The 56,568-nt window shown below is 41.1% G+C and overlaps 1 protein-coding gene across 1 annotated transcript; it reads right to left on the bottom strand.

Annotated features, from left to right (window-relative positions):
• Nucleotides 1-5,992: 5,992 nt before the first annotated feature.
• On the bottom strand, nucleotides 5,993-42,661 carry LOC125119660 (cytochrome b5). Its single transcript, XM_047766963.1, has 5 exons — nucleotides 42,392-42,661; nucleotides 16,565-16,693; nucleotides 14,686-14,715; nucleotides 10,524-10,558; nucleotides 5,993-8,626 (listed from the first exon to the last, which is right to left on the bottom strand). Exons 1-5 carry the CDS (start codon nucleotides 42,518-42,520, stop codon nucleotides 8,545-8,547), a joined length of 405 nt encoding a protein of 134 aa, XP_047622919.1. The 5' UTR covers nucleotides 42,521-42,661; the 3' UTR covers nucleotides 5,993-8,544.
• Nucleotides 42,662-56,568: the final 13,907 nt, after the last annotated feature.

The raw sequence follows: 56,568 nt of genomic DNA, 5'->3' as shown, positions 1-56,568 counted from the left end.
CAAGATGTTTCAGGTAATTTCTGGGGGGTTAACAACCGCTGAAGCTGCTTTTTGAAGTTGAAATTGGCTGTCCCAATCTTCAGGTGCCACTCCTTTAAACTCAGTTGCTATTCAGCCGGGCTGGAGGTAACTAGGAGGCTCTTTACTTTGGGTTTCCCCTGCCGAGAAACAGACAACTACTGCTGCCATAGAATGGTGGCTGACTAGGTGCAAGTACCACTGCCACACAGAATAAATGGAAATGCACAGTTTGAGCTCAAGGTGGGCAAGAACAAAGCAAGATTCAATCTTAGAAGTTACAGTAGGAGCCCTATCAACCCTCTCCACTGAATCTAGTTGCCAGGTTTTCTCTTTACTCATCCTTTGAAATTCTTAAACTTGGCACACTGATACGATCAACTGAGTCTGCCCACACACCCTGACTCTAACCACTCAAGTGTATGGTTTTGTTTTGTCTTTTTGCCTTTTTCTAGGGCCACAGCCGTGGCATATGGAGGTTCCCAGGCTAGGGGTCTAATCAGAGCTATAGCTGCTGGCCTACACCAGAGCCACAGCAACACAGGATCCGAGCCGCATCTGCGACCTACACCACAGCTCACGGCAACGCCGGATCCTTAACCCACTGAGCAAGGCCAGGGATCGAACCCGCAACCTCATGATTCCTAGTTGGATTCGTTAACCACTGAGCCACAACAGGAACTCCCCACAAATGTATGTTTATCAGTTGTTTTAGTTCGCAGTCTTATTGTAGCTATATCTGTAACTACAATTATAATATTTAATTGAATATTACAGACCTCCTCTCAAAGAAAAGCACTTGACAAAAGAATGAATATTTGAATGAAGTTAAAGTGATGATGATTTTCCACTTGATCTGACTTTGAGTAATCAACTGTCCAACCATACAGGTAATGGGGCTTTGACCACATTCTAAAAATAGGGAGAGGAGACAGGCAACCAAAATCATAAAAGAAAGGAAATCCTATGAGTACTATGGAATTCATTTTTATCAAGACGCAACACACCAGAGCTGTTTTGTTCTTCCCCTGGCATGTCTCAGCAAACTGAGCAGGAACAGGGCTTCAGGGATCCCTGGGGAGGGGAGCTTTAGAGGAAAGACATGCACAGGGGAAGAGGGCCACACATTGCCTCTGGAGAGAAGAGCTTCAGGAGGAGAGAAATGGAAGGGTTATGGAATCCAGTTTCAACTTGAAAAATACAGAGAACCAAACATGTTTAAGCATGATGCTCAGCACAGCTGACTCAGAAAAATAACAAGCAGTGAAGAAGATTGGAAATAAAGACAAAAATCTACTCCATGATTTCCCTGAAAGAATTTTGTTCTAATATATGAAAACTTCAGCCAAAAACGTTGAGATGTTCCCAGTTGTATCTGTTGGGAATTCTCCTATGAGTTATTCAAGGTTTCAGTGTCTAGGAGTAAATCAGTGACTAAGCTCATACCAAGAAGAAAGAGAAATATGCCTTCTTGAGTTATTGCTGCCTCAGTGATAAATCTTGAATGCTGAAATAATCACTGTTTCCCCAGGAGGACAGTGTCACTTGGGGTTTTAGTTAAAAGGCAGCTTTGGGGAACTAGGCTTACTGCCAAGTAAACTTTATTAGCTTGGGAGGCTACAGGCTCGGATCTGAGGCAAGTTTGCTGATGTCATGAGATACTGCAGCTTGGCAGAGATAAAAAGTAGCTAGCAGAAGTTAATCAAACTCAGACCCAAGAACACAGAACTTCCCTGACCTCTGGGTGTGTAACCAGCCTTGCCCTCCTTCTGTTTGTAATTGATAACCTTCCTTCTCCCTCCCCCTCCATCCTTTGGACTGGCTCCAAGATCTAGGAAATAACCTAGCTTCACCGGCCAACAGGATCTCACATGCTAAGAATATCTTTCTCCACCTCTCACCATTGCTGAGAAATTACTGGAGGCTAAACACACCTGTACTCCAAATATACAAAATTGGGAGCCAGCATTCTGGCTGCAGTTCTTGAAGCTCAATAACCTTCAGGCTCTTTGCCAGTTGCCTTCAGGACCACCTTGGACTTGGTGCCATCACCAAGCCTTTTGGACGAGAGTGATATCAAAGTGGTGTTTTAGTAAGAATAATCCAATAATGGGAATAAGAAATTAGAAAAAGAGGAGTTCCCGTGGTGGCGCAGTGGTTAACGAATCCAACTAGGAACCATGAGGTTGTGGGTTCGATCCCTGCCCTTGCTCAGTGGGTTAACGATCTGGCGTTGCTGTGAGCTGTGGTGTAGGTTGCAGACGCGGCTCGGATCCCGCGTTGCTGTGGTTCTGGCGTAGGCCGGTGGCTACAGCTCCGATTCGACCCCTAGCCTGGGAACCTCCATATGCCGCGGGAGCGGCCCAAGAAATAGCAAAAAAAAAAAAAAAAAAGAAAGAAAAAAAGAAATTAGAAAAAGATGAGAAGTGGGAAATCACCTAAGGGACTTCAGTCATTTATTAGTTTAGTTATTCAGTCAGCAAACAGACACAGTCCTAGGAATTAGACGAGGAGTAAAGAATACACCATGAAACTGAAATAATAGCATGAACACATCCAGGAGGAAAAGTCAGGGAGCATTTGCAGCAAAAATTCAGAAGAGAGGAGCTGAAGGCCTGAACTAAGGTGGTGACACTGGAGGTGGAGGAAGGACATCAATTTAGGAAGAGAGTACACAGGCCATTTGAGCTACTTCTTGTCTTATTTTTAACAGCAAAGTCATACATTTTTATTCAAACAATATATAAGCACAAAATACAAAATGAAAAAGTAAGAGTCCCTTTTCTAGCTTTACATCCCACATCTTACAGGAGGCCACTTTTAACAGAGTGTTGATTGTAGGAAGTGATGTGGGTGAGGAGGGTGTGAGGAGCTCCAGTTTCTGGCATGAACTGGCAGGGTGTTTATGAAATAATAAACACGGGAGAAGACATTTCTTGGGGGTAGAGATTGTGCAGAATTTTTTAAATAACTGCTCTATTGAACTATAATCCCACATCATATTGCTCACCCACTTAACTGTACAATTCAATGTATTTTAGTACATTTAGGGTATGTGCAAACAAAACCACAATTAGTTTCAGAACATTCTTATCCCTCCCTACCCCCCAAAAGCCCATACACCTTAGCAGTCACTTTTAACTTCTCCTTAACCCTCTTTCCTAGCCCTAGGCAACCACTTCCTATCTCTATAGATTTGCCTATTCTGAGCATTTCATATAAATAGAATCACACAGTATGTGGCCTTTTGTGACTACTTTCACTTAGCACACTGTTTCCAAGCTTCAGGCATGCTGTAGCATGCATATATACTTTCTATTATCGAATAATTCTCCATTATATGGATATAATAATCTTGTTTATCCATTCATCTGTTGATGAACAAATATTTGAGTCGTTTCCAGTTTGGGGCTATTATGAATAATGCTATGAACTTTCATGTACAACTTTTTGTGTGAGGACCTGTTTTTTTTCTTTTTGGCCACTGCTATGGCAGGTGGAAGTTCCTGGGCCAGGGGCTGAACCCATGCTGAAATTGCAGCCTTCACTGCAGCTGAGGCAATGCTGGATTTTCAACCCACTGTGCCACAAGGGAACCTCTATGAGTACCTGTTTTCAGTTTTCTTAAGTATATTGAATTTTTGGGTCATAGACAATTTCACATTTGACTTTTTAAGGAACTGCCATGTTTTTCAGTGGCTATACCATTTTATATTCTTACCAGCAAAGCACAGGGGTTCCAATCTCTCCACATCTTTGTCAGCATTTTCTATCACCATATTTTTGTTATTATGGTCTTCTTAGTGAGTGTGAAGTAGTATCTTATTATGTTGGTACAGAGACTTGCTGTAGGCTTCCAGATGGGAGGGACTGATGCCTGCCCACTGGTAGGTGGAGCTGATTCTAAACCCTCTGGTGGGTGGGGCTTTGTCTCTGGATGGGATTAGAGGCAGCTGTGCACCTGAGGGGTCTTTAGGTAGCCTGTTTACTGAGGGGCGGGGCTGTGATCCCACCTGGATTGTTGTTTGGCCTGGGGCTTCTCAGCACTGACTGACAGGTGGGGCCAGATTTTCCCAAAAGGGCCACCTCCAGAGAAAGGCAGGGCTGCTGAATATTCCCAAGAGCTTTGCCTTCAGTGTCCTTCCCTCACAACAAGCCACATTCACCCCTGTTTTCCCAGGAGGTCCTCCAAGAACTGCAGTCAGGTTTGACCCAGATTCCCTTGGAGACTTTGCTCTGCCCTGGGACCCAGTGCACGTGAAAGTCTGTGTGTGCCTTGTAAGAATAGGGTCTCCGTTTCCCCCAGTCCTGTGGAGCTCCTGCACACAAGCCCCACTGGCCTTCAATGCCAGATGCTCTTTCTCCCAGTGCCAGATCCCCACATGTGGGAATTTGATGCGGGGCTCAGAACTCTCACTTCTGTAGGTGAGTCTCTGTGAACCAGTTAGTTTCCAGTTTGTGGAGCTCCCACCCAGTAGGTATGGGTTTGTTTATATCGTGTAATTGCCCCTCCTACCTCTTGATGTGCCCTCCTCTTTTTCTTCTGGAGTAGGGTATCTTTTTTAAGGTTTTTGGTCCATTTGGTTGAAGATTGCTCACCCTTTAGTTGTGAATTTTTTTAGGAGAGAAGTTGAGCTCCAGTCCTTCTATTTTTCCATCTTAATCCCCACTAGTAGTATCTTACATGGTTTTGACTTTCATTTCCTAATAACTAATGCTTCTGAACATCAATTCATCCATCAGCTTTGTACACCTGTGGAGAGGTGTATATTCAGACCTTTTGTCAATTTTTCAATTAGGTTACTTTTTTTTTTTTTTTTTAAGGGCCACACCTGTAGCACACGGAAGTTCCCAGGTTAGGGGTCAAATCGGAGCTATAGCTGCCAGCCTACACCACAGGCACAGCAATGTCCGATCTGAGCCGTGTCTTCGAACTACACTGCAGGTCAAGGCAATGCTGGATCCTTAACCCACTGAGCAAGGCCAGGGATTGCACCTGCATCCTCATGGATACTAGTCAGGTTTATAACCTCCTGAGCCACAATGCTAACTCCTGGGTTATTCTCTTTTATTTATTGAGTTGTAAGAGTTATTTAAAAGCCTCTCATGAGATTGGCAAATATTTTCTCTCTTCTGTGTGCTGTCTTTTCACTTACTTGTATAATAATTTTAATGATGTTCGGTTTGTCTAGTTCTCCTGTAGCTTATCTTTTGCTATCATTATCTAGGAAATCACTGCCTACTCCAAAATCATAAAGATCTACGCCTGTGTTTTCTTCCAAGATAATTATGAATCTTAATTTGTGTTCTTGAACTGGTGAACTGTGAAAAAACTGTGAAATTAATGCTATTACTTATAAAAATATTAAATATTTCCATCTGACAACTCTCAATTTCTTCCTAAAGAGCTACTGACATGATAAGCATAATCATAAAGGTGAAAAAAATTCATTTAGAAATAAATTAGGTAATGAAACAAGTGTTTTCAAAGTTATTGAACGTTCACCACAGTATGTTATTTAAAATTATTATGGGAATATCAAATCCTTTCTTGTAGAACTTCTAAATTGTTCAGTTATTTCCAGAACTCCCCCATGGCTTCAAGAATATCAAAACAAATAGAATTCTTATCTAAAAAAGGACAACATGCCATCTTAATGGTTTCTTAAATTATTTGGACTAAAGGTAAAACACTGGCAATTGCACATTTTGCATCATTTTTCAGGAGGACCTAGGCTGCAGACACAAGCAAGTTTGCTTCACTGGCCACTTTTTTCTTTAAAGGGAATGGTGACGGTGGAGTCTGCCACAGCTCCACCCTGGGAAGTACAACTGGTTCAAGGCCAACCAGAAACCTTGAGTCAACTTCAGCTTGGTCTTAGAGATTTGAGATACCACCAGATGTAGAGACGACCTGTGGGATCAGAAAGGCCCATCCATACTCTGTAAAACAAAGAGCCTTAAGAAATTCTACTTCCAGACTTCACATAGGCTTTATTTGGTTCACAGTGAATTTCATGACTTGGGACTCTACATCATCAGCCTCAGTCAGAAAAAGGAGAGACTAGGAAAATACCTGGGCCTGAGGCCGGTAGAGAGAAGCAGGAACACAACTGTTACTATTTTCTCCATTTTTTTAGGACTTTCTTAGGCAAATGCATCATTCCCACCCACAACTTGGAAATTTGTTTTCTATCTTGATGGAAATGTTCACATTTGACAATCAAAAAACAAATAAGACTGGCATTTGTTTTAGAATTTACATAATGATTTTGTGATCTCTCAAATTCACAATCATCTGTTGATTGACTGCAAAACATGCCTCCAGATGGAGCCGCTCCTCCCCTCCCCCACTCACTATGTGACTCCCTGGTATCCTTTTCGTTGTTTCTCAAATTTTTACTCCAGGCTTCCTGCATAAAACACTTTCCTCTCCTGTGGCTTCTTCCCCAGTCTGCCCAGCCATTGAGCAACTGAACAGAGCAGATACAGAGGTTCAGCCCCATCCCCACCATATGTCCTCACTTCCATGCCCGCTCCTCCTTATACGGTAAGGCTCGCTGAGAGTAGGGACAACGTGGAAGCCTGCCTTCGCTAATGTGGATGGCACTGCAGTGGACCCTGACCTCTAAGGTAACTCTGTACTATCCCAAGGACCACAGATCCCCACCCTGATATGGGCCAAACTGGGCTCCAGATAAGGTGACCGTGAACACAAGTGCAGCCAGAGCAGAGCAAGATGAGTCTGGAGGCTAGGTCAGCCTCTAAGACACTCATGGAAAGCAAGCTTTCCTCTACGAGATCCAGATGCAAACATCGGCTACACGTGTGGGCTGCTCAGAGGAGTGTGGGTGTGGTGGTCATTTCATTTCAAGCCTCACAAGAACCCAAGGAGCCCCTCCTGTCTGTGGGGCTTGGGTGAGGGTGGGGGGGAGAACAAATGCAGGTGCGCTCACCATGGCACTAACTTCTTGCCTTAAACCCTTTGGTTGTACCATTTCCCAGACACATCTTTCATAATGACGCTAAAAAATCACATCTGGAGTAGTGAACCGACTGAGTTTCCCAGAGAAAGAACTGTGGAACTTTATGTGGAAATCCTTGATACAACAGCATCAAAAAGCAGAATGAAGGAGGTCTCGGGAGTCATTTTTAGTTAGTGACTGACATATCCATCATGACAGTCATGACAGTGTACTACAGCAGAGCCGGCTGACTTGTCTGTAGATGTAACAGAATGCAGAGGGATGTGTGTCGGAGCCAAATCCACCACAAAAGGAGTATTTTGTTTCAGATATATGTTTATTAAAATCTGAACAAAGGATTCCTCTGCCAGGCATTTTCCCACACGACACAGCCACCTGCTCCACCGCCCTCCAACTTCACTCTAACTTCCAGGCAGAGGGTGATATACGTCATTGATTATAAAAATCTATGATGCTCTGTTATTTAGAAAAATTCCTTTCCAATGTGTTATTTCTCTAGAACTCCATGGCTCATCAATCATCTAGCACGCCAATGGACAATCATTGCTAACTATGAAGTACTTCAACTCTATAAAATCATCTCTCAAGTTTCCATATTTAAAGAAAAAAAGCATGAGGCTGAGAAAAATGAAGACAGATGATGAGTCAGTCCACTGGAGCCACACCAGAGTTCCTTATGGCCCATCACCAGAAGCTAAATTTCTTCAAAAATCAGATTCCAAATGTGCCAATGTCTTTCAAATTAGAGAATCAGCATTTCCTTACAGGAGCACATAAACAGTTTTCACCTCTGAAGGAGGAATCTGTAAAACTTTAGAACCTTTGTAACCGAGAACCTCTTTGGAATGACATCTTTTAAGCTGAGAGAAAGGACAGTGGTAATGTTCTCTCACGAGTCACAGGCTTTTTTTGATGTTGCTAGTGTTTTTTAATCAAAGAGATGGAGTCTCTTTTCTCTGTCCTATAGGGCATTTTTCGTTTTTATCATCTATTCAACTTTTCAAGTAGAACAACTATTGGAAATATTTAAGCTATTATTTCTGGGCTTTTCATATTTCCCTTGGGGGGAAAAACTACATTGGAAACATGTAGTACCTGATTATTCAATTAGATGAAACAGCAGAGTAAGAGACTCAAGGATGCCCCTCCTCGCACGAGACAGACAACGCAGGTCTGAGTGATCAGCATATTAAATGACTGCCAAATAATCAGATTTCAAACGTTACAGACAGTTATACACCAAAGAGACAGGCAAATGTGATAGGTTTTAAAAGATTGTGCCCACACTAAGCAAATGATGTAGTGATGGAACATCAAAACAAAGCTGATGAATAAAAAGGCACACTCTAAAAGTTGAAAAGTAGAAAGAATAGAACAGTGCTTTTTGATTTGTTTTGTGACTAATGCAGGAGGAAAAGGAAACAGGTATACTGAAATTATTTTCCAGTGAAGTATTCTGTCAATCAACGCAGTTAATGGTAGCTTCTTTCTCCCTGGACCAGAGCAGTCTTTTCTTCCATTGGCTTCTGAGAGAATGTTTTTAGTTTTCCGATGTGTAGAAGTGATACATCAGGGATACAACCAGTGCTGAGATGGCTGGGATCACCCAGTTGGTCCACCAGCTGGAAAGAAACAGCAGTGATATTTGCATGGTGTTCAAAGCAGGGGACTCAAAATGCTCCTTCTCTTAACCATGAAAGTCACCATAGCATGCTTTTTTATTACCTCTCTAACCTTTTTGGATGAAAAGATAACTCTGAATTGTTAAAAGTGATAGGAGTACAACATATGCCCTCCCTGGTATACTGGCAAACTGCTCTATCCTTCCAGCCTTTGGATGCCACCTAGGAACAATGACATCGAAAGGACATCAACTCTGGGTTATATATCATAAATTGAGAAAAATAAGTATTCCTAACAGGCCTTATTCCAGTTACAGCCTTGAAAATGGCAGTGAATTAAGAACTGGAAGACCAAGTTTCTCATTTCTGGACAGCCACCGGCAAGCTCTACAGCCAAGGGTAAGTAACTGTCCCCTCAGCCATAAAGTTAAGGTGTTGATGCATATGACTACTAAGGTTGCTACTAGCACCACAGCTTGGCATTCTGTGATTCTGTTTAGAAAATCTAATCTTTACAAGTGTGTAGTAGGTTTAATGTGTTAAGAAACAGCATGCCCAGGAGTTCCCATCGTTGGCGCAGTGGAAACAAATCCGACTAGGAACCATGAGGTTGTGGGTTCGATCCCTGGCCTCGCTCAGTGGGTTAAGGATCCAGCATTGCTGTGAACTGTGGTGTAGGTCACAGACGCAGCTTGGATCTGGCATTGCTGTGGCTCTGGTGTAGGCCGGCATCAACAGCTCCAGTTAGACCCTTAGCCTGGGAACCTCCATAAGCCACAGGTGTGGCCCTAAAAAGACAAAAAAGAGAAAAATAAAAATAGAAATAGCATGGCCAAATTACTTCATCTGTGGTCCACAGATGTAAATTCACGAAAATCCCTAATTTATACATTGTTCAGTTCCAATGCACAGAAATTTTGATTTACTATAAGCATAAATGACAGATGACACAAATCAGGTGCAGAGCTAGGAAGATCTTCAATGTCAATATGAAACTATTATTTCTTAGAAAACAGAAATTAATGTATAGGTTTTAGAATCTGAATAAAGATAGGTAACACCTACATATACACATATTTTCTGTCATAAACTTTCTATCCTTTAATATTATTCACATGTTAACCCATTCAAAGATCAAATTCAATATAAAGATTTAAATTTCAAAAAGGATTACAAAGGCAATTTTCATTTTGGCTGGTTTTCAGTTTCCATTTAGAAGGAGACAAGACATTTCAGGAAAAAGCAAGGGCAAATACTTCAGGGAATGTACCAGCAGCCTGTGGCAGTGAAATCTGACAGGGTGAAATAAAATTAGCAGGAGTGTGTGGCTTTGAGCTTGGGTCCAAATATATACATATGACAGTTATACAAGTCAGTATGGTAGAACTGCCAAAGATGGTAATAACAAATAAATCCAGTTCCCAGGATAAGTGATTCAGGCTACACTTAGATTACTGGGTTCAACTTTAGGCCAGCCTAGAAAAGGGACAAGGGAAAAGTGAGCCACACTTAGGGAGATGTAATCATGACAATTTGAGAAAGTGATCACATATCAAATGAGGAAGGAAATGGGATGTTCACCCGGAGCCTGAAAGATGGCTCAGGCCATAGGGCTGACACGGGCAGAGAAGACTCAATTTGTTCTGTTCCTTGAGGTAATGCAGCTGGAGGGCAAGATCTGGGGTCATTCTGAGGAGTGTCCACAGGCTGAGTTGTCTGACGGTTTGGGACGGAAGGCCCTGAGTGGGCTGGGTGCTGCATGGAGATGACCCCTGGCCTTTCCACTGAGAAGGGCTCAGTGGGAACCTGAGCATCAGAGGAAAGAGGCCTCCAGTTCAGCTCTGATTCTAGGAGCCTTCTGATGACAGTAACACTTTAAAAGAAAACTACCACATACCTGGAATTAGATTCAACAGTGGTAATAAGAGTTTCCTGAAATATAAAAGTAAAGTAAGTTAAAGGGAACATCTGAACATTTATTCAATTGCCTAAAACCTGTTTTAAAACAAAAATCATAATAGTGTATTCAACTCAGTCTTTTTATTCAATGTAGTCTTCAAAAAAAAAAGTCAAAAAGGAAAATTACATCATAACCTTTTTTCACTTAAATACCTAATTTCACCATTTTTTCAAAAGAAAAAAAATTTAAGAATGATCTATATTTAAATTACTTAATAATACAACCTAGATAATTTGAAATAAAATGTTAAAAATCAATAGGTTACCTGAAATATTCTGCACACAATAGACATCTAAATACTTTAACACAGAAACTGAACACAGGTATCACTTATACTATACAGAGAACCTATCATTACCTTTATGGAGAGCAGTTTCATTCTTCAAAAGCATAAACAGTCCATAAAACATCATTTATTTCATTAAATCCCACATGAAATAAAAGTGGTACCCAGATTATATTTAAAAGAAAAAAAATGAGTGTCATTTGTAACAGTCTGAACCACCTTTCCTGGGCTTCTTTAACTCTGGTAAGAAAGTTCTAGAAAGACACAGGATGCCTCAGGGGCTGACCTCACATTGTTACCCACCAAGAAACCTCCAGATGCCAGGATCTTTCATCATTATGGCCTGTTTGACCTTCCAGCACTTTCTGAGAGTTGTCCTGTCAGTAACATGGTAATAAACTATGGATGGTTCTGGGAAGATACAAACTTCCCCGAACAGTGGGATAATTAAGGCCTAGTAAGATGTAAGCTTTTCTGGGCTGGAACACCTAAGAAGTGTGCTTTTGCCAGCTCCACACCAGCAAAAGTATTAGTGCGTCAAAGGAAGGTAGCAGACATAAATAAATTAGAGAGTTTTCTCTCCGTAGTTTCCCAAATCACAAGATAAAAAACCATTAGCAAAACAATCAGCGATTTGCAGTGAGGCAAAGCTACACACAGCAAGGCGAGTTAAAGACACTCCCTTGAAAAGGCAGAAACCTTTCAGGGAAGAGCTAAGCAAAGCAGTTGTGAGACCCACCAACCTGGAAACATGGCCTTTAAGATTCCTGACACAGAAGGAGGGAAAAAAATAATAGTTTAAAAAGAAAATTCCACATTCATTATCTTTTTAAGCAACATTAAATCTTAGAGACTACAGGAAGTATTCAGAACTACTACAAGATTAGTTTTCAAATTTTGTAGATGAATAAAATTAACAAGGATTACTAGAAGTAATTGGACAATGCAAAAACATTATTAGAAGAAAGACAATCAGTTCTGAAACAAATACAATTCATTCAAGGTAAATGTTATTGTCACACTAGAAAGCTAAGCCTGAAATAGTAAAGGGAAGGCAAACATAGATCTGTTACATTGTTATACTGTGCACATGCATTTCACCAAACATGCTGACAACTTTGTATGGAAACTTACATGCATTTCACCAAACATGCTGACAACTCTATAGGGAAACTTGGCTGGCCAGCATTCCTTCATTCCCTCATTACCAGGGGTGTGGGAGTTCCCTTAGTGGCTCAGCAGTTAAGGAACCTGACTAGGATCTATGAGGATGTGGGTTCAATCCCTGGCCTCTCTCAGTGAGTTAAGGATATGGCACTGCCGTGATCTGATGCAGCTCGGATCTGGTGTTGCTCTGGCTGTGGCACAGGCTGCTCAGCCACAGCAACCTACAGCTCAGATTTGACCCCTAGCGTGGGAACTTCTATATGCCACAGGTACAGCCCAGCCCTAAATAGCAAAAAAAAAAAAAACCAAACAAAAAAATCCCCCCAAAAAACAGGGGTACAGAGCTTTGCTGGTGTATCATTACTACCAGCAACAATGATCCTCTTAAAGGGCTGAACTTTTTAAAAGATCATATACATTTTTGATTGTTTATTATCTGTGAGGCTCTTAACCCAGGGATGCTTAAGGCAAGTTTGAATCGCCACTTAGTGCTTTAATGAAAAGGAACAGTCTAAGGGGCCTCAGTTGGGCTTCCATATATAACTAACAAATTTGTCAACAAGACTATGGTCTTTATTACAGGCTCCGCCTCCTGTTCACTCCATGATGTTCACTCGTGATCTTGATCTTCAATTTAAGTAGGAAAAGGTGAACAATTAAACCAATACATGATAAGCTATCTATAAATGCATGCAAAGCCCATCAAGCTTTTACAAATCAAAGTCACCTAACTTTTAAGTTCTTTGAACTTAGCCCATTCCTTCATGGGAAAGCTTCCCTCAAATTACTACTGATGGAGTGATGTCTTTCATGCAAAGACTAAAGCCTATAGAGGGTTAAGAGACTTGCAACTATCTGCCAAGTCTGAGGAGGGTGCTAGTCATAGTTACAGTGTGTGACCTTGAACAAGGTCAAAGCTCAGAACAAGGCTGAGCTTCATTGTCTTCACCTCCCCTGGTAGGTCCATGGATCCCTCAAGATACCATGAGAACTAAATCAAGTCACTTTTACAGCGATGCTTTGAAAACTGCAACCACGAAAAGGTGTTTACTGCCACTACAGCTATCCTCCATGTAGGCAAATTTGATAGATGTAGATTTGCTAACTTAAAAATGCATCATCTTTGTGTCTACAGATATCTTAACTTGGCAATTTAACATGTTTCTCTTTGGGCATGTTCAAGCTAATGGTCTTTGGTACACCTTATTTCACAATTCAAATATTTTAAGCAGGTAACATCTCAAAAATTCAGACCATATGGAGTTCCTGTCATGGCTCAGTGGAAACAAATCTAACTAGTATCCATGAGGATGCAGATTCAATCCTTGGCCTTGCTCAGTGGATTAAGGATCCGGCATTGCCATGAGCTGTGGTATAGGTTAGATCCCGCATGGCTATGGCTGTGGTGTACGCCAGCAATTACAGCTCTGATTCGACCCTGGCCTGGGAACCTCCGTATGCCATGGGTGCCACCCTAAAAAGACATACACACACACACACACACACAAATTAGATCATAGCATATGTTTATCAGCTTGTGGATAGATGGATGTTTATACAGATACACAAAACAAAAGAAATCTCTAAGGGCACTCTCTTCTTCTGGTAAACTAGAAGCACAAAAAAGATAACTCTAAAAAAGTAGTCATGTATTTTCTTTCATTGTATTTGCTACAGCCTCTAAGAAAAATGACAGTTTCCTGTCCTGCATTTCTCCAGTTCTGCTCTGAAGTAGGCAAAGTCACTTATGTTCTAAAGGAGAAGAGAGTGTCTCTCAGAGGTAAAGCAGTTATGTAGGAGACCTTAGCTCTAAGTAGTGCTTCTTCCTGGTAGGCATCATAGTTTAGGATATGGTTGGGAACTACATTAGTTCTAAGTTCAGGTAAGAAGCCTTATCAAATCCTTGTCTTACCATAGCTGAATGATATGCACCAGGTTACCAACATACTAAACACCTAACAGGAAAAATTACTTCTTCCCTGACAGACTTTGGAGGAAAAAAAAAAAAAAAAATCACAGAATTTCAGCAGTCCAAAAAGTAACCTCAAAAAAGTTGCTAAGTCATCTAAGTGAGTTAATCAGCACAGAGAGAAGGGCTAGTGAACCAGGACATGAAATTTGCATTATTAGAATTATTTTCCTTTCCTAAGGAAAAATACATTAAAAAGTTATTAAGTAAGTATTAAATTCAACCAACAAACACTTACTGAACACCTATTATGTCCCAGAGATGTGGAGATGAAGTTGACATGGGCAGTGTCCTCAAAAGTTTAAGCATTAAGAATTCTGTTCAGATTTTAAGTTATCTGAAAAGGTTTGTGTCAAACCTTCCAGATGAGACCAGATGAGAAGCACAATGCTACTTATAAAAAGTAGCTCTTCAAAAGGCATCTGTTGATATTTATGATGAAAAAATCATTTTAAGTATTGAGAGTTTTACAAAGAGAATACACATGCTATCCTAATGAAATATAATGACAGGTTAAAACAAGCAATCTGAGCCAACAGGTTACATATTCATCTAACCTAGAAAGACATGTGTTGGCCTCAGCTAAGTATATAACCTTTGCCCTGTAGTTCAACAGGTATGAAATACAGAGAAGATATAACTATAGCCACAGAGATATTGGAGGTGGTCACACTTACCGAAGGCTTGGCAATCTTTGATCTGTCATCCTGCAATCAAAAAAAAAAAAAAACAAAAACAAAACGAGGCACATTGTGAAAAGAAAAGCATCTGCGAAAGAAGAATTTCTAAAGTGCTTGCTTTTATTGAGATTAAAAAAAAATGACTATTCAGTAATCAGCATTTTAGGTTCTATCTAGGTTGTTAAATATACAGTTTGATCCATCTGACTGCACAAATTCATAGCCGATTAAGTGTCAAGAGGTATTTTGATCTGAAGCTCCAAAGTTCAGAATGGCACCCATAATAGTCATATTTCTAGGCTGATCCACAGAATAGCAACCGTGATAGTCATATTTCTATGCTGATCCATACATACATTTGTTAGACTCAGATTCTAATCTGTAATTCAGGAAGCAGCTGAGACCTCACAAGATTCTTCCCTTCTATCCTGTGAAATTCCTTTTAAGGTAGGGGTAGGTGTGGGTGTGGGTGTGTGTGTGTGTGTGTGTGTGTGTGTGCGTGTAATTTGTAGTAACCTCAGTGAATCCCTGCAGTCTCCCAATTGTAGTGAAGTCACAATCTACTCAAATCTCCAGGACAGCCAGTCCAAAATAAAGTGCAGCTAAAGGTCAATCACAGGTAAGCCCAGTTAACAGGCAAAGCAGAAATGCTGTAGTCACAGACTAAAAGCCCACCCACTCTGCTCCCCACAAGCTTTGGAACAGAACAGGATAGAACATTTTAACGTCAAACCTCTTTGATTACCATAAAGCTATTTCACTTTGGTAAAAGATGAAAATGTGTGGGTGAATAAACTTTCTTAAAAAATGAAAATTACTCTCAAAGTTCCATCTCCTACAACCAAAAAAAAAAAAAAAACCAAAAAACCCACCTCCCCACTAGAGGGAAGCTGCTCTAAAACAGATTTCCTACTTTCAGACCTTCCACAGAGACCTACTTCAGCTTTTCCTTCATTCATGGCGTAATCGATCGTACACAATAAAATTTTTCATACGGTTGTTTGTCATATGGTTTCTCAGCATGCTCACTGGGGTGGAGGCTGTTTGCCTACTTTTTCTTGTTAGAGAGCCCACTTCTAGCAGCACCTCCACCCCTTCAGGTTGGCCACTGGTAATGTACCCTGAGCCAGGAAGGGGAAGGAAGGGTACTGGCTTGGAGGAGAGGTCCAGGCTCTCTCTAAAGGTGAGGGGACTCCACCCATCTGCTCCACATTCCAAGTCTGCGTTCATATTCTAGATAACTTCAGGTGACAGAGAAGCAAAGTTATACATGGTCATTTTAAAATTCTGCAGAAAGACCCAAATTCCTATTTCAGCCCTGGGTTAACATAAAAATTAAAACAGGCCTATGTTTTCCCATAGTTAGTCCATGGATTGACACTAAAGATGATGCTCTCCAAGGTCTCAGGTGGAAAAGAATGAGGACCATGTGTGGGTTTTACAGAAGGCAGAGTTTATTCATTTAATATAGCTGATTTTTAAAAAAATTTCTAAATTGTTTTTTAGAAAGCAATCAAAGTAGAAAGGAGTTTCTTTAAAAAAAATATTTTGGTCAAAAACTAAAAAATAAAAGTACCCTGGGTCAATACTTCCACCTTCTAAAATCTGTTGCTCAGGGAAACTTCAGAGTCTGAGGCAAACTGTCACCAGGACATAACCCTGGGTTGAGAGGATTCTGACTCTAAGTGCCAGTGAAAAATGCAACCAGGGAAATGCAAAGAAGTTTCTGGTCAATTTATTTGTGACAAAATGGTGTTCTAAAGTGAGGAGAAATTGTTTTTTGCTTTACTCCTTTACTCCTTTTTCAATTTTGTAATATGAAAGTCTATAGATTTGAGTAAGCCTTAAAGAAAAACAAAGCCCCCAAAGTGCTTACCGGATGCAGCTCCCCAATGATGAACGTTTTGGACAACTCTCGAGCATCTGTGGAGTGTCCAACATCCTCAAAATTTTCAGTAGCATCACCTCCAGCTTGTTCCCTTAAGACTTCTTCCCCACCAGGATGCTGTTGGAAAGATAGATAAAAACATAAATATTTTTCCTAGGCAAATGAGTTAAAAGGAAGTGGCTAATTTACTTAAGCAAAGAGGCTACTCCAGAAGTTACAGATGACAATGTGGGAGTATCACTTGTTCATAGTAACATGGGTGAAAACAACTCCTTTGTATTCAGTTTCCTTCTTGGAAGAGCAGAAAAACTTTCGTCAGTACTAAGATATTCATTTCCCAGTTATTTGCATGGCAGTAAAAGCATTAAGTACACATTTTTAATCCTTTGGGAATGTCCTCTTTGCTCTTCCCAAAAAGTCCTCAAAATCTCAAAAAGCCTTTCTCAATCTTTACTCAATCTATCTTTAATTGAGCCATATACCTTGACCTTTGAGTTCTTCTAAGTGTGACCTTAATACACCTGAGATAATTCATCTTTGAAAAGTGCTCTGTATACCTGTACACAGCAATGTCTAGCAAGGTGGATAGACAGGCGAGCCCCCTGCCTCTTTCACAACTTACTTGCTAGGAGGAAGAAGAAGCAAAGCAAACAGGTGCAGCAGTGACTTGCTAAAGATGCTGCCTAGGGACATACTATTGATAGGGAACAACAGAAGCAAAGAAGAAAAAGCCTAGTTCTACAGAGGAGAGGGAGCTGGAAAGAGCCTCTGTGGAATCAAAGCATTTCAGTGCTCTTAGCTGTTTTAATTGGTACAACCAAGGATGGCTGCTATGCAGGGATGGAGATGGACAAGTCACACATACAGATGAGGACATCTAGAGACTCTGAGGCAAAGGAAAGGGTTCTCAGACAAGGACAAAGACAGTACATGCTTGCTTATATCATCCTAAATACCTCTGCAAAGGAAAAGGCTTTGGCATCTTAGGTCAAACTCACCTTGCCCTTGAGCAAATTACATTGCCTACAGGTGTCCAATAATGCGACAAAACGATTCTCCCCTACATAACTGACTGTGGGCTGCTCTTAATCTCTCCCAGTGATGGAAGACTTAAAAGGCACAAAAGACTGCAGAAGTGTGGACAATCGCTGTTTTAAAATGTTTTTCCTTCTACCTTGTTTAAACATATCTAGTGCTAAAGAAATCTACTTATTTTTTCTCTATTTGTAAAAGTTACCCGTCTATAGTACAGAAATATTGGAAAGCACAAAAAAGAAAATAAAAATCACCTAAATCACCCATAATCTCTACCATCTAGAGAAAGCTGGATACACACACATATGCATATATACATGTATATATATACACACAAGGGAATAATTTTTTTAAAGAAAATTGTGATAATTACCTAATGCATATGGTTTTGTTAAATAAAAAGATTATAATACATGGTACAGAGACAGTATTGCCTAGTGGTTACTACTACTATGTGTAAACTTGGGAAAAATAATGGTACTTATCTTGTACAGTTTTTGAGGATTAAATGTATTAATATGTTAACATAATCAATAAATATTATCCAGCTTTTTATTAAATATTTTCCAATATCACTGAGTATCTTTCCTCAATATGACTTTTCTTTCTTTCTTTCCTTCCTTCCTTCTTTCTTTCCTTTTTTCATTTTTGGCCACCCCAAGACATATGGAGTTTCTGGGCCAGGGATCAGATCTGAGCTGCAAATGCGACTTAAACCACAGCTGTGGCAACATGGGACCCTTAACCCACTGTGTGGAGCCAGGGATCGAACTTGCATCCTAGCACTCCCCAGATACCGCCAATCCTATTGTGCCACATCAGGAACTCCTCAATATGACCTTTTAAATGGCTATATATTGTTATATCCTGTAGGCATTTCCGAACTTATTTAAAAGTCTTCCACTGGGGGCACAGAATATTAGAGTTCACTTCAACATAGGAAGCCATCCTGGGGGTACAGGCTGTTAACTGGCTCATTCTGAAAGCCAACCTGAAGCTCTCCAATGCATCTCCAAGGCTGTGGCAATGGCAAATGTGGTTTGTTAATTCTTGAACAGTCTGTTCATTCATGGGCACAGCCTGAGAAGTACAGAAGCAACAACGTGGGAGACACAAAATGACTAATTTACTCAGTACCCACAAATAAGTAAATTCAGACTATTGTTCTTTCTTTCTGTTTGGGTGGCTTCACTCATGAGTTCCTTAACTTTTGGTTCCTGTTAAGGATACATAATCACAGACAAACCTCCCAGAGTAAATCATTATTTTCTAATTATGGCCTATCTTGAAAGGAAAATTTCAAATGAGGTTAAAAACATAGATCATTTTTAAACAATCATAAAATTATACAAGTTTAAAAAATATAGAATTTGATATTTAAAGTGCTAAAATGGAGAAAGTAAACACTCTGTTTCATAGGTAGCAACACAACAGTCTTCACCTAAAAAGTACAACTTCTCAACTTAATTTCCTTTTTTTGTCTTGTGTCTTTTTAGGGCCGCACCCATGGCATATGGAGATTCCCAGACTAAGGGTCAAATAGGAGCAGTAGCCACCAGCCTACACCACAGCCACAGCAAAGCGGGATCCAAGCCACATCTGCAACCTACACTGCAGCTCATGGCAACACTGGATCTTTAACCCACTGAGCAAGGCCAGGGATCGAACTCGAATCCTCATGGATACGAGTCAGGTTCGTTAACCACTAAACCCCAACAGGAACTCCTCAACTTAATTTCTTTTCAAGCACAATAAACAAAATATATGTGTCTACAAGTATGTATGCAAGCATGCATTCTGCGTGCATGCATATGCATTATGCATGTGTATGCATGCATGTACGTATCTATTTATGATTGAGACCCCTGCCTAAACCATTTACAAGGCAGTTTTCTAAGGAAAAAGAGAATGAAACATCTCAGGTTATACTACTGTTTAAGAAAAAATACAGTATAAATGAATTCATCCTAAAATACTTCTGCCCTACCTTAAGGATTTTTTAAACAATTAGTTAAAAAAAAAGCCTAACAATTGATTTTTTTGAACAAAATAATTCCAAGTCTCAATAAGACAATAAAAAATATGAGACTAGTTTCTTATGTGCAGGAAAGACAGAAAGAAACACATTGCCAAATAAATCAAGTATAAATCATGATGGTGTGGACCTGGGCAATTCATCCTGTCACTGCCCTCACTCATGAGCAAGTTTATGCTGCAGTTTTAATAAGCAGCTATCACATTTGAAAACTAGAGGAAATGTTCTACCTGCTGGCATCTGAAAGTGACAAAGAAAACTGGGAATGCTAGTGTTTGGCACCATTGTGGTTATTCCCATAGATGGTCTATGCTTGCCACTTATGTCCATAAACTCTCTGGAAACATACTACTATCTTTGGGGTACATTACAGAATTTGGGGTAGCCCAAAGAAAAGGCAAAGCCTTGAAAAAGGAAAGTGGTAGAACAGGCAAGCAAAATTATCTGCAGATTTTCTGAAACATTAAGGAAAAGACCAAAATGCTTAGTCACAGGCAAAACCAGAAGTAACAGAAAGAGTTGAATTTCTCCCAAAGAGTCGAATTTCTTCCAAAGAGTCGAACTTCTCCCAAAGAGTCTGAGTCAAACTTTGGTGAAATCTCTATCAGAAATCTGTGCTGGTAAAGTACCACTCACTGGGACCTCTGTTCATCCCACCATGAATAGGCAGTCAGTTGCTCTAGAGCCCAGAAAGAGCTGGAGGGAACGTCAGGGGTGACAACAAGGAGCACCCAGGAAGCACAAAATGGGGGTAGCAATGGCAAAACAAGCAATTCCCACAAGAGCCATCCTTGTATCATAAAATTTGCCATTTCTCCAGAGGAAGATTCCATTTTCCATTGGCTTTATTATGTGCTGAATCACTCCACATACACATGAGTGTCTCTATGTGCCAGACACTAAGGTGTGCCAGGTACAAGAGGAAAGGCAGTCACAGCTCTCACCCTTGGGGGATTTACAGTCCACTAGGGCTCCAACAGCAATACTCCATGGCTACATAACTGCAAATGAAAATCAACTTTGTGAAACTAAAGAGCATGATACCATGAAGAACATAACCTTGAAGACTCAGGAATGGCTTCGCTGAGTGGGAGTCAAAGTTAAGGAGGGCAGACACCAAATACTTGAAGGTCCTGTGGTGGAGGGAGTGTGGCGAGTTCAGGAAGAGAGGGAGCAGGCGCTGTGGGAAGGAGAAAGGGAAGGCTGGAGGGAGGGGCGTGCACACAAGGCTCACAGCCTTTTCAGGGATTCCAACCTTTATCCTGTGAGCAATGAGGAGCCATGGAAGGGCTCCAAGAAGGAAAATGACAAAATCAGATTTAGTTTTAAAAAGATAACTTGGTCTTCAGAGTGGACAATAAATATGAGTAGGGGAGGGTCTGGGGAAGTCATTACAATAATCTAAGCAAGAGATGATGGTAGCGTAGGGCAGGCTAGTGGCAACGTGGATTGAAGAGCGAATGGCAGGACTTCTGTCAGAGTGAATGGATGGGAGACAAGATAAGACACTGCATGATGATGCAGATTTTTGGCCTGTACCATCGAATGGGTGATGGTGCCAACTTCTGGGAATGGATCATGGAAGGAAACCAGGTGTAGGGGGTAGGAAACCTGGCTTAGGGGGTAGGAAACCTGGTTCATAGAGCACCTCCCCCACATACTCACTATGTTCAAATATCCGTGAGCCAATAACTCCCTGTCTGCTTCTATGAAATCTCCTCTTAGTATAAGGTCCTCAATTCCCACCTTGCACTGACAGCATATGAGAATCCCCAGATACAAACCAGAAAATTCCAATAAAATAACTAGAAATGGCTTTTAACTTTTGCCATCTTTTTGCATTTAAGGGTTATTTGCAGGAAAATAAACAGGAAATAAATTTTAAAGGGTTAAAGACTGACATAATCCGTAATTCAGGAGACACCTCTATCCATTCCTAAGGGTACTTTCAGGAAGACACAGTAAATACTTATGGTATAAACTGAATGGTGGCTAAAATGGTCCTAAAATTGCAACTGGCTTTCTACTGCTCACGGCATAAATGCTTTCAGCAAAGCTGGCACAGTGGATCTCTTTTCCTTGAAGTGCTTTCTTCACATGGATTCCAATACAACAGATTCTTCTAGTTTCCCTTCACCCTCACTGGCCACTCCTAATCTTCTCCAGTCCTGGTGCTCTCTTATTCTACCTGTACTAGCTCTCCTGATGATGTTACCTGGTCTCCAACCCAGAATACTATCTGTTCTCTAATGAGTGCAGTTCATGAGACATCCCCTGAGCTCCTGACTCCTTCTACATGCGAGAGCCTATTCACCCATTCACTCAATGTTTAGTGCATGTCCCAAATGTAACATACCAAATGGAACTTTTACATCTTGTGCATGGACAATCACAACTATCCCTAACTAGTCTCAGGCTCCCTCTCAATCCTTCTCATAATCCACTTTCCTTACCCCGTCATGCAATGAGGATTTTCAGGAGTAAGCTTAGTCTGAACTAAGCTGGCTGGTCATAGTGGAAGTGAGAGAGGTAACAGGTAAAGTAGAAAAGCAAAACAGACATGTCTAGTGACAGACTTAAGATGACAGGTCCCCACATTTGTAAATATCCAAAGTCTCACCCCTTCCTATAAGGGTCTCATATGAGTTCCAGCCACACAGTCTTCTGACAGGCCCCCAGATGTGTCAAATCGCTCCCCATCTCAGAACCCTCATGCCTGCCTCTGGCCTGGAATGCTCTTCTCCCAAGCCTTTATGGGATTTCATCTGTCCCCTCATTTATCTCTGCTCAAATGTTGGCTTTTCAGAGCCCTTCGCTGATCTGCCTGTCCAGAAAAGTCTGTCCCACCCCCACAAAATGGTCTCTATCCCCTCCCTGTATCTTCCTTCATAGCACTTAGCACTCCTGAAGTTCTACTTGCATCAATCTCTTTGTAAGATTCATGAGGACAGAGACTTTGGTCTGCTTTGCTCATCACTGCTGCCCAGTACCTAGTTCCATGCCTGGCACATAGCAAATACAAAAAAAAATTTAAGTAATTTTGGATAAATAAAGGATTTAAGTACAAATGATTAACCAATGGTTTTAGAACTAGTATATACAACCAGTTAAGTGACTGATGATGACCTTCTCATTCCAAGTGTTCTGATTCACACCCCTCTCCTTCTCCTGAACTATAAAGTTCTTACCATTCAGGAACCATGTAATTTCATATTCAACTGGTGTGTAATTCATTATATCAAAATATTTACTATCTTCTATATGCAAAGCATTGTGCGGGACACATGAAAGTACATGAAAAATTGACATGATTTGATCCTGAAGAAGCAAGAAATTAATTTGAGGTTAAAGAAATCACACTGAAAAGGCCTTGGTCTTCACTGATAACAGCCTCAGTTTTCACTACTCATGAGTGACTCAAGAGGTCCTAAACATACTAACATGCAGCACTGCTGAAGCAAGAACTTTAATCACTTTCCTAAGGGCAAAAGGGAAAGTGTATCCCTTAGCTACTGTGAGTGCTGCCCCAGCATTCCTATCACACAACAATTTGATCATTCTCAACTTATTTTTGATGCAGTATCTACTACTGTGATAAAAGCTTTGGGGTTTTTTTTTGACAAATGGCTCTTTAAAAAGTCACCTTTTGGTGATGAAAGTAAAGACAAAGTCAAGTATAATAAAGCAATGGTTTTGTTGCCAGACATTCAAAACTTGGTTCCCAGAAATATGTGATTTCAGAAATGGCTTATAATTGTGTGTAAATGATTCCACAAATGACTGGTCTGTATAGAAACAAACAATAAAAATGTGGCACCTTCACAAAACCTGCTCTAGTTAAGTGCTCCAAATCTGCATAGTCCTAGAACTTTTGGCAATGATGGAAATAGTCTATACTTAAATGGTGCAATATTGTGGCCACGAGTCACAACTGGCTACCGAACACTTGAAATTGGGCTGAGAAACAATGTAAACTTTATTAAGTTTAACTAGCCGTTTTTGTCTACTAGCTACCATATTGAAAAGTGTACCTATGGACAATGACATTTTTCAAGAGACAGAGACAACTTAGGTGAAAACTAAAAAGGCATTTCATTTGCACAGACATTTACTGTGGGTGTGTGAATAAAGGTGAGCCTGGTATACTGAGAAGGGTGCTCCTTTGTGTGGTGTGATGATGAAAGAAGCTGCAGGCGACCACACAGCTTTGGTAGTACCTCCTTTCAAGATGAGGAAGCCTGCAGTTAAGGGTCACTGTTAGAACAAGAGTTTAACACAAACCAAACTGCTTTTGTTAACAGACTTATCCAAGGAGAGGCCACTATAAAAGTTGAAGACAGTTCAGACCAAACTGCTCTTCTGTGTGGCAGGTTTTAGGATCAAGCCTGACCTCTTTTACCATTTTACCAACCCTTGGGGCATTACAGGGTGAGAGTAAGATGTTCTTGTCTGTTTAATGACAGGGCAATAAAAGCTAGCATGCTATAGAGTACATCACTCTGGTTTCTATTATTTTAACATAAATGTTTTATGGCTTTAGCCTTCCTTTTACACTCTCTAAAGAACTGAAGTGGTCTCTTAGGCTTTTCAGTTACACCTCATTTAACATAGGAAATTCAGTTGTTACTGTACCTGCGCATTTGAAAATTTATCAAAGTCAAAGGTCTGCCAAATACATACAAATGTGAGAGGAACACAAATAAGGCAGAAAACAAAAAGTTTTAAGTGAATTTCAAAGTTTAAGGAGAAGACAGGTCATTCCAGTTGGAGTATAGGTAACAAAGGAACCCTCAATATGGCAACATGACAAATGACTGACAGGAAAGAGAGGTCGCCCATTTAATTGGTCACCCCCAATTAATGATGCTCACAGAACTTGCATGGTACTCAATGATCTAAAAGGTGTATCACGTGTTTTCCAAAAAAATGTAAGAACTCAAAAAAAAAAAAGAAAGAGAGAAAGAAAAATATTACAAACTTGATAAATTTTTCTTCACTGGGCTCCAAATAGCCACACTGAATTAAGCAATATTTACAGGCCTTTGGACAATGCTAACAAACAGAAACAAGCCCAGATTCTCACTTCATCTTTTTACTTTAATTGAAGTATTTGATTTACAATGTTGTGTTACTTTAGGTACCTCACCTTCAATTAATAAGTATCATCCCAGTGTTTTCAGGTAAACACTGTTGAGTTACCTGCTGTGAAAAATCCATACACTTAAACCCAATGACCGATATGTCACCCTTCACTTACGAAGCTGGCCTAGCCATGAGCCCTCTCACTCTACCTCTTTCCAAATACATCCTACTAGTAAAAATTTGCTTTAATCTGAAAAACACTCAGTGCAGGTGGAGTTCAAGTGCTCTCAGGATTGCCTCCTTCAGGAGAGATACCAGTTATCAGGGTTAACCCCACACTCACAGTCTCCCCTCAGAGACCATATGATAAGCTTCACTCACAACCAAGTTCCAAGAATCTTACCAAGAAGACACGTGGCCCATTTAAAGCTATGGGGCTTAATGGTTTATCCCCTATATCAGTGCAAAGAAGAACATGACCCCAAACTGATGAGCAATGCTTCCATGGCCCATCAATGTCACACTAGCACTGTTCAAGAGATGAAGGCCAGTCCTGAGGAGGTCTTCTTAGTGTACCTACCTCACCCTATGACCCCTGGATACTCTCCACTTCAGGAACAACCAGTAGTGAGAGAGAAACATACAACACCACACACAACATGTAACCTTTCTCAAATAAAAACAAGAGTCCAGGAGTTCCCGTCGTGGCACAGTGGTTAACGAATCCGACTAAGAACCATGAGGTTGCAGGTTCGGTCCCTGCCCTTGCTCAGTGGGTTAATGATCTGGCGTTGCCGTGAACTGTGGTGTAGGTTGCAGACACGGCTCGGATCCTGCATTGCTGTGGCTCAGGCGTGGGCCGGTGGCTGCAGCTCTGATTAGACCCCTAGCCTGGGAACCTCCATATGTCGCGGGAGCAGCCCAAGAAATGGCAAAAAGACAAAAAAAAAAACCAAGAGTCCAAATTCCCAAATATGGGGGGAAAAATAAAATCAGGATAAAACAGCATAAGGTGCTTTACCAGAGCACAACAGTGCAAAGATATCAGGGTTCAGGAATAGAATAAGTACAATCAATGAAGGCGAGGTCTTAGATCATTTTCATATGTTATGAGGCCAAGAATTCTAAAATCATAAAGTCTTTTTATGTTAAAATCAACATAAAAAGGGTGATGTCGCAAATGCTTCTTAGAATGAAGCCAAAGAGAAAAAATGTTAAAGGAATAAATGCGATGTTAAGAGATTCTACTAGATAATTTTTTTTAATTATAGGAAAATTATACTTCATATTTAATATTACAGTAAATATTAGTAATAATACACTAAAATGGATCTATAAAAGCCAGGAAAATAAAAATGATAAACTTAGATGCCCCTCCTGATACAGATGCTTTCAATAAATAAATTCTTAATAAGAAGGCAATAATCTTAATCAGAAAGAAAATGTTGTAGGTAAAATCAAAATGTTGAATCACTCTAGATTCAAATATTCAGTCTACAACTACTATTAATTCAGAAACTGATTATCAAGTGAAAATACTCTCCAGGTCCATCCTGAGTTTCTACTGTTTGCTTCTACGGCCATTAACAGTTCCTTAGATTCTCTACCCAGAAAATAAAAATGGGTCTACATTATATTTTTGGAATTATTTTTGCTAGTTATGTTTCTCTTTAATGCAAATAATTTCATAAATGAAATACTCTTAGGCTTGACACAGAAAAATATGCTTGCTTAGTCTTTGAACTTAACTCCCAGAATTCCTGCATTTTAGTGGCTTTGGAAAAACAAATTATAAAATTTCAAAGTCAAAGGTTAAAAGGTCTTGTTTGTGTAAAAAAGAAAGGCTTACATTCTTATAAATAAACCCAAGAGCATTTCTCATCAAGTTCATGGCTCTGGTCAAACCGGCCTTTCCCTTTCTAATTCCTCAACCCATTCTTAACCATCTTATATACCACTGCTAGAATATTCATCCTCAAATTTTTTGACCCTTCCACCTCCCCACTTAAACTTTTAGCTGGGAAACAGTAACCTAAAATACATTTTCTCAGCTTCACTTGCAGCTGAGTGGGCCACATGGTTAAATTCTGACTAATGGAATGTGAGTAGACATGTCAGGAGAACCTTTCAGAATTCTCCCTTCAGAGTGGTGTGCCCCTTTCCCATTTCTCTTCATCCCTCGCTTCATCCTGCTGTGTGGAATGGAAAGGTTGCCTTTGAACATGAAGATGAGGGGCAGACCCTGGGGATGGATGAAAAAAAGCTAGAAGAGTAGGCCCTTGAGGGCCTGATGAAACGCAACTAGCACGCCAGACTTGGAATGCAAAGCTCATCTCTTTATGACAGATGAATAATTGCCTTGTTCAAGCATGGTTATTTGGGGGTTCTTCTGAGCTTAATTCTAATTACTACATGAATCATTTGGTCAAGAAATACCATGTGCCAGGCACTGTATTAAAGTCCTGAACACATAAAAGACATGGATAAATATAACTCTGAGTGTCAAGAAACTTAAAACCAAATTAGGACAATGCTCATCATGTACATTAAACAATCAGAGAAATATTAAGGGACCATCTCAACTGTTGACTGAACCAAGTAGAAGCCTCGAACAGTAGGAGCTTCTTAAAAAAATAATTTAGGTTGTTTTAGTAGAGTTAGGATTTAGATAAAGTGGATAAAGATGAATAAGCTCAAGAAGAATAAGAGCATGAATGAAAGCCTGATGGCTGAAATACACATGGTGTACTTGGGTTGCATGAAGAGGTGAGTGTAATTAAAGTAAAATATGTGAGGCTGTGTGATGGTTCATTTTATGTGTCAGCTTGACTGGGGCCCAGGGATATCTGGATGAAACGTTATTTCTGGGTGTGTCTGGGAGGGTATTTGAGGATGAGATGAGCATTAGAATCAGTGGACTCAGCAGAGCAGATGGCCCTCTCCAATGTGGAAGGGCACCATCCAATCCACAGAGAACTTGAACAGAGCAAAAGGGGAGGAAGGAGGAATCCACTCCTGTTTTCCTGTCACTCTTGAGCTGGGACATCCCATCTCTTCTTCTCCTGCCCTCAGACTGGGATTTACACCATTGGCTTCTCTAGTTCTCAGGCCTTCAAACTCAGACAATCACTCCGCCAGCTTTTCTGGAGCTCCGGCTTGCAGATGGCAGACTGGGGGACTTATCGCCCTCCATCACTATCGGAGCCAATTCCTTAAAATAAATTTGTCATACATATAAAGTATGTGTAAGTCTTTCCTATTGGTTCTGTTTTCCTGGAGAATCCTAGTTCAGGCAGGAAGGTTAGAATGCACCAAATTATGTAGGGTCTTCAGAACCTGTGTGAAGTGGCAGAAGAGGACCAAGTGGGTTCTGGAAGAGCAGAATGACAAGACAAAATGCTGAACAAGCCTATCACGGTTAGAACAGAGGGCTCAAAATGCAAATACGCAGAGCACCTCTGCAGACATACCATGGGCAGCATAGTTCAGGCCTCTCCAAACCCCTCTCTTCCCCTCTTACCTATCCACAGGCTCTAGCCTTAATAAGAAACCACTCTCAGCTTTCCGAAAGTCCAGCCATCCTCTACTTCTTTTGTGAGCATCGCATCAAAAGCTTTGTAAAACTCAGCTGGAGATCTTAGCACAAAAGTGTAGGCTGAAAGCTAAAATCTTGTAAGTTCAGAGATCTAATATCCTAAAATTCACAGACAGAGAAACTGGGATCCAGAGAAATTAAGCCCAATGTCATACTAATGGTTCATGGTGGAGCAGGACCAGAATTCTGGGGTCTTATAGTTTAACCTTCCCTCCCTTTTTCAAATGGGCAAATTAAATGGCCATGTTCTTGTTTTTGAACAAAGCGACTTTGATGCCTTAAAAATAAAGTTTCTTCAAACATTTCTCTTTTGGGACCTTGTGGGGGAAGCTCTCTCACTTCTAGACCCCAAGAAATATTGCTATTTGCTCTGCTTCCCTGGGTCTTACCAACTAAGGAAGATTCAGAGTACACACATGGTTCTGTCTGGCTCTGTCTGTGAGGCTATCCCCCTCAAAAAAACCCAGACGGGTATGCAGAACTACATTGCAGTATCGCAATACATGTCAGGTCAAGGTCATTCCATCCGAGGTCTTGCTTAACTGAGCAAAAACAAACAATAACTACAGAAAAACCCTTTCACTTAAATGTAATGTTATGTGGACTCAAAGCCCACCAGTTCTAGAGTTTTAAATAGGATCTTTCAATCCAAACACTTAACACAGACAAAAAAGATAGCACAATCAGAGTGTCCATAAGCAATGACTTGGCAAAAAAAAATTTATTTAAAGAGATTATCTTCAATAGTTAGGCCAAAAAATGAAAACAACTGTTTGGAGTACAAACAATTTACATAGAATTTAGAAAAAAGAATAAGATAGGTGAATTTTCCCATCATTTCTAGATGCTGATTTTCTGAGAAGGAAAAGGGTGATGGCCTCAAAGCAGGTTGGGTTCCTTAGACTTCTGCTCTGCTCGGCCTCCCTGTGGACGTGGTGGAGGAACTGGCGCCTGTGTCTGCACTGCCTCAGGGCTTTCTGTATACCTTCCCAATGAACACTAATGCTTAGGGACCAGAGACTCACAGGCACCATCTGAATTACTTCTCTCCATTTCACCATGAAGACGAAGGGATGAAATATAAAACAAGGCCCACCTTTGCATTCACCCAGATGGCTTATGAGACCCACCTGCTCACTTAAAACATCTGCTTGGTTGTTTTCCAAGATAGGTAAGTCATGGCCCTTGTGCTCAGGGAGTTACAGTCTAGTGACATAAAGATAAGCTGTAGCTAAACATATAAGCACGGGTGAGAGCCACAACACAACAGAGGAGGGATGACCTCCCCTCCTGGGAGTCAGAGGCAAGAAGGGACTGGAGTCACTCGGACCCCAGTATGAAAGCTTCAGTGGTTTATTCACAGGTGAAAGGAGTGGGAGGATATTCTACACAGAGGAAAGGGACAACACAAAGGCCCAGAGGCAGAGACACAATGGTACGCTGGAGGCACTTGCAGGCACTGTAAATAACTGATTTTACTTTAATAAAAATGCATTGTTTGATAATCTTTTCACTTGTTTTTGTTACTGGATTAGGAGAGGCAGTTAGAAAGGAGAATTAAGCACATGTCATCTCTCAATTACTTTATAAGTAACCCTCTCCCATATTGCTTATCAGAATGCTAAGTTATACCCCTCGTAATCATGTGTTTGGCCACAAGCCCCTTCATATTTGTTACAGTTTGTTTTCCAGGTGCCACGGCTTCTACGTCCAGGCAACATCTATGTTCATCTGTGTTACAGAAGAAGCCCAGGTTTGGAAGCAGAGGAGCCTGAATTCAAGGTCTGGCTCTGTCGCATCCTGCAGAGCAACCCAGGAAGGTACTAGATCTTCCTGAGCTTACATTTCTCCATAATTAAATACCTCTCCCACCCTAAACTACAGAGAAGATTGAATGATATAATTAGTAGAATGTTTGGCCTGTAATAGATGTTCAAGTAATATCAATTTAGTTCCCTTTCACCACCCTCGTTCAGTACTGCCAGAAAGTAGTACTGAGCCTCAGACAGAACCCCACATGGTATCTGGTCCCTGTAAACTGATGAAGCCAAGTCCAGAAGCAAACTCAAAACCCCAAGGGACCCCTTCTTTCCACAATGCCCTTCATCTTCAATAGATCTCTGTGGCTCAATCCTACCAAGCCACAGAGCCAAACGACAACATATTGTAAGGATAAAGAAAACAACATACTGAAAACAACATATTGTAAAGACAAAGAATTTCTATATGAAATAACTTTTCAAAGTCATCAGATTGAGAACTGCTAATACAGCTGTGAGCCATTAACTATCCTGCAGAATGCTGTTAAAATTTTCTCTCTTTGAAAAACAGAGAAGCAAAATTATTCTTGGCTCTTGAGTTGAGACAGTAAATATTTGGCCTAAAATATTGAACGAAGCAAAGGTAATTTTGCATTTAGTCAGTATGCCCTAACCAATATTTTTAATTCTACCATCACTAAACTTGTCTCATTAGGTAAAATAAGTGAATTGATTGGAGACATAACTATTCCTCTGATCTCTGAAGGGAACGTAAGTCCCCAGTTGAGAGGTAGGTAATGACCATGGGGTAAAGGGAAAGGGCAGGGACAGGGCCACCTCTGAGGGACAAGAAAAGCAAGGGACAATGAAGCCAGGAGAGGTGTTGGAACACACACTACTTGCCTTGTGACCCAACTCAACCCAATGTTCCTCATAAAAACAAGCAAAGTCACAAAATTGAGGGTGCAGTGGCAGACAGGTTATGATCTTAAGAGGGGCTATTCCTCGGTCTGCTCTAGGATCCATCTTGAATTAGAATGGCCAAGAGATGAGAGGACAAGGACAGGCTATAATTTGAGACTGAGGGCAGAAGGAAAGGAGAATTGAGGGTAGAACCAGTCCTCTCCTTTGTTTTTTTTCCCTCAACACCATTAGGCCTATTTTTCCTTCTATAGCTGGTATTAAGAATTAAAAAATTGGCTAAAACAGACAACTGGAGGCAAGAGAGAAATAAAACAAGCTATAAGGAAATTATTCAAGCTGGCCGAAAAGCCATTCTGCATGCATTTTCTAATATTTTATACTAATAAACTTTTACTTATTCACTCAATAAACAACTATTTTTATTGAGTCTCTTCTTTGTGCCAGCATTGTTCCCGAGCTGGGATATATCAGGGAATACAGCAGAAAAAAATCCTGCACTCAGAAAATACATTCCAGTGAAGGGAGGCAGATAAGCAATAAACATGATAAACAGGTTACACATTCTGTTAGAAGGTGATATGTGCTATAGGAAAAAGAAAACACAAAGCAGAGTGGTGGGGTCAGGAGTGCAGGGGGGTGGGGAAACTTCCAACTGTAAATGGGGGTGATCAGAAGAGGCCCTGTTGAGAAAGTGAAGGAGGGAGCATGCTGATATCCGGAAGGATAACCTTCCAGTGCAAGGGCTGATGGTGGGAGGGTTCCTGGTATGTCTGTAGGGCAAGGGCACCAGCATGCCTGACGCAGGACATGCAGGGATGAGATATCAGAGGTAGAATTAGATGGAACAACATACCAAGTGACGTGGGACCTTGTAGCTAGCTGCCTTAAAGGCTTGGCTTCAGCCACAAAAGAGAGGGATCTGATAAAGATGCTTTTTGTTTTAACTCTTTATATTGAAAACAGCTGCAGAGAGGTGCCATGTATCTATCACCCGGATTCCCACAATGGGTGACATCTTACTTAAGTGCAGTATATTGTCAAAACCAGCAAATATCTTGGTATGACACAAGTCACTAGACTGACTGACTCAAGAGAGTGGCTGTGTACACTTGCATGTGTGTGTTGGTGTGTCTCTGTGTCCTGGTATGTGGCACATATAGATTCACACAATGCAGGACCATTCTGTCACCAAAAAGGCACTCCCTGTACTGCCCCTCTGAAGTCACCTCTCGTCTTGTCCTTCACATCTGATCTTGTCATTCTGAGAAAGTCACAGAATGGATTCACACTATGTGTAATCATTTAAGACCCTTTTTTTGCTTAGTGTAATACTCTTGATGCCAATTCAGGATGCTTTGTTCCCCTTTTAATGCTGAGTCATATCCCCTCTGTGGGTGTACCAGTCTAATCACCGACCCAATGATGAACATGGGAATTTTTTCCACTTTGGGGCTTTGCACATAAAGCTGCCAGCCCAACAGCCTTTCTGTATCAGATACAGTAAAAAAAAAAAAAAAAAAAAAAAGGTGGGTTATCTGATACTTATACTCAAAAACTTTTAATTATTCAACCAATCAATATCAAGTCGTCTCTCTGTGCCAGCATTGTTCTAGTTGATGGGATTTGCGTACAGGCTTTAATGTGGGCATAAGTTTTCATTTCTTGAGCACAAATGCCAAGGAATGCTACTGCTGGGTCATATCATGAGTGTATGTTCAGCCTTTTAAAATGGATAGATTTCTAGAGTGTCCCCACTATCCTGCATTCTCACCAGCAATACATGACTGATTCAGTATCTCCACACTCTCCCCAGCATTTGGGTTACCACCATTTTTTTACTTTAGCCATTCTAACAGGTATGTTGTAGTATCTCACTGTAGAGGAATCTGCATTTTCCTAGCAGCTAATGATGTTGGACATCTTTTCACATGTTTATTTACCATCCATATCTTCTTGGAGGAAATGTCTAGTCAAGTCTTTTTTCCATTTTTCTATTTGGATTATTTGTTTCCTTACTGTTGAGGTTAGAAAATTCTTTATATATTCTGGATTTAAGTCCTTTGTCAGATATAAGATTAGACAAAGTTTTCTTCCAGTCAGTGGCTCTGTCATCTCATCCTCTTAACAGGATCTTTCTTTTTTTTTTTCGGTCTTTTCAGGGCTGCATCCATGGCATATGGAGGTTCCCAGGCTAGGGGTCCAATCGGAGCTGTAGCTGCCAGCCTACGCCAGAGCCACAGCAATGCCAAATCCAAGCTGCATCTGTGACCTACACCAAGCTCACAGCAACACAGGATCCTTAACCCACTGAGCAAGTCCAGGGATCGAACCCATCACCTCATAGTTCCTAGTCAGATTCAACTCTGCTGTGCCACAAAGGGAATTCCAACAGGATCTTTTAAAGAACAGAAATTTTAAATTTTTAGAAAATCCAATTTATCTACTTTTTCTTATATGAATCATGCTTTCATTGTTCAGAATTCTTTGCCTAAACCTAAGTCTCTTCAAAATTAAAAAAAATATATATATTTAGATCTACAATCTATTTGGGGTTAATTTTTATATAAAGCATGAAGTTTAGTGCAAGATTTATATTTTTGACTACTTATGTCTATTTGTTCCAAAATCATTTGTTGAAAAGGCTGTCCTTCCTCCATCAAACTGCTTTTGCATCTGTCAAAAATCGGTTGGAAGTATTTGCATGGGTCTATTTCTGGGTTCTCTACTCTGTTTTATTGATCTATAAATACGTCTCTCTGCTAGGACCACACTCTCTTGATTATTGCAACTACAGCCAAAATCTTAAATTGGGTGGTATATATATTAGCCATTGAAGGGTTTAAACAGAGAAATGATATGATCTGGCATTTTAAAAAGTCACTCTACTCCTGGGAGAGTACATAGTCAGGGGTAAGGGACAGCAGGGGGGAGGTGCTGGTGCTCAGAGAAATTAGACTCTGACTTCATTTTAAAGATAAGCCCACTGAATGTCCTGGGGAATTCAGTATGGGTGTGACGGGAAGAACAGGATCAGACATGACCCCAGGGTTTTCTACCTGACAACAGATGGAATTGTCATCACTGAGATGAGGAAGGTGGTAGTGGAGCAAGTTGTGTGAAGGTCAGTTTAGTCTTGAACATGCTGGGTTTGAGAAGCAGATTAGAGATCTCAGATTGGAGGTGTAAGTAGGGTTGTGCATACAGGAATCCAAAGTATAGGAGAGAGGCTTTGTGATCTGAAGATAGAATCCAGTAGCTGTCAGCACATTTAAAGTCGCAACACTGGAGCAGACAGCCAAGGGAAAGTGGAAAACACAGGGCCCATGACCCTCTGACACCGCAGGATGAGACAGAAACTCTTCCTTTCTGGGAAAAAACTTTAAGCAGGGACCTAAAGAGGGTGGTGACAGGCAGAGGGGAAACTAGCACAAAGTTCTGAAGGCAGAAACAAGTCTGACTTGTTTGAGACACACAAAGGCCCTGAGCAATTGGGTGTGTTAGATGAGGGGATACTGTTACCAGCTGAGGTGGGACAGGGAGGAGGGGACCAGATCGTGCAGAGCTTATTACATCAGGACAGAGAGATGGAATTTTACTCTAAAAGCAATGGGAAGCCATGGAAAGGAACTAAGCAGTAGATGTTCTGTGCCAGTGTTTCCACATGTAGATGGTTTTTTTGATGTGTTTGCAGGAAAAGGTGAGCACTACGTCTTAGTCCTCTGCCATTTTGATCCTGTTCCCTGGAAAGGAACTAAGCAGAAAAATGACAAACTGTTTTCACAAAATGAAGTTTTTAACGTTCTTCTAGAAAGTACATCCTTTAACATAATGGCAACATATATCACCTAAACTGAAAACTCATAAAGCAACAGCCAATGTGATGCAACGAGTGAAATCCCACTGAAGACTATGTCAGGAGGTGTGCCCTGAAGAAACAGATAGTCTAACAACTACAACAACAAGAAAGGAAGGTGGAAAAAAAAATGGTAGCATGAAGGAAAGAGGAGAGAACTTCCTGAGGCCCCCCAGTAGCAAGTTAAATGGGATGGGACAGGGAAGTTGGCTGACAAGGAAACACAGTACCACCCACAGCTAGGAGCACAGGATGCAATCAGTGAGGTAGTGGGAAGGGACAGGCAGGGGACTGACTGAAACCACAGAAGGATTTTATCAGAGTAGTAACCTCATCAGATTTCCATACAGAATAAGCTCTTCCTGGCCAGTTATTTAGGTGGCCTTTGGAAAACATTTAACCTCTTCGCACACGTGTCTCACAACAGTGGATGATCAAGCAAGAAGATTGGAAAAACATGTTTCGTGACACACATGCCCAAAAATCTCTGTCTTAACCAAAAGAGTAACAATTCTTAAGATCATCCAGATGTCATCTGTGTTGGGAACAAATTGCATGCTTAAAGATTCCTCCAGAACTCTACTTAAAAACTCCCCTGTAGGAAAATGGAAAGGCTGTTTCCTTCACCTTCTAGAAGGCGACACAGTAAAATGATAGTGGATGGAAAGAAAAGCCATCTGCTTTGGCTTTTCAAAGGTTTTCTTTTTCTTTTTTCTTTTGTCACAACTTCCCTTTGCTTTCTCCTTGGATCCTATGGAGAACCCAGGATGTGTGTGTGCAGGGGGGAGGAATCTCAAGGCAAGAAATAACAACTGTGTCTGAACTGAGTGACTGTTTTCTTTGAAAGTTGTTCTAGCTATCTTAGGTCTCATGCCCTAGTCACAGAGTTAACAGAAGCACTGCAGTCCTGGTCCCTGATTTAAATCTTGGTATGGGTCCTCACTGGATGTGTAACTTGAGCAAGTTACTGAACCTCCCAAGCTACTTTTTTCTTACTTTAAAAAGGTGAGCACCACTACCACCACCTACAATCTGAAAGGACTGTTTCCGGGATTAAAAGTACAAAGGCAAAGAAGAGTTTTACACACAAAAAGCATTTGGCATTCTGTCAAGCACATGCTGAATGTCAGCCAATGTTCAGGAAGTGTCCACTGCTAGTGCTTTCACTGCTAACCCAATGGGGACTTCCACAGGGGCGGGGGTGTGGACGGCATTTACTTAACATTTTCTGAAGAAGATGGAAAGAGGGGAAGGCAGGCTGAATGTACTTCCTATCCTGGCCAGTTTTTGACACAGCCGTGTGAAGCTCACCAAACAGCCTGCCAAGGGTTACCAATAGCAGATTCTCAAAGAAATAGGTAGAAACTGACACACCCAGGGGGCCTTCGTCACAGAAAGGCCACATGCTGCCACCCCAGCATGCCAGACACAGAAGGCCCCCGACTGAGCTCAGAGGCAGTTAATGCCACCCTCCACCAAGTCCATTCTGCTTCCAGGTCCTCTCAGAGCAGTGCCTGTTCATTGCCATCATCTGGCTGTGATGAACTCATGGGCTTGACTAGAGACATGATTCATTCCATGGGGTAAGTAAGTGACCTCCTGCCATCACCCACGAGACGTCAGATTTCACTAACCAGAGGTCACTGACCAACAGGCCACACAGGCCACATTCTATTCACCCATTGTGAACAGAGTGCCACATCACTCTCCTGGTCTCCACACAGGACTCAGTGAAAGACACCAAGTCAGCCAGCTAATAAAATACAAGTTAAGTGGCTGTTCCCAAAAAAAACCAAGTTCAAAACTTTATGGCTTTGAGCCACTGCTACTTAAATCCTCAGTTAAGTCTGTTGCTACCTCAGGCCATTTTTCCGAGTGCTTTAACATGGACTAGTGCTGACAACAATGGCCAATTTTAGGACAAACATGATATTACTTGCTACAGCTGCACTTTTAAGAGAATTTATATACTGAAGGGGCTAAAAAATGTTTCCATACATTTTCTTTTCTGACAAAAATACACACCCAAATAAATCAAGAGAGGAGATGGGTAGTAATCAACCGAGTCTCTTCAATTACTAAAGAGAACCAAGACCTGAGGAAGACAAGCTCTCCCTGGTGTGTGAGTCCCTGTGTTATTGTGGTCACTTAGTATGGCCACCATGGGTACCCTGTGATAAGCATCAACATGTAAAAAAGTGTATAGAGGGTTAGGGTGAGGGTGAGAGGGTTAGGGTTGTTGTCAGCACTAGCTGTCAGCATTGTTGTCAGCACTAGTCCACAATAGATATCTGTATTAAGTAGAAATGGGCATAATTTATTCTTTGATTTATCCAAACTGACCTGCATAATCCATTCTGCCTTCTTTAGTTAGAACTTCTAACCGCCTTAAAGATAAACAGAAAGCAAAAGTCAATAATGTCAAGTGTTGGATTTTTTTTTTTAAACTCTTTCAAAACAAAGTTGCTTCACAAGCACTCTTGGAACCTCTTCCCAAAAGCGGCAAAAAGGTACCACACACACAGAGTAGAAATGTATAAAAGCGGCCCTGCCCAAGGCTCACGTCCACCACATGGTACACTGTGAGATGTGTCTCTTATGCCTATTTATCCAAGATGCCTGAACCACCTTTACCACCAAGGATCCCTTTATATTTTCCTCCTATGGATTTCATAGTTTCTGAATTTTACCAAACTACATATGTTAGATAATAACTTTTCCATCTTACAATCATCAAAGACATTTGCAATTACAGTTTTTCAGTATAAGATTCAGGATATTATCAAAAATGTAGGATTTTAGCACTAAATATGGCAGTCCTACCAAGGGTAAAGATACAGGGTCCTCTGTTTTTCAGAACTAAGGACACCGATTTCAAGTACCCAAACTCTTTTCCTGAATCTCCAGGGCACCGATGCTCCACAGGCTTGGAATCACTGGTCTCTGCAAAGTAGGCAGCCATGTTCAAGGGAAACAACAAAACCTGCTATAAAGAACACTGCCTAAGATTCTGAAAGCAAAAGTGAGTCAGGAGCCAACAGCTTTAGAAGGCAGAATGCTGTTAAAGAACATCTAAGATGCAGATACAGGGCATCAGAATCGCAGGGTCACCAGAAAATGTTCTATATAAATCAGTTTCCATTTTGGTCATATAAAGGAGAGAGGCAGTTTGACACAAAGGCATTGTGCTTTATGGTATTTTTTTAGGAAGATGTCTATTTCACAAATTAAACATTTAATGACTTGAACTGAAAGCAAGTTAATATTACTGCGATTAATTATATGACTTTCTTTTCTTATTCCACAGTACTTGTAAAAACTTGAAAAAATAAATGTTTCCTGCCCAAAATCACAGAAAGGGAAAAGTAAATCAATTTTTCTCCTGGCCCTAAATGCCTACATTTTCATGCAAAGCTCTACAATCATTAGTCTTGCTAATAACATAATCAGGAATGACAAGACTCTACTTCACAAATCTAAATGCAAAAACCAGAATTGGAAAAAAAAAAACCCACCAAACTAAAAAAAAACCCTCCTGTTTCAAAATACTTAGGCAACAAGGCTAACAACCTTGGAGATCAATATCAGACAGTAACAAAACACCTGCTGCTACTTAGATCACCAGCAATAAAGGAGCCAGTCCTCCCTCTCAGGTGTCTACCCTCCTCTGGAAAACAAAACAGCTTAATATGGCCATTATTTCCAGAGGTGGAGCTCACTGCACAACTTAGAAACTTCACCTGTGTTCTTGAGCCAGAAGGGTATAATTTGTATAAAACTCTCTTTGTTTCAACATCACCTGCCAGATTTATACCTTTACCTAGAATTTCATATTAGCACTCAGCTACATACGATGCTATGGAAAGAAAGCCATGCCTCACCCAGACCTGTACTGGTATAGGAGTTTGCATTTACTGTGCAGACCATATGCTGTATGTTTAACCTGCATTATTTTGTTTCTATGATATATAAGGAGATCTAGCCCATAATGACTGAAAGTCCACTTAGGAGGTAGGAAGACAAAAACCAAAAAACAAACAAGGAACTTCTTTCATATTTGGGTAAATTAGGGAAAGTAGGGTATTATTTAGTTTCCAGGTAAAGGCTTCATGAATTTCTGGAGCTTTTAAATTGATGGAAGAAAAGGGGGCAAGGCAAGAGGAGAGAGACAGATCTTTGAGGCTCCCTTCTGTTTCAGAAGAAAGGATGAGGTAAACAGCACTGGCCTAATAAAGTAATGGAACAGGAGGGATCTAGGAAGTGAAACATTGAGTGTCCTGCAAGTAGGTCTCTGAATGAGATGTGTGTTTAAGGTGCAGGGAATCCTCGGATAGCTGGGCTGAGGGCAGGAAGCCAAAGACTAGAATACTGCACTAATCAGAGATGATCACAGAAAGTGAAAACAGATAGTAGAAACTGCACACGACCCCCAGAATGTGATGTTCTGGGAAGGCTGGCACTGCTGATGACCAGCTAGAACAGGTTGGCAAGTGTCCTCCTGCATGCCTTTATTCTTCTGATTGGTCCCATTTCACAGTGTCAGCCAGTTTTCTTCTTAATCCAGGCCAGCTCTCAGAGCAGGTCTGTCATCAATGACTTTAGGCCCAGAGCCGATGTCTCACACAGCCACCCCAGTTCCATCCCCACCACTGAACTAGGCTCTGGCCCACACAACATAGCTCTCTGTGTTATAACCCCCATACGTCCACAGCATTGTTTTCTGTGTTATTACTCAAATGGAAGTTTCTGAGGGTAGAAATGATATCTCTTCCTCTCAAATTCTTGTCTCCACTATAAGAAGTCAGCAGATACCGGATCAACTAATTGAAGGAAGGGTGTGAGTACCAGAAAACAGTGGTGTCCCAAATTCAACTCACAGGTGGGTTCTTCTGGGGAGCATTTTACCAAGTAGCAATTGAGGAAACTTAAGCATACAGGAACTGCTGTAAACTTGTTTTCATTTACCTCACTATAAATAGTAGTTTTTAAGTTATCTCACTGTAAGTATTAGTTATCATATATTAGTGATAAACCGATTCATCACATTTTACTTGAGAGGTGTTCTTCCTAAACTACTTGTAGAGAGAGAGTTTTGAAAACTGAGTGAGAAATAAAGGAATCTGCTGTCAACAAATTCACCCTCTGAACAGCTGGTTTGCATCTCTTCCAGTTTGGCTTAGAAAACTGTGCAATTCCCTTTACTGCTTCATAAGAATGAAATGTAAAAGTAATTGGTTTATAGTGAAGTGTAATAATCTTCCCTTCCTATCTCCTTTTGAGAAACATACCCATAAAAAATTATGCAAGATACATCCTCGGGCAATGATTCTTGACTAGGAGTGACATTTTTGTCCCCAAGGGGACATGTGACAATAGTTGGAGACATTTTCGGTTATCACAAAAACAGAAGGGAGAGCAGTGATACCGACAACTGGTTGGGAGAGACCATGGAGGCCCTCTGTACAACACATAGAACAAGATGGAACCCACAAAAAAAGAAAGGAAAAATGGCAAATGCTTTGTAACATAAAATACCCTATTATTTTTTCATAAGTGCTATTTTTTTTTCTTTTTTTTTTTTTGCTTTTTAGGGCCCCACCTGCCAGTATATGGGAAGTTCCCAGGCTAGCGGTTAGATCAGAGCTACAGCTTCCAGCCTACTCCACAACTACAGCAACTCGGGATCCGAGCTGCATCTGTGCCCTACACCACAGCTCACGCCAAAACACTGGATCCCCGACCCACTGAGAGAGGCCAGGGATAGAACCTGCAACTTCATGGATACTAGTTGGATTCCTTTCTGCTGCACCACGACAGGAACTCCCATATGCTATTCTTTTTAATAGACACAAATAAAGAAAGCACACTCTGAATCTTAAAATTTCAAAATTACACATACCATAGGAAGGGGGAAGAACAGCTTTTGTGTGTGTGTGTGTGTGTCTTTTTTGTCTTTTTGCCATTTTCTTGGGCTGCTCCTGCGGTATATGGAGGTTCCCAGGCTAGGGGTTGAATCAGAGTTGTAGCCACCGGCTACGCCAGAGCCACAGCAACACGGGATCCAAGCCGTGTCTGCGACCTAGACCACAGTTCACGGCAACGCTGGATCCTTAACCCACTAAGCAAGGCTGGGAATCGAACCCGAAACCTCATGGGTCCTAGTCAGATTCGTTAACCACTGAGCCACGACGGGAACTCTGGGAAGAACAGCTGTTAAACAGACATTTGATATCAGTTAGATCTGATGATATGATGCAGGATTATTAGCTGAAGAAATTCTAATAGCAAATAAGCTCCATAGCTCAGCAGAAGGGGAGGGCCAGATCAGATCTGACTCCCTACTATAAACCACTCTTAACTGTATTGGGACACTGTTTTACCTTCTGGCACATCACCTAAAGACAACAGTAAAATATCTTACCAATAAACAAAAACTTCAACCTTTAAAAAGTTTTTTAAAACATTCTCTACAAAACAAATGTCCTTTGATAGAAATTGTGACCCAGCTCAGACCAGGCCTCTATCTACATTTTTCTCACAAACTATGTGAAGAATTCCACTAAACATTCCTATTCATTGTCTGGGGGAATGAAGGAGTGTTATACTAAGATTTAAGATTTGTGACTCAAACTCCTTCACAGCCAGAGTTGGGGGAGGGGGGCTCAATATTTACTGCAAAAATTATAATCTAATGCAAAGAATCTTATCAAAGGAATGTTCTCCTCTAAGTTAAGCAAAGTTATTTTTACAATTTCCAAAGTTGCTTAAAGATCAAGTCCCACTGGCAATTTTTACTTCTCTGTCCCTCTTCCTCTCTTATCAAAGCCACACAGCCCGCCACACTGACTCGAAGGAGTCCAATACTGTACCTCACTGAAGTTATCATTAGATACCTTTACAATCACTGGGCGCCTTCTAGATGAACAGTGGATAGGTGGGCATGGATGGTGGGGCTGGCTTGTAGGTGCCAGGGGGAGAGCAGCTCTCGGGGTGGGTGATCTCCAACTGGGTCCAATTAGGAATCCACTCGAGAAATAATAAGTGGGAGGACCCCTGTCCTAGATGAAGCCCTGGTTTGTGTAAACTCAAGGATAAAAGATCTTTAAAATCCTTCCGTGGTTGAGCTCTTAGGAAGGCAGCTCCAGATGCGATTCAGTTTCCTTCTAAGTTCAAAATGGTTCTCTCTTACACGCCCGCGCAGGGTCTCCAGAGGCAGTCCCTGCCCTACAAGGGAGGGCTGCGGGCTGCTAAAACCGCTGATGCAGCCGCAGAACTAACCTACGCACCCTCGGTCGCCCTCAGGTGTGCACACACAGGTGTGCAGCCTCCGGGGATGCACACGGAGGCACGCAGACCCAAGTGTACAAACTCAGGGTCCGCTCCCAGGTGTGCAGACTCAGCAAACACTCCCGGGTGCGCACACTCAGGTGCGGACATAGAGGCGCGCAGGTCAATCCCGACAGGCTGCAAACGACAGGTCTTGGCAGGCAACCTCCCAAACTTAGGCCAGCATCCTGCCTCACAAACTCACCTCCTCCAAAAATTTGGTCAAATCGTACACTTTGTGGTGCAGGATTAGCCAGGTGCTCTTGCTGTTGTTGTGCTTCTGGATCTCTTCCAGGGTGTAATACTTCACGGCTTTGTCCGACTGTTCGGCCATTTCGTAACGCGGCGAACCTCAGGCCCTGCTGACAGCGGCAGAGATGAGCGGAACAGAGTGGGAGTCCTAGCGAACTCGGGCCGGGACATTCCCCTGGTCCCAGCTCCCCAACTGGGCTGGGCGGCAGACAGAGGAGAGGGGGACGGCCGAAGCATGACCTCCGATGATTGGCCAGAATTCGTGTCACTCAAAGGGCGAGCTCGACCGACGTTCTCTGCCAGCCCCAAAGCGCCCCGCCCAGTATGCGAGTTTTAATTGGCTGCTGAAGGTGCCCTCCATATTCACGGTTGTGGGAGTAAGCGGAGGCGGGGCTTCCTTCGAGTCTGCGCAGAAGGGGATGATGCGGGAGCCCGGGACCGTGGGGTGGAGTGGCTGGCGAGGGAGGGTTCATTGTGGCAGGCGCAGTGTCCACCTTGGCAGGGCAACGACCACACAACAAAATCGCCGCGATTTCCCAATCAGGTCAGATCAGCCAGACCTGGACATTAATTTGTAACAAAGTCGTTCCGTTGCTAGTGTCAGGGTGAACTGAGTGTCAAGGTGATCTGTTACGGTGAGAGGAGATGTGGTAAACAACCAGTGCTCTCATTTAGCCTCCGTAGAACGAGTGTACTGCCCAATTGCTTGACCAATTCCCCTCCCACCCCAGAACTGCCCCATTCTCACAGGAAAAACAAACCCGGGGGAATTGTTCTATAAAAGCAAAATCGTCCTAAAGAATTTAGGACATAAGTTATCTCGCTGTTGACCCAGACTATGCGAATAGTTGCACTAGTGTCTTCTTTGTCTTTTCTCAACAGTATATTGTTTAAGATAAATCCTAAATGATTGACAGTTTTTGGAATAGTATAAAACAGTACCTCCCCAGCTGGCACCCATAGGAAGATTTTAAGCACAGTTCTTTCACATTAGCTGCTGATACTTTTTTCCTGTCCCATTGCTTACCTCCTCCTTTGTAGGAATGCAAGGCCGTAGAAAAAACATTTTTGCAGACATTCCCAATAGTCTTTAGCTTTTTTTGTATGATGGAATACACTGATTTTCTTTCTTGGTTTTTTTTTGGGGGGGGTTGATCTTTTTTAAAAGTGTGGTTGATTTACAATGTTGTGCTAATTTCTGGTGTACATCAAAGTGACCCAATCATACATATATATATACTTTCCTTTTCTTATGTTATCTTCCATTATGGTCTATCCCAAGAGATTGGATATAGTTTCCTATGCTACACAGGACCTCACTGCTTATCCATTCTAAATGTAGTAATTTGAATGTACTAATCCCAAACTCCCAGTCCATCCCACTCCCTCCCTCTCCCCGTTGGCAACCACAAGTGTGGCCTCTATGTCAGTGAGTCCGTTTCTGTTTGGTAGAGAGGTTCATTTGTGCCATATTTTAGATTCCACATATAAGTGATATCATATGGTATTTGTCTTTCTGACTTAGTATAACCTCTAATTGCATCCATGTTGCTGCAAATGGCATTATTTCATTCTTTTTTATGGCTGAGTAGTGTGGAATACATTGACTTTTCATTATTATACCAGCCTTGCATCTCTGAAATAAATCGCACTTCTCTATGATGTATAATTTTTAATATCCTTTTTTTAAAAAATTGAAGTATACTTAATTTACCGTGTTGTGTTAGCTTTTGGGTGTACAGCACAGTAATTCAGTTATAGATGTATATGCACACATTCTTTTTCATATTCCTTTCCACTATGATTTATTACAAGATATTGAATATAGTTCCCTGTGCTATAGAGTAGGACCTTCTGGTTAAATATCTATATATATGGTAGTTTGTATCTGCTAATCCCAAACTCCCAGTTTATCCCTCTCTTTCCCTATCTTTTCCTTTTCAGGAAGTTTTAAACTATGGATTTAGTTCCCATAGTAGTTGTAAGACTATTGAAATCTATTTCAAACTGGGTGAGCTGTGGTAGTTGGTAGTTTTCAAGGAACTGATCCAGTTCATCTAAATTGTCAAATCTATGTGTGTAGGATTGTTCATAGTAGTCCCTTATTAGCTTTTGATGTCTGCAAGGTCTGTAGTGATATCTTCTGTTTAATTCCCGGTAGTAGTAATATGACTTCTCTTTTTATTGCCCTATTGTCAGCCTTGCTAGAGGTTTGTCAGTTTTATCTATCTTTCCAAAGAGCTTACAGTTCCCATCCTGGCTCAGCAGAAATAAATCTGACTAGCATTCATGAGGACGCAGGTTCAATCGCTGGCCTCAATTAGTGGGTGAAGGATCTGGCGTTGCCCTGAGCTGTGGCATAGGTCGCAAACGTGGAATGGATCCAGTTGCTGTGGCTGTGGTGTACATAGGCCAGCATCTACATCTCCAATTTGACCCCTAGCCTGGGACCCTCCATGTGCCTCGGATGTAGCCGGAAAAAAAAAGAGCTAGCTTTTTATTGTTTTTATTTTCTTTCCTAATGTCATTGACTTCTGCTCCTTACTGAATTTTTCCTTCTACTTGCTTTCGGTTACTTTTTTTTTTTCCTACTTTCTTAAGGTGGGAGTTTATTAAGACTTTTCCTTTTTTCAAATACATGCACTTAGTGTTATAACTTTCTTAAATGCTTTAAAAATAGTAAACTACATTACCTATACTGTTTCCCTAACAGTTCTCCAGACCGCTGAATCTCCCCATGACTCTGACAGAACAATGAATCTCTTCTGTGCATGACTACCTCTATAATCCAAGGTCAAGACTGTTTCAGATTTCAGTTCCAGTTCCAAATAACTCCGGAAGTGGTTAACAATAAAACTTTGGTGCCAGTGACCTGGATCCTATCCCTGGTTTGGTAAATTATGCATGACATTGACCTAATCAGTTAACTCTTCTAAGCCACTGCTTATAAATGCTTAGTACAGGGTTTGGCACATAGAAAACAATCGATAGATTTTAGCAAGTGCTATTACCAAATAAGACTTCCTTATTCTAAAGCAGAGTGTATAAGGAAACATCCTATGTGGCAGGTGCTCCAGGTGAGGTAAATTTAGGCAAATTTAGAAACAAACCTGAGAAATTAAAGGAATACAAATATTTACAAACCCTTCCTGACCTCCCCTCCAGCAAAGAAATTTTTATAAACATTTAGAAAACCAACTCTACTCCTAAAGTTCCTCAAGTAAAATATACTATAGAAAGCACTCAGTCTCCTACTATAAGGCAAAAATAAACACATATTATTACATTTTTAATTCCTTTTCTAATTCCTTCTGCCACTCATGCACAAGATACACTTGAGCAGCTCTTTCCTTCCCACTCACAAATAATTAATTTGCCATTATATAGTCATAACCATAGAGAGTGAGTTCCCTCAACAAATGGGCACTCTACAAAAAAGGACTCCAAATTATCTACATGGATAATTTGCATTATATTTATCTTTTAAATATGTTAGCATACGTTAAATTTTCTTTTCCAAAAAAAATTTGTATCTCTAGTGCATGTATTTACTTGATTTCCAAACAATTCCCCATCTACTAGCAATAATTTCCAAAATTTCCTGAATTTTTAAAATTTTCATTCATTTTAAAATACTTATGGAGTTCCCGTCGTGGCTTGGTGGTTGGCGAATCCAACTAGGAACTATGAGGTTGCGGGGTTCGATCCCTGGCCTTGCTTAGTGGGTTTCGGATCCGGCATTGTCGTGAGTTGTGGTGTAGGTCGCAGACGTGGCTTGGATCCCGCATTGCTGTGGCTCTGGTGTAGGCCAGCGATTACAGCTCCAATTCCACCCCTAGCCTGGGAACCTCCATATGCGTCAGGTGGGGCCGTAGAAAAAAAAGACAAAAAGACAAAAATAAATAAATAAAACAAAGCACTTATGAAGTTAAGTTGTTTTTACCCATGTATATTTATAACACCAGAATGTCAGTTGATCCTCTCTAATCAATTGAATATCAGAGACAGAATGAGGAGCAGAGAGCAATGGATATAATCTGATAACAAAGCCAGTGTTTAAGTTCATCGCTGAGGCAGAACAACTTTCCTCAATAACTTAAGACAAAGACAAGTTAATTATATGTAATCTTACTATAAATACATTCTTAGGCACATTTTCCTTGTACGTCCATCTTTAAATAGCAGCAGATAAATAAAAAGGTTAAATGTTTGATTGTAGGACATGGCTGCAATACTAATTTTCTTTTTAAAAATCTTTTTGGGGAGTTTCCATTGTGGTGCAGTGGAAATGAATCCAACTAGTATCCATGAGGATAAGGGTTCTGTCCCTGGCCCCGCTCAGTGAGTTAAGAATCCAGCGTTTGGAGTTCCCGTCGTGGCGCAGTGATTAACGAATCCGACTAGGAACCATGAGGTTGCACGTTCGGTCCCTGCCCTTGCTCAGTGGGTTAACGATCCGGCGTTGCCGTGAGCTGTGGTGTAGGTTGCAGACACGGCTCGGATCCCGAGTTGCTGTGGCTCTGGCATAGGCCGGTGGCTACAGCTCCGATTCGACCCTGGGAACCTCCATATGCCGCGGGAGCAGCCCAAGAAATAGCAAAAAGACAAAAAAAAAAAAAAAAGAATCCAGCGTTGCCGTCAGCTGTGGTGTAGGTTGCAGACACGGCCCTGATCTGGTGTTGCCGTGGCTGTGGCATAGGCTGACAGCAACAACTTGAATTCGACCCCTAGCCTCGGAACTTCCATAGGCCATAGGTGTGGCCCTAAAAACATAAAACAAAACAAAACCAAAAAACTTTGTCTCCAGAACAATGGAGCAAGAGTAAAATGGTATAAATAAGGAAAATTCCAGATATCCTATTTAACCTCTGTTTGTTTGCTGTAGCCTTAGCATGTGGAAGTTCGTGAGCAGTGGCCCATGCTGATACAGTGACAATGCCTTAACCTGCTGTACTGCAGGACAATTCCAGATATCCTATTTAACTTTATAAAGGGTTTAAGATTACATACAGTTCTATGACACACAGTTGATGGTGTTATCATCATCAGGTCACCCAACTCAGAAGCCTGGATATCATCCAGGGAGCCTCATTATCCCTACTACCATTGCCCCCAGATGTGCCTTTCATGATTACTCGCCTATCTGCTTACAATAACTTCCTAACAGGTTCTTCTTGCCTCTAGTTTTGAATTCCTCAGACTCATCTTCCATGAGTCTGAAAAAGAAAAGCTAAATGCAGCAGCAGCATGAAAATAGTTTAAAATGAATAGCTGTGTGGATCTAGTACCACTCCAAGGTGCTTGATGCATCTATTTAAGTATATAAGGAACATGACCGATGGAGAAGGCAATTAATTCTCAAAAGGTATAAACCCCAGGCTTTCTGGGAGTCAGAAATACAGCCTCCTACTGAAGAAAAAAAAAAAAAAAAATACCATCTAGGACCTCTAAGGTTGATGCTAGAAGGAAGTAAACATTAGTCTCCAGGTATGCAAATGCATCCCTCCATAGCCTTCTTAGCCTGATTCTGATTACTGATACCACTCCCTACTCTTCTCAACACTCTGGTATAAGTATGGAGAGAGCCCTTTCTTTGCTTTCTTACAGCAGGGCCAGAACACTCAAATGAACTTTGCTGAAGGATAGCAAAAAAGAATTATCCTCTATGAGAGCCTGACATAGTTCATTCATTCACCTTTAATAAACAAAGCAGTGATGCCAATTCAAAAAGTATCTGATTCTCAAATTTCAAGTAACTGTGAGGTGTGCACCCAGTGAAGACCCTTTTTAGGGACCTATCCTTCCAAGTCTCAATCTCTCTCTGAGGGCAGCTGATTATAATCTACCCACAAATACAATCTCAGACATTTACATTCTTCATATTTCAAGCCAAGGTGAATGCTAAACCAAGCTCTAACCTCCACCTAGATCTTGGGTCAGATCATCCAGGGAAAGACTTTCCTCACAGGATACATAATTTATTTATGATGTAAATCCATATAAATGGATTGCATATATATTTCAAAGCATAGTACTATAAATGAACACCAGTGAACTCTTCACTTTACTTGGGGACTGTGGGATCCTCCCATATCCCATCCTCTGCCTCCCTCAAATCATTATTATCCTAAATTGTGTTTATCTTTTCCTTGCCTATTAAAAAAGTAGCTTTGGGAGTTCCTATCGTGGCTCAGTGGTTAATGAATCCGACGAGGAACAGTAAGGTTGCAGGTTCAATCCCTGGCCTCACTCAGTGGGTTAAGGATCTGGCGTTGCTGTGAGCTGTGGTGTAGGTTGCAGACATGGCTTGGATCCCACAGTGCTGTGGCTGTGGTGTAGGCCGGCAGCTACAGCTCTGATTAGACCCCTAGCCTGGGAATCTCCATATGCTGGGGGAGCAGCCCTAGGGGGGGAAAAATAGCTTTGCACATATGGATATATCAACAATTTATTGAGTTTTCTTGGAGAACTACTAAGCCTTATAAAAATGGGATTATACTGTATGTAGTCTTCTGGAACTTCCTTCTCTGTTCAAAACTATGTTTTAAAAATTCATCCATATTCAATAGAAGGAAATAAAAAATAAATGCACTGGAATGGTCTAAGCAGCATTCCTCATAATAAATCCAAACTGTAAGCAATCTAATTGTCCTTCAATCTCAGAAAGGATAAATATAAAACAATGGAATACTATCCAGCAATGATAATTAATAAAATACTGCTATCCTCAATAATGTGGATGAATCTCATGAACATAATCTTTACAAAAGAAGCCAGACACAAGAGAGTTCATGTTGTATGGTTCCATTAATACAAATTTTCAAAAGAAGCAAAATTAATGTATGGTATTAGCAGTTTGGACAATAGTTACGTTGGAGGAAGTGAGTAAGTGGCTAGGAGAGGGCAGGAGGAGGACCTCCCAGACATAGATAACGTTATATTCTTAGATCCAGGGGTAGGTATATAAGCATGATCATTTTCGAAAAACCATTAGTGTCTACTTAGGATATGATCATGTTTAATTTTAAAAGATTTATCCATGTAGTTGCATATAACTGTAGTTCATTATTTTTTCTTTGCTGTATAATATCCTATTATGCGAATATAATTCAATTTATTAATCTGTTCCCCGTCACTGAACATTTGGGGTTTTGTTTGTTTGCAGTTATTTATTTTATTCAACAAATAATGGTGCTACATACATATTTCTTGATGCACATATGCAAGAGTCTCTTTAGGGGAAGTGTATATAGGAATTTCTAAGTCTAAGGGTATGATAATATTCACCTTTAAAATATTACATCACATTATTTTCAAATTTACATTCCTACATGAGAAATTCCTATATGAGAAATCTTACTCTGCACCCTTACTAACCTTTAATTTTTTTTTTAATTTTTTTTTTTTTTTGGCCACACCTAGGGCATGTGGAAGCTCCCAGGTTAGGGATCAAACCCAAGTTATAGCAGTGATCCAAGACGCTTCAGTGACAGTGCTAGATCCTTAATCCACTGTGCCACAAAGAAACTCCTTACTAACCTTTGGCATTTTGGCAATACTATGGTATCTCATTGTGGTCTTACTTAGATTTGATAATTAATGAGGTTGAGTATCTTTTCATAGGCTGATAAACCATCCTTTTTCTTCTTTCTAGAAAATATCTGTTCATGATTTTGTGCTTTTTTCTATGACTGTCTATCTTACTCTCATTGCTTTGTGAGAGTTCATTATACAATCTGGAAACTAATCACTTATGGATTACTTTTGTGAAAATATCTTCTCCCAATTTGTGGCCTGTATTTCACTTTATTTTACTTTTGAAAAACAATTTTGTTTTAAAAAAATGTGTTTTATTATTAAAAAAAAGTTAGAAAAATACACCACAAAAGGAGAGAAGATAGTAAAATACACAGAAGCACAGATAATAATAGGAACCTTCATTCATTTTCAACAATGATCAAAACATGGTCACTTCTGTTTCCTCTTTATCACCATCCTCATATCCCCAGGGATCATTTGAAAGCAAGTCCCAGATATATCATTTCATCCATAAACATTTCAGCATAATTATGAAATAAGGATCTTATAAGTATTATCTTTAGATGTTATTTTTCCATCGAGAAAATAAAAAATTCCTTAGTACAACTAAATATATAGTCAGTACGGGAGTTCCTGTTGTGGCACAGTGGTTAACAAATCTGACTAGGGACCATGAGGTTGCAGGTTCGATCCCTGGCCTCACTCAGTGGGTTAAGGATCCGGCGTTGCCGTGAGCTGTGGTGTAGGTCACAGACACGGCTCTGATCCCGCTACAGCTGTGATTAGACTCCTAGCCTGGGAACCGCCCTATGCCACAGGAAGCAGCCCTAGAAAAGGAAAAAAAATATATGTGTGTGTGTGTGTGTGTGTGTGTGTGTGTGTATAGAGAGAGAGTCTGTATGCAAATTTCTGACTGTTTTGTACATAGGCTTTTTTTGTTTTGCACCCACGGCATATGGAAGTTCCTCCGACCAGGGATTGAATCTGAGCAACAGCTGCAACCCCAGCTGCCACAATGCTGGATCATTTAACCCACTGCACTGGCCAGGGATCAAACCCTTGCCTCCACAATGACCCAAGCTGCTTTAGTCAGATTCTTAACCCATTGCACCACAGCAGCAACTCCCATACATAGTTTTTATAGTTTATTTAAATCAAGATCTAAATAAAAGCCATACATTTCACCTTTTATATGAAGAAAACTGATTTAGTACTTGGATGTTTGATGATGTGGGCATAACTAAAAACTTCAAATACCTTTAATTCTGCTTTGTTAAAATTACTATTGAAGCCAGAGGCTGTAAATTCAATGGCAGAAATTGAGAACCTGAAGTATTGACATATGTGCTTTTTTTTTTTTTTTTTTTTTGCTTTTTAGGGCTACACCCACTGCATATGGAGATTCCCAGGCTAGGGGTCTAATCAGAACTACAGCTGCTGGTCTACACCACAGCCACAGCAATGCCAGATCCAAGCCAAGTCTGTGACCTACACCACAGCTCACGGCCACGCCGGATCCTTAACCCACTGAGCAAGACCAGGGATTGAACCCGCAACTTCATGGTTCCTAGTCGGATTCGTCTCCTCTGCACCCTGACGGGGACTCCAACATATGTGCTTTTCAAAATGATGAGCACTTGGCTTTATCATTGTGTGCTTTTCAAAATGAAGAGCACTTGGCTTTATCATTATTTAAATAGAAAAGAAAGGCTGATGAATGTCTACAGTTATCATAAAACTTAAGTAGAATCTATATTTATTTTTTGCCTTGTCTTTATAAAGTTTTTTTCCCTATGTGTATATACCAAATAAAATAAAGAGCTTTTCTGTAATCGTCAAAGATTTGTTTTATTAATTCCAAAGTTTGCTGACAAAGAGCTTCAGACTTAATGTTAAGTTTAGGACATTATAATTGTTACAATGTTTGTTTCAGAAGACTGTATTTTGTTTACTTAATGTTATAAACTGTCACAGGAGGCTGATTTTACTCACCAACCTTGTAATAATTAATCACTTCTTATGATCTCACAGTTGTGATTGTAAATAACCAATCAATATATGAGTATTGAGCACTTTGTTACCAAGTTAGGATATCTACAAACATTCCTCGTAGGCAAAACTAATTTTTCAAATAAAATGACTAAGTTACTCTAATAGACAAACATTAAACACAATATAAAAACTCATTCTTTCACAGTATAATTTTTCCAACCTGGAAAGATGTGAAGTTGAAAGAGACAAATCTTAATAAAAATCTCCTGACATCCCACGCATGCAGTTCCTCCTCATCTCCCTGAACTTATGTTGGAGTCTCTCAGAATTCAGTATGAGGATGACTTTTCTTTTTTTTTTTTTTGGTCTTTTTGCCATTTCTTGGGCCGCTCCCGCGGCATATGGAGGTTCCCAGGCTAGGGGTCGAATCGGAGCTGTAGCCACTGGCCTATGCCAGAGCCACAGCAACGCGGGATCCAAGCCGCGTCTGCAACCTACACCACAGCTCACGGCAACGCCGGATCCTTAACCCACTGAGCAAGGGCAGGGACCGAACCCGCAACCTCATGGTTCCTAGTCGGATTCGTTAACCACTGCGCCACAACGGGAACTCCAAGGATGACTTTTCTTTCTACTCTCACTCTCTTTTGAGATCTGTTCTGGTCTAGCGGTTTTAAATACCACCTATTACATACAAATCTTTCCCTAGAACTCCTCTTCACTTCTCAATGTCATCACGTCCAAAACCGAACTCCTGATTTTCATCCCCAAACTTTCCCTTCTCCCCAGTCTTCTCTTTCAGTTAATGGCAACACCATCCTCCCAAGTCCTTAGCACAAAAACCCTGGAGTTGTGTTTGACTCCTTTCTCTCAGATCCCACACCAATCCATATCCAAACCTATTAGACCTAACTTCAAAGGGGCTCCACAGTGCAACCCCATCTCATCACCTCCACTGCCTCTGACCTTATCCAAGCAGCATCATCTCAATCCGGGATCACATAGCTTCCTAACTGTCCTTTCTGTCCCTCTGTTCCCATCAATCCATGCTCAGCACAGAGCCCAGGTGCCCCCTTAACAACGTGCACGGCTTTCCAAGCTTGAACCTCCTGGCCTCATGTCACTCTTCTTCCAGCTACACTGCAGCCAGCTGGTCCTCCTGCCTCAGGCCTTTGTCCTCACCATTCCCTCCCTTACAAACTCCTCTCCCGACACCAGCATGGCCGCCATTCCCATCACTTTCCAATCTTACTCCTCACCTTCTCCAGGAGGTCTCCTGACCTCCATAAGGGCCTCTCCCAACATTCCATCTCCCTGTCATTCTTTATTTTTTTCTAGGGCCCTCGTCACCACCTACCAGACCAATATTTTGTTCATTTATCTTTTTCATCTATGTCCCAACCCTCAAGTAAAATGTAAGCTCCATGAGGGCAGGGAATGCTATTTGTTCAATGCTCCATGAGTAACTCCTAGAAAAGCTCAGGGCACACTTCAGGCTCTTAATAAATACCTTGCTCCAGGCTTCTGCTCCGTGCCACGCTGCAGGCCACTCCACTCAGGAAGTTCCACCGTCCAGGAGACGTCAGGACCGACTTGTGCATCTGAGGCCAGAGACCCTGCCAGTGAGGTCAGTGGGGCTTGGGCACCTGAGGCTCCACAGCGGCCCTAAAGCGCGGATGCAGCTTGCCTCTCTCCGGAAGATAGCAAGGTCCTCCAGCCAGGCCCCATGGGTGCCAACGCCAGCTCTTCTTTTCACGGAACAACGGACGCCAGTTGGGCAGCACCCACCTCGAAAGTTTTAGCGGGAAATACTAGGGCACGCAAGGCATGCTGGGAGCGCTTAGGGTACGCTGGGATTGTAGGGTGCCCAGGGAATGCTGGGAGCGGTGCCCGAGAACCGCTGGGAGGGTTGTGAGGAGAGCAGGCCTGGGGGCGCGGGAGAAGTTGGTGCTGCTGAGGTGGGCCGAGCCTTTCCTGAGGAAACAACTGCTTGGGGCAACCAGAGAGAAAGAGCGTGGGGGGAGGCCGCTGCAGGCCGCTTTCTCACTGTGCGCCTGCCTCCCAAGGCTCTGGCTTTGAAAGAGCTGGTTTCAGAGTTCTTCAGACATTTCACGAGTGAGTTGTTTATGCTCGTTAGGAAGCAGTCAGGCAAGAAAGGGACTCATAGGCCCGGTGCCAGAGCCCGGCTTTGTGGAGGGGAATGAATGCGGAGCCGGACAGGGTGGGCGGTATTTCTGGTTTTCGAAAAGGAAAATGAGAGGGATAGAGATTCATTCTTCCACGGAGGCCCACCTGTTCCAATTTTAGGGCATGTTTTTTTGTTTTGTTTGTCTTTTTGCCATTTTGGGGGGAGCTCCCGAGGCATATGGAGGTTCCCAGGCTAGGGATCAAATTGGAGCTGTAGCCGCCGGCCTACACAAGAGCCACAGCAACAGGGGGATCCAAGCCGCGTCTGCAACCTACACCACAGCTCAAGGCAAGGCTGGATCCTTAACCCACTGAGCAAGGCCAGGGATCGAACCCACAACCTCATGGTTCCTAGTCGGATTCGTTAACCACTGTGCCACAACGGAAACTCCGTGGGGCATGTTATTTAATCGGTAATTTATAATCGCCTTTTAAATAATCTAAGCTAAATGAAGGCCTTGCAGATGTTTCTGATTCCTTGCTTTGGGTTAGACAGTGAGGCCCCGAGGGGTGTATGTAAACTTACCTGTTGATGGTGGACGCCATCAGTGCAGCCAGCGTGAAATCCGATCTCCAGTCAGTTTCCCCCAGTGAAGCTCCAGGTGGGCTGAAAGTTGAGTCAGTCACTGATTTCTCAGCCCTGACCCTCACACAGTTTGGTTCTCTTGAGCTTTTTTATGTCCTCAAATGTAGAATTTTGTAGGTACCTGTTGCTTGTTGGAAACACTTATCACCAGATCTGAAATGTGGTGGCGCTGTTCTCAGAACAATAGGTTAACAGTACATCCATATGTATCATATATGTCTGGGTTTTGAGGCTTAGAATAATGTTCTCTTACAGTCTAGTAAAAGAAAACAAACTTTTGATATCTGTGTTTCGCCAAAAATGTTTTAATGTGATGCTAAGTGATAAAATTGAATAAAATTGAATAAATTCTTGCCTATTTCTGTACAGGTGCAGGGGTGTTGTTTACATACACTTTTCTGATCAGTCTTTGAATATTGGCAAGAGAAAGGTAAAGTTCCTCACAGGAATTTCTTGGTGATTTTGCTGTAAGATATTTAAAGGAAAAATTGGGTAGAATAATCTTAGTGTGGAAAGTATTTTAGAATGAAAGTAACATTGCAAACTTTTGCCCATTCGTTTGACCTATTGTCATTAAAAATGTGCACCATTGTACCTTAGAGCCTAAACCATAACCAGTTCTTTGTTATATATTTTACCTCATTCATTATTGATGCCCTACTCAAATGTTTCAGAGGAAGTGAATTTTAGGCAAAACAGTGAGGTAGATTTTGTGTTTGCCTTGGAAGTCTTTTAAAAATTTTCTCACACAGCCTTTACATAGGAGAGAGAGCAGGAATGCCTTTCTTTTTAAATATCAGAAATCATCTTGATTAGTTAGGTCTTTAACACTTTGTGTGACTTTGTGTTAACCATTCTAAGAGTACTTCCACTTTTAGAAGAACAAAGTGATCTTTAATGATGAAAATTTCAAAACACCGTGGTACTTGGGTAAGAAATATGTATGGATGTCAGATAGACATTGTCAGCATTCTTCAAATGATAGCATAAAGGCATTTGGTTACTGAGATCAGACCTAAGGCTGGTCATGTTTCAGATTCCAGGACGGATATGTTATTACTTTTCTCCTTAAACAGAGAAACATGTGGATGTTTAAGTTTGAAGTACTAGAATGCCAGTTATCTTCTCTGGATATATATGTGTTCAGTATAGAAACTGAGCTTAAATTGTTTGCTTTATTTTTACATTGAAGTTTTCTGTTTATATAAAAGATAGACTCCAAAGGTATGCCCTGTGAATTATCAACTGAAAAATGTGTTTGAAATAGAAGTCTCAAAGCCAGATAATTAGTGGAAAAGGAACTTAGATAAAAATGTAGAGATCTCAGTAAACATTTTATTTTATGTAAAATGATGACAAATATATTCCTCAGGAGTTCCCACTGTGGCGCAACGGGATTGGCAGCCTCTTGGGAGTCCTGGCACTCAGGTTTGATCCTGGCCCAGCACATTGAGTTATCTGGCTTTGCAGCAGCTGTGGTTTAGATCACAACTGTGGCTTGGATCTGATCCCTGGCCTGGGAACTCCATATGCAATGGGGGGTGAAGGGGAGGAATATGTATATATTACTTAACTTTAAGTGCTTTACAAAGAACCTGAAACAGCAGACTTTGCTAAACATTTTGATTTTTTTAATTATTATTGTTTAATTTTTTAAAATTGTTGTTGTTATAGGACAGAAGTTTGTTTTCCAGAAAACAATATGGAACTCAAGATTAACCAAGAACTTAAAAAGTAATTTGTTAAATAAAGAAAATATAGGCATTCCCACTCTGGCGCAGTGGGATTCAGCAGCTAAAAGACTCAGGTCCAGCACAGTGTGTTAT

The sequence above is a fragment of the Phacochoerus africanus genome, chromosome 2 (assembly GCF_016906955.1).
Source record: "Phacochoerus africanus isolate WHEZ1 chromosome 2, ROS_Pafr_v1, whole genome shotgun sequence".
Lineage (NCBI taxonomy): Eukaryota > Metazoa > Chordata > Mammalia > Artiodactyla > Suidae > Phacochoerus > Phacochoerus africanus.
This window is presented reverse-complemented; position numbering and strand designations above follow the sequence as displayed.

Bases quoted from the DNA above. Each gene is read 5' to 3' on its own strand.
- LOC125119660 (XM_047766963.1), bottom strand. From the start codon at position 42,520: ATGGCCGAACAGTCGGACAAAGCCGTGAAGTATTACACCCTGGAAGAG. The intron at 16,694-42,391 runs GTGAGTTTGTGA...TCTTTCCAACAG, and splicing joins TGACCAAATTTTTGGAGGAG to CATCCTGGTGGGGAAGAAGT. The intron at 8,627-10,523 runs GTATGTGGTAGT...GTTTCTTTCCAG, and splicing joins ACTGTTGAATCTAATTCCAG to CTGGTGGACCAACTGGGTGA.